The sequence below is a fragment of the Leuciscus leuciscus genome (assembly GCF_965113295.1).
Source record: "Leuciscus leuciscus genome assembly, chromosome: 13".
Taxonomy (NCBI): Eukaryota; Metazoa; Chordata; class Actinopteri; order Cypriniformes; family Leuciscidae; genus Leuciscus; species Leuciscus leuciscus.
The window spans coordinates 30,558,398-30,630,486 of NC_138737.1; the positions used below are offsets into that span (position 1 = coordinate 30,558,398).

The following is a 72,089-nucleotide window of genomic DNA, read 5'->3' on the forward strand; positions in this document are numbered from 1 at the left end:
ACATGAGACACCACTGCCATGTTGTCTGTTCTGACAATTACATGGTGTCCTTCCAGAAGAGGGAGAAAATGATGCAGAGCCAGAAAAACGGCTCTTAACTCCAGGCAGTTTATGTGCCAAGAGAGAGTCTCGCCAGTCCAGACCCCACACGCTGGTCTGCCCTCGAAAACCGCTCCCCAGCCGGTGAGAGAGGCATCCGTCGTAATCATTTGACGACGAAATACCGTACCCATGCTGACCCCTTTCCGAAGAAAAAGAGGGTCCCGCCAAACTGACAGGGCTCGAAAGCAACTGCGCGATACCTTCAGTAGACGAAGGGTTGGCCCGGAGGGCCGAACCCCTGAGAGCTTCATCCACCACATGAAGGGTCTCATGTGGAGCAGGCCCAGCGGTAGCACAGAGGAGGCCGCAGCCATTAGGCCCAGCATCCTGCGGCAAGTGCCCACAGACACATGATGGCCTAGCGAAAAACGGGCCAAGCATGTCGTCAGACTGGAAATCCGTGCAGGAGCCAAGCGGGCCTGCATGAGAACGGAATCCATGTTCACCCCCAAGAAAATGGTGCTTTGAGCCGGAGCAAGAACACTCTTCTCCGAGTTCAACCTCAAACCGAGAGACTGGATATGACTCAGGACGATGTCGCTGTGGTGGGTCACTAGTTCCCTGGACTGGGCTAAAATGAGCCAATCGTCCAGGTAATTTAGAATACGGATGCCCTGGAGCCGCAATGGGGCCAGAGCTGCATCCATACACTTCGTGAATGTCCTCGGGGCCAGAGCGAGGCCGAAGGGAAGGACCCTGTACTGGAACGCTCTTTCTCCAAAGGCGAACCTGAGGAACTGCCTGTGTCGCCGTACAACCTGGATGTGAAAGTAAGCATCCTTTAGGTCTACTGTCACGAACCAATCCCCTGGCCGAATCTGAGATATGATAGCTTTCAGCGTCAACATCTTGAATTTCCCTTTGTAAAGGGCGAAGTTCAGTCGGCGGAGGTCCAGGATGGGACGCAAACCGCCGCCCTTCTTCGGGACCAGGAAATAACGGCTGTAAAAGCCCCGTTCGGTTTCTCCTGAAGGAACCTCCTCTATTGCTCCTTTGAGAAGGAGGGATGAAATTTCCTGCTGAAGTACAGAAGCCTGAGTGGCGCTGTCCACTACAGTAGGAAAGACCCCGTTGAAACAGGGGGGATTGCGGCAAAACTGAAGAGTGTAGCCGAACCGAACTGTGCGGAGAACCCAAGACGATACCCCTGGTAAGCGCTCCCATTCTTGAAAGAAATGTGAAAGAGGAAGAGGGATGTTGTAATGCAGACGACATACCTGAGTGAGGGTGCCGTGTTGACGTTCGTGGGGTAGAGAAGTTGACTGTGCAGGAGAGCCCTTGGCGTCCTGGCACGTGATGGGAGGCATCGATGCTGGGGTCATGGTGACCAGGTCTGCCTGCTCCGGAGGAGAACAAAAAGTGCCTCCGAGGATGCGACCGGCAGTTATAGAGAGTGTCGGGGGTGAGGGGAGAAAGCAAAAAGCGTCTCCTTCCTCCCGCGCCGGGCTGAGTAGAGATGGTGAAAAATGGCCTGCACTTCGAGACACTCTGAGTGGCGAAGGTGACAGGGCAAGGAAAGGAGAGCTGGGAGGTGGGCAGAAACGCTTGCGCGGTCTGTCCCAACCTTGAGGAAGCAGAGGAGCTCTCCTTTTTCCGACCGGAGGGTCAGGAACGGCTCTGGGCCGCCGGAGCGGTCGGTTTGTCGGACCGCTTCAACTGGAGGCGCTTGTGAGGCCGTTGACGGGGAAATGGGCGACCGCGGGCTCCCCAAACCTGTGTAGGTGGGGGATGCACCGGTTCGCTCCTCCTGGAAGAGAACTCCGGTCTATAAGAGGGACGTTCTCTGGGTCGAACAGGGGAGGGAGCAGAAGGTTCCCTAACCCTCCTGGGCATGAACTGTCTGAACGCGGCCGATTGGGATTTGGAGGAGCGGAATTTCTCAACCACTGTGTTGACCGCCTCACCAAACAACCCCGTTTGAGAAATGGGGGCGTCCAAGAGGAAAACCTTCTCCTTGTCACGGATCTCCGTGAGATTAAGCCACAAGTGGCGTTCCACCGCAACGGAACCAGCCATAGAGCGACCTATGGCGCGTGCAGTATGTTTGGTGGCTCTTAAGGCTAAATCCGTAGCCTTACGAAGCTCCTTGACCGCTTCGGGGGTCACGCCGTCGCCCTCATCCATTTCCTTCAGGACGTCCGCTTGGTAGGCCTGAAGAATGGCCATAGTGTGCAGGGTCATGCCTGCCTGCCCAGCCGCCATGTAGGATTTCCCAATGAGAGAGGAAGTAGTCCTACATGCTTTAGAGGGGAGGAGGGGGCGCGACTTCCAGGACGGCGCAGACGACGGAGCAAGATGGTCGGCTAAAGTCTCCTCAATCGCCGGAATGGCGGAATAGCCCTGTTCCACAGAACCTACTAGGTTGGTGAAATCAGCAGCTGCCGCATTAGTGAGGCGCGCAGAGAAAGGCTGCTTCCAGGATCTGGAAATCTCGTGATGCAGATCACTGAAAAATGGCAGCTTTCTCCGTTGAGGCCTAGAATTAGGGCCACTGAGAAGTCTCTCGTCGAGTTTCGACGACTGAGATTCGCGGGGCTCGTCGGGCCAATCAATAGCGAGCTTCTCCGTAGCGCGCGAAAGTACGTCAACGAGCTCCGCGTAGGCCGCAGTAGGCCGCGCTTCCTGGCCGCTCGGCGGGATAACCTCGTCGGTGAGAGGAGGCCCGAAATCCTCGGAGTCGGAAGCCTCGGTAAAAAGTACATCCTCCAGCCCGAAAGAAACCGCGTCGCGTGCTCCCGGGCTGGGGCGCAAATAATCGTGCGAAAATTCGACTGGCATGCCTCGCGCGTGCCGAGGGGAGGGAGGGAGAGAAAGAGCGGGGCTCGTCTGCTCGAACTCCACATCCTCAAGCTCTACATCCGAACCCCAAGTCGCGGATCCTCGAGCGGCCTCGGGAGCGCGACAGGGGGAGACGAATGATTCCCTCTCAAAAACCGCGAGCCGCGATTTGAGGGTTCTGAGCAACAAATTTTCACAGAATTTGCATTTAGACGATCCTATGACTGCCTCGCGCGCATGTGAAAAACCCAAACATTTAACACACTTACTGTGTGGGTCGTCGTCAGCGATGTAACGAGCACATGGCGGAGTACAGCGTCGGTATTCCATGGCAACTTCACCGTAAGGAGAAACAGAGTTCCGCTTGAACAGTCGCAGAAGCGCCGAGAATAATCCAGAAGTCGTATTTTTTGAGCTCAGAAAAATCACGAGCGAAGGGCAAACGTGACCGCTTCGTTCTGAAGGCAGAGAAATCTGAGGAGCAGATGGCGCACGCGAATATGTAATGATGCGACGTAAGAGCGTCGGGGCGGAGCCAGACTGCGCGGGCGCCATCAGCCAATGAATTGGCGTGATTCTATAGGGCTTCAGACAATCGGCACATTCGGAGAATATCCCACTGCGCTATCCGCAGCGTTGAGTGAACCTATGAAAGAGAACACAACCTCCGCGTCGCTTTCACAACATTTCAAATCCTCTGTCATTAATCCCACATCATACATGCGTCAAAGTAGCCGGAGCAACTTTTTTTCTCTTTACGGATATGACGAGTGTTCACTGGCGAGTGACGTATGTACGCAATTTTCCGCGAAAACTATCAGGTCTAAAATATAAACATTTATTAAAGTCTTACCATAGTGAACCACTGTGAGACAAAAACACGTTTTGGAAAAAAGGATTAATGATGTACTTATGTACATTATGTCTATTTTGTTCATTTTTTTGTTCAGTTTACATTTATGACACAGGACTCTATGTATATTTTTAAGATTTAGGATTTCATTTTTGGACAGCATGTTAAAACATGTGTATGTGAAAGGGTGTTTATAAACTGTATTGAAAAAACATAAATATAGCGTTAGTCAAAACTGTCTGAGACAGTCAAATTTACGTTTATCATGATCTTAAAAACATTTTGATCTAAAGGCTTATGCTGAAACTGGTTCAGCAGAGAAAGACATAGGCTAAGACAAAAGTTGTAAACATTTTAATAATGATGATGATGATGATGATGATGCACCTCATGAACTTGGTCGAGAGAATATAGAGTGAATCTAGAGTGGCAACTTTGAAGAGCATAGAATATGAAATTCTGAAACATAATTTCTATAGTAAAAAAAAAAAGAGAGAAAAAAAAACAGCTGCTCCAAACTCAGGACAATCATTACATTTTAGTGCATTTTTGCATTTGTTCATTCAATGAATTGATCTGTTCAGTTAGGTTGCAAATGTATTAGAATAAAGTCAATGCTATTACATTGGTATGCTGGTTGCCTGATCTTCCTCAATCCAGGTATTCCAGCACTATAGCATTTTCATTTATCTATGATGAAATCACCCTTGTGATAAATAAGTGCACTATACTTTTAAAAACAGTATTATTATGGAAATATGCTAGAAGAATATACCGAATGTAATGTTTTTAGACACATATATGCATAGGTAATTTATATTAAAAGCAATAAGTAAAACTTAAGAGAGCTTTTTTGACCCATTTATGTAGGACTTAAGTATCTTTATATTCAATTGGTAACACTTTACAATAAGTTAATGTATTTACTAACATGAACTAACCATGAGCAATCCATTTTTTAGTGTATTTGTTAGTCTTTGTTAACGTTAGTTAATAAAAATGCAGCTGTTCATTGTTAGTTCATGTTAGTTCACAGTGCATTAACTAATGTTAACAAGATTTTAATAAAGTATTAGTAAATGTTGAAATTAACAAAGATTAATAAATGCTTTATATGTGCGGTTCATTGTTAGTTCTTGTTAACTAATGTAGTTAACTAAAGTTAACTAACGAACCTTATTATAAAGTGTTACCATTTAATTTCATAAATACATAAATGTCTTGAAAATATAGTGTACTGCTGAATATACTGACAAGCATGTATATTAACTACAATATACTTGTAATGTCATTTCTGTTTATACTGTTACACATTTGTAATGATGAAGTTGCTATTTAGTACATTTCAAATATATAAACTTTTTATCGAATAACACTACAATTATATTAAACATATAATCGAGTACGTCAACACATCAAAATAGCATCATTTTAAAGTGTCTTTCTCTTTAAGTAGCTACTCTGAGTGGTATTTCAGTAATATTATATTATCTACAGTTTTTATTTAAAAAATTAATAAATTCTGTGCATCTTTTTCACAAGGCCAGATATCTGTATAATGGTCAGATATCAATGCATGCTGTGGAAGTGCAGTTTATAACTTCTATAGGTGCAAGAGTATCTTCAACCACAAGATGATTAGCATGTATGAAATGTCCAGAGACTAACTAGTCATTAATCTAAAATCTAAAATCACAAGATAGTATAAAACGTATATTAAAAAGCCAGTGGCATGTTGCATAAACTGCTTAAAAGTTAGACATCAAATTGTTTTCCTCACGACTGGTCCTAACTTTTTAAAGTCAGTTACATAAAAGGTAGATTGGTCTAATTTAAATCAGAAAAGACTGATTACATCTTGTGTCTAACTGATAGAGGTCAAACTACTTCATCTTAACATAAGGGTAAAGTATATGTAACTGTCCTCAGGTCTAGGCCTACATGTTCGTTGCTTGTCCTTATGTTCTCTTTGTTTCTTCGATTAAGACACCTGACACTGAACACAGAGCTCGGACTCTTTCCAGATCTCTCAGGACATGGAAAAGGCTGCATTCTGCTGCAAAATTTGTGAAATCAAATACATTCAAATCATATTTCTAAAATATCAGACATGCAGTCATCCATTTTCTAAAATCTCCGTACTAGGGTCAAAGCCAGGGATCTCAGCGTCTCGAGACTCCCATATCCTAAATGGCACAATCTGTACTGAGAAAACACTGCATGACTGCATGCAAGGTCTGCATTGGTTTGGTAAATATCAACAGAGGTGCATTATAAAACAATATAAGAGTCTTATTATCGTTGAAAGTGAGCTCCAATTCATTTCTTTACACAGGCTCAAAATATGACCAACAAAAATAAAATATGGTAGATGCAGAATAAGCTTTATTGGATCCATGAGTCTAACGTCAATAAAACATTCAGAGACGTTAAATAAACGTTTATTATTCTTCAACTGAAGAATCCTGTCTTTTCTTGTTAATCTGAAAGCAGGGAAACGTCTGATAATAAAAAGAGGTCTTTACTTCATTTTAACACACAAACGACAAAAGTGATAATCCCTAGGATTTTGGTCTTATTTATGACCACGATTACGTTATTAATATGTACACAGTAGTCAACTTTAAATGCATTGTATGGAATCAATAGTCTACCACGGTTTACAACAAACAACTAACCTCAAAGAACACAACTTTCATGAATTACTCAGTGTCCCACTTGTTTAAATAAACGAATAAATTATTTAAATATGCATATTAGTATTGCACATGCACATTTTACGAGTAAAACGGGATTTCCTCTGGAACACTAATGTCAAGATTTGATTTAGCTGTGTTTGCATGTTGAGCGTTGCATTTCACTCTGAAATATGAGGCTTTGTCGCCCTCTTTTGGTGAGATAGGGGAAATCCGCCTCTCAAAGTCATACATGACTGAACTGTTATTGGACATGCGATATTATCATAGCCTACTGTAGGCTAATTATATATTATTAATATATAAGATAATTAGACTATATTTGATCGCGATTTGGGGAACATAATCAGAATATACAATCAAAATAATGGAGCATTTAAAAAGTTAAAAACCACAGGAAAATCCCACACTTTTTACTGGTCAGGTGTGAAATTTGTTTGTGTGTGTTAACCATTTAATTCCTGTCCTTTTTTGAAAGGCTCTAAAACTAAAGAAAGGCAGCGAAAAGATGGTGTTAGACAGAGAGGGACTGTCCTGTTGTGCTTCAGTGGCATTCTGGGTAGCCAAAAATATGATTGAGCTGCTAATTTAGCTGTTATGGGCCCTTTCCCCCATGACGCTAATGATAATTAACATGCAAATGAGCTCAGGGATGTGAGGTAGAAGGCAGCAGTGCTTCGTTCATTAAGGCCTTAATTACTGTTTGAAAACTGAAACATCAGGGTTATAAATGGAGTTTTTTCATGCAATGGGTCGGATAATAATTAGGGCTTGGACATGCTCTTAGAACTCTTGTTTTGGAGTCTTATGGATGACAACGACTAAAGAGTTTTGCTTTTGTGTAACATGTTACAAGTAATAAAGTGTGTACAAATGAATCGTTGTGTTCTGTCCATTTTTAATGAACTCGATGCTCACTGCCCAATGAGACTTTTGAGTAGGCTACCCCAGATATTCAAACTTTATTCTAGTTTTCATTCAAGACAAGCAGAACTCTCTTAACTTGATTAATTAAACAACAAATTGCAACTTTCAGCCTTGGCATATTAATGTATAACTTAAGGGACTTTTAATTAGTTTCCTTTAATTAACTAGCACATTAAAATGTATTGTGCCTGTCATAGAGTGAAGTCATTGTACCGTTTTCATAATATATGATCATGGATTTTAATTCCATAATATGCATCAACTGTAGCCATGGTAGCATATCTACTGGTGGGAAAAAAACAACAACCCCTAAACCATCTCAAAATCTTCATATCTGTACAACAGCTCAATTGTAATTAAAATAAATTATGTTTGCGCTTTACTTTGTACATGTTACCTAGGAAAAGACTGGGTAATGTAAGGTAACTACATGGGTTAAGCTTAGGTTTAGTGGTAGGATCAGGGTTAATATTACCAAGTTATTGTTATTAATAATAAGTATATAATATGTACGCGGAACAGGACTGTAAAATAAAGTGCTACTAAAAGCACATGTTATTATAGCATTTGGTGACAGATTTTTTTAATCAGAATCATGTCAGAATGTAAGTAGAAACATGTTGGATAGTTTTCATGAATTTTAGATGATTTCACACTTACATAAAGATACAAAACATAAAAATCATACATCGACAACAATATACCGTGTACATTGATTGATGTGGACTATTTTAATCGCCTTTAAAGATGTATTCATTCCCATATTTATATATATATATATATATATATATACTGTATATATATATATATGTATATATATATATATATATATATATATATATATATATATATGTGTAATTATAATTTTTTTAATTCTCTAATATTTGTAAGTTTTCCAGGATTGTGGAAACCCTGACTGTTAATGGGCATATTAGCCATTCAGTAGAATCAAAATTGAAAAACTGTTGGGTGTGTGTGTAAATAAATAGGTTATTATAAATGACTATGAACTGCAAAAAAACGTTCCCCAATTTAACATTTTTATTGGCCATTAAAAGAACAGCCACTCATGTTTCTTTAAGCATCGTTTTAGAAAGAAAATTCTGGCTATCGTTCATTTTTCAAGTGTCACTTTATTATTTCCTCTAACAGTAATAGTGAATGACAATAAATTACAACGGTCTGCATGCTCATCTATACATTAATACATAAGCTCAGCGTACCATTCTCTTTCTAATCAACCTGCTGGAAATAAAGACAAAAAGCAGCAAAATATAAAGTGCACATCACAAGAGCTCTCCAGATCACATTCTTTAACACTTGGCACACATCATAAAACAGGTTACCATACATAAGTGAGCGACTAACATGTTAGTAATGGATCACACACATTGACAGTCTGATCTCGCAGATTAGATTCAAGATGTGGACGTCAGAGGTGGAATAAATGTATGATGAATTTGTAATTCTATGCTTAGCTTAACTGGTGTCCAGGCTATAAAGCTAGTTTTTCTGTCCAATTCATAAATACCATTTTATACTAATATTCATTTATCCCATATTGCTAGTAAATGATCTGAACAAACAAATGATTTGCAGTTATGAGGGGAAAAGATCGAAGAGGCACCAAAATATTGCTGATTTCATTAAATCACATTTCTCACACAAAAAAATACTTTAAAAAAAAAGGAAATACTATTTATACCTTTTTTTGCAGGCAGAGTTGTCTAGAAAATGGGCATATATTCAAAACAATTAATTTTTTGAAAATGTTGCCAAAAGTGCCAGATCAAGACATTTAGAACAGGGTGACAAAAATATAACTTACAATTTATGTGTAATTCAGGATGACACTGACAGTACTCAGCTTTCATTTTCACTGAATTCCAAGTGAGATCAACCTCCTAACAGCATCCCGGTGACAATCTACACACTATCAAAGACTCAGATCTCAGGCCGAGTGGAATGGAGACACTGCATTACGCTTGCTTAACGTTACATGTGTCAAACCTAGTAGAGTTGTGGTGACGAATTCCACGTTAAGTTCATGGCCTTACAACACACTGTCAGACTAAATACAAGGCACGCGAGAGACCGTTTAAAATGGACGTCTCACTTTTTGCAACTTCTTGTGGCATGCTAATAAAATCTGTATGGGAATCTATATAACACAATCTACAAAGAGATCAACCACTTTACACGACCTCATGTCAAGAATAAATAATTAACCCTGTATTAAATACAAAAGAAATAGTTTGTACAAAAACAAAAGGGAGCTCTCTTCAAAGTGGCGCATGTCACTACTCTCAAAGGCAAAAAACTAACAAACAAACATGAAATGACCAATATTTGGTATGCTCAAATAAATGGTTGAAAGCATGTCTTAGTGTTAGAGATTAAAAGTGCAGCAGTGGGAGATGAGCTGCTGTCGGTTCACTCTCTATCGACCTTGATGAAGGTACTGCTGGGTAAACATGTTTAGTTCACTGTCCAACCAGCCAGCTTTATTCCTGTAGAACAAATCACACGTTAAGAAAAGTCAAATGAACAAACATGAACAATTGAAATGATTTTAATGTGCTTTATTTTTGCTAATTATTTCTGTTTAGTTGGAATGGTTCCTCGATGCATTTCAAACGTTTGGGGTTGATATAAGTAACTCTCACCAAAATGCAACCTAGGATCTTTTTGTTAATCTACCAGAGGCAAACTTTCGTGTAAAAGCATAACTAGAATGGAAACGCCACTTTTAAAGTTTGACTGTATTTTCGGTTTAGGTTAAAATGCCTTGTGAATGGGAGTTCATGTGGCACTTCTATGATAGCATCAAAAATCGCTATTTTTAAAACACTAATAAGGCTCGACACAACATGAAACTTTGCTCTCAGTATCACCAGGGGCTCTACACATGAACTCCAGCATTGAGAACATGGTTTGTGTACACAGAGTTTACTAAAAAGAAAGATTTTGAACAACTCACTGTCTCTGTGTCCGCCAGCATTTTGATAGTCAAAAATAGTCGATCTCCGAATGCAACGTAACAGGGAGGAGAGTAAAGATGGAAAGCTCCTAAAGCTTAGTTCCATATAAATTCACGGATAATTTGTTGTTTTGTCATTAGTGAAAATCAATATTGACCTTGTATTTGAAAAAGGATGCTCATATAAGAAGCAATACTAAAATTCAGAGTCAGTTCATTCACATTCGGAAATCGACTGTTTTTGTCTGACAAAATGCCGGGGGCCGGAAACAACAACAGCTTCAGTGAGTTGTTCAAAATATTTCTTTTTAGTAAACTCTGTGTACACAAACAATGTTCTCCATGCTGGAGTTCATGTGTAGAGCCCCTGGTGATACTGAGAGCAAAGTTTCATGTTGTGTTGTGTCGAGCCTTCTTAGTGTTTTAAAAATAGCGATTTTGATGCTATCATAGTAGTGCCAGTGCCACACACACTCCCTCCCATTCACAAGGCATTTGAACCTAAAACGAAAATACGGACAAACTTAAAAGTGGCGTTTCCATTCTAATTATGCTTTTACACGAAGTTCGCCTCGAGTAGATTAACAAAAAGACCCTAGGTTGCATTTTGGCAAGAGTTAGGCTGCGTCTCATTTCTCTGTCTTACCCCTTACTCTTACCCCTTCCCCTCGGTTTTGCGCGTTCATGTGAGGGGAAGTGGTGTCCCAATTCTCATTCTGATTAAGGGCTAGGGCCAAGGCGTAGGGCTACATAGCCCTTGAAACGAAGTCTGCGGAGGACCACACTTGAAAGAGAGGGGTAGGAATTTCTCAGAAGTGAGTCGCACAAATGTATGTATTTTCAGCAGTTTAATGACACTCGTGTTTTATGATACCTTTAATAAAACGTTCAAGCGGTTTTAATTGTAATGTTTTTGTTTTGAATCACTAGTTAACCGCTAGCTAGCAGCTATGCGCTATTTGCCGTTTGCTTATGTTTTTCTTATGGTGTCGCCGGCGCCGCCGTTAAATACAATGAAACAATGTCTTTGACTGATGGCACACAAGCGTGCAAAGATAAAGAGAGACCAGGCAATCGATATCACAACCCGAGATGACGGCATCTTCGTTTGTTTATGTCAACGCGTATCGCCTCTGTTGACGTAGCAGCCAGCTAGCGGAAAGGGAAGATGACGCAAACGGTAATCGAGTGGTGTCTCATTTCTTAGAGAAACGTTCTTCCCCCTACCCCCCTTCACTCGGTATCGAAGGGCAAGGGGAAGACGCAGACAAAGGGGTAGGGGAAGGGGAAGGGGTAAGACAGAGAAATGAGATTGGCCCTTACCCTTCAACTACTATGTACTAACATAAAAAAAAAATGGTAACACTTTATAATAAGTATACAGTAATAAAGTACTTACAAATCATTAACATATTAGTTTATAGTTAATTCATAGTTAATATGTTTTAGACTCTACACTGTTAATCTATTAATAGGCTATATACAAATAGTGAGTTATTCATTCATTGTCACTGTAATTAACACAATTCGTATGGTTTAATTAGCTTCAAAACATGCAGTGCATAGTTATATAATTTATTCCTATGATGACAAAGCTGTTTTTTTTTTTTTTATGCTATCGACCACAAACTTTTGAACTGTAGTGGATATGTTGTCTCAGTATAATAAAATCCATTCCTGAACAAGACTACAAATAAACTAAGTCCACTGCTGCTAAACATCAAACCCATTACAGTTAATGAACATGTCCCACAGACTCTCACCTGAGCAGTTTAGCTTTACTCTGCAGGGAGTCCAGCTGTTGGATCTTGCTGTTCAGATCCCGGATTTCATCCTCCAGCTGCTGTCTGGTCACGTCCACCTGCTGACACAGCTGAGAGAAGGTGCTGGCCAGCTCCCTGTGTCAAACAACGGTTGGTTTTGTAATAAAGCAGGTTGGATTCAACAACGTTTAAAAAACGCATTTCACAACTTCAGAAAGCAAATCTCTTTAAAAAAATAAGTACTTCATAAATTGTTCATATATTAATTTTCTCCACCAGAGGGCAGTAGTGAAGAAGTGTTCAAGTGCCAGTGCTTGTAGAATTCTCTGAATAACACAACATTTGCACTAACATCACGGTTCAGATGAACTCTAGTTCTATCAGACAACCTACACTCAGAATTATACTGGACTAAAAGGCTTCGTTTGATTTGAAAAAGACTTTCACACAGACTGTAAGACATCTATTTTACAATCTTACATGATGGGATTTCTTTGTTTGATGGATATACACTACTATTCTAAACTCTAAACTATTCTAAGGTCAGTATTTCTTTTCTGGAAGAAATTAATGATTTTATTCAACATCACAGCAAGATTAATTAAATTGATCAAAAGTGACAGTAAAGACTTCAATTAAATGCTTGATCATTCTTTTCATGTGTTTTCACATGTGTGTGTGTATATATATATATATATATATATATATATATATATTATATATATAACAGTTATTTTCCAATGTGTTTACTGTATTTTTGATCACATAAATTTTTCATTACTGAGCATAATAGGCCTCTTTCATAAATAAAAAAAATCTTACTGACCCCAAATTTTATAATATTCCAATTTTAGTGTAATTAATAAAAATAAAAATAAATATCGTTGATTTGACCACTTCTGGTACATAATTTATACAGATTTAACAGATTTGACACGACACTGCTTTGCTACAGCAGAGGTAGATTGAGACTTACTGCTGAACCTGATGGCTGCAGTTGGACCCCGTGTAGCTGACGATGAGCTGTAGTTTCTCGCTGGCGTAGTCCACAAACTGTCTTTTAAACGCTCTCTCTTTGGCCCTAGTGGTCCATGTGAGTCTCTCATACACGTACAGCAGTCCATAGAGACCCACAGACAGAGCAATGAGCCTCCAGCCCACTGCTTTCCAGACCTGAGACAGAGAAAGACAATCACACGTCCATTTCAGCAAATACTACAACAATTATAATGACTTTAGTTATTAGACAAGCAGATGACATGAGGGTGAGGAAATAATGACAAAATATCCATTTGCAGGTTAACTATACAAAACAGTTCAAAAGATTTAAGTCCCTTATGCTCACCACAGCTGCATTTACTGAATCACACATTCAATAAAAACAGGAATACTGTGAAATATTATTACAATCTAAAATAAATCTTTTCTATTTGAATATATTTTAAAATGTAATTTATTCCTGTGATGCAAAGCTGAATTTTCAGCATCATTACTCCAGTCTTCAGTGTCACATGATCCTTCTAATATGCTAATTTGCTACTGGAAACTGTCTTAACAGTGTAAACTGCTATTTTCCCCCAGGTTCTCGGGCATGTGATCAGCTAAAGACAAAAAAGTAGGAAAAACCCCAACCCACCAAATAATTATTAATTATTACAAGTCAGTATCTGACTTCTTCTGGAAAAAGTGGTATCGGCACATCCCTAATAAATTACATTTCTAAATACATTAAAATAGAAAACAGTTATTTTAAATTGTACTTACATTTCACAATTATTACCGTTTTTACTGTATTTTTGATCAAATAATGCAGCCTTGGTGGCAGTGTATATATTGTAGGAACACATGCATTTTGGTGTGTTTGAGATATTTGGTACGTTCTTACCACTCCTCCAACAACTATAATGCCCATTGATGTCCGAGAGGTGAGTGATGCCAATCCTGTTACCATAGAAACCATAAGCTCTTCCTGGGTCATGGATCCTTGAGGGAAAGGAGGCATACTGGTGCTGACCGGAGTGATGGCCAGGGGTCTGGGAACCTGTCAACACAGCACACATCTCTACCAATTAGAATCAAAGCTTTATCAATTAGAATCAAAGTTTCAGAGTGAATAAGCAGTGCAGTTTCATCTACTACAGATACTCAAGCATGTGACACTTGTGGTGTTTTCAGTGTCTATCATCTCACTATATGAGGGGATGAGCACATGAACTTTATCTCAAAAGCTGCTCTGAGAGTTCACAGTATTTCACCATTTCGTTTGATAAAAAAAAAAAAAACTATCATCATAACTAGGGGTGTGATGAGACCCTTATCTCACAAGAACTAGAGACGAGATTTTTGCACGATATTTGATAGAAATCCTCAATGACATTCATGACTGGAAAAATAGTCTTCAGGTGCATTTTGAAATGTTTTAACTAATAATCTTCTAATGAATGTCATTTCAGTTCTACTTTATGAGTATGAATTATCAAATGCATTGAAAGACAATATACAATCACAAACTCAACTGACTGGCTTTTCTCCTGTATGATTTCACATGAGTCACTTCAGACCTTACTGTACATTTATGAGCTTCCAGAACTTCTGATTGAGGCCCTGTGTGATGACCTAATTAAACACCTTTCCACAAATTGAACATAAAAATAAAAACAGTATAAATAACAAAAATAAACAGTTTTCTCTTATCAGATGCTTAGACTCTGACGAATCCTCCGCCATCGTCACGTGATCAGTTAACTGTGATTCCTACTAATAAAAGGGCCCTATGAAATTTGGGATTTAAAAAAATATATATACATTTCATAGCGTGCCAAGGATGCTTTAGATGGAAAAATCTGAAAATTATTACAAAAGGACCAAAATGAACATTGTTACCTGGTCATTGTAGCCCATGAGGGCACGGCGTGTGTTTTTGGGACCCAGGAAGCGGTTGACCAGCATGGTCCATCCCAGGGAGAAGTGAAAGCTGATGTCTTCCTGGAAGTCACTGCAGAGTTTGTCACAGTTGAGGTCGTAGCTGAGGGCGAAGCACTGCCTGGGCACAATCTTATCCACCTGCTCTCGAATGCCGATGGGCAGCAGAGGCTTCAGACCCTCTGGAACGATCACAAGCGTCTCGTTAACCTGCTGCTGTTACTGGTATGGGCTGTTTGAAAGCTCACTGAATGAGAGAGATACTGACCTATCATTTCAGTCTGTGTGGTTTGCAGCGCTGAAGTTATCGCACTGGAGCATCTCTCTGACATATTCCTGCCAAGACCTTCCTCTATGTGCCTGTGGAGCTCCTAAAATCAATAATTCCAGCAAAACATGACAACAAATTTGAGCTACCAAAGACAACACATTAACTACAAAATGTATACATTTTAAAAATCCTTAGATTAATCACTATTAACTGATTTTATCTGTATACATCCCTATGTGAAACTGAAAGTAAACAAGGACAACAGATGAGCTCAAATGACATTTTGGGGAAGCTGGGGGATTTCCATGCGGAGAGTTACATGTTGACACTAAACATTAATCAACAGTAGATAAAGCAGCATACAAATAAAGAGAAGACAAGGGTGGACAACTGGAGGAGGCCCAATTCAAGTCCAACTCACATTCTTGTACACTTTGAGCACCACTTGTGAAGGATGAAAGTCCATGTGGTAGTCATCCACTAGTACAGCCAGTCTCCGGATCTCCTCTGCCATAGCATTAGATACCTACACATCCAGATGAGCAGGTTCAAAGGTGTAAACAACCTTTCTTGCAAACGTGCAAATGCAAGTTTTACTATGCTTGCAACTTAAATTGTAAACAAAAATACATTTCTATTAACAACTATACTTCCAATATAGTAAATTCATCACATTATTACCCCATCACTACAGTATATTAGACTGGATTTGTATGATGTGCCAAAAAAAGTCTGACATTACATGTATACATTTACATGAAGTTTAAATGTTTTATTTCAGCCAAACTAAAACAAAAATTAGTCCTTTAAAAATGTCATGGAACCGATTTAGTCCAACTGAAATGGCTGATTTTTTAAATCTGATATTTGCAACGCCCAAAGTACATTTTGTTTTTAATGCGTACAGTAGGGTATGTGTACATTGCACTAATGCACGGTAAGTGCATACTGTACACACAGCCCAATCATTCTAACTTTGTATACTCTGTTTGCTCAGGTCTGAAAACAGAGACACATTAGACTTTAGCTAACATTTCTGAAAAAGACAGAAAAAACAAGCGAGCCATAAATGGAGCATCACCTGTTTCTCGACCTCCTCTGTGATCTTTTTGATTTTGCTCTTGCAGTCCAGCGTGAGCAGATCCAGCTGTTTATCGATGAACTCCAGCCTGTCCTCCCTCTCCTCCTTCATCTCTAAACAATGAATCCTGAACAAAACACAAAAAAAATCATTATACTAATTCATTTCAGTCTATGCATAGTCAACTATCATTCATATATAACAAACTAAATTATTTTTAATAATACTGATCTAAGACTGTTAGCTTGATTCCTGATCACTGTATCCTTACCAAGTGTGATGGCAAGTGAACACGCAACTCTACATTTTATTTTATTTTCCACATTGAATAGCCCTGTACAGACTGAAAACTCAGTGGATTAAAATATATGGATATAAAAATAATTATTTTTTATTTTTTATTGATTATTTACATTTTTTATCATGCCATTCGCTTCTTCATGTCATATTAATTTAACTAAATGGTTACAAATACACCTAGGTGATAATAAAAAAAAAATTTTTTTTGTATTAGAGGACTATTTCAACCATTGTTGCTAATAGTCCAAATAATAATAATAAAAATATTAAGATATTTCCACATTGTTTTGGCACAAATGAACAAGAGAAAGAATGGTTTATGACGATATACATTAACGCTGTTTTAAAAAATAAATTGATAATTTTATAAAAAATTACAGTTAATACACTTGTGTTACAAAAGATTAATATTTTATAATGTTCTGCCTATCAAAGAATCCCCAAAAAGACTCTTTACCGTTTTTTCCACACTTCATTAAGCAGCACAAGCATTTTCAACTGTGATGATAAAAAGAACCAAATCAGCATATTAAAATGAATTCTGAAAGATCATGTGACACTCAAGACTGGCGTAATGGCTGCTGAAAATTGAGGATTTAATTTAATAAAAATTTTATTTTTAAATTAAAATATTTTTAAATAGTAATATTTCACACAATATTACCGTATTTGACTGTATTTTCATCAAACAAATGCAACCTTTGTGAACATAAGAATCTTCTTTCCACAACTGAAAAAAATCTTTCCAATCCAAAACTTTTGAACAGTAGTATTTATAATGAAAATATTTAATTTATTTGTATTCACAAATATATCAATATATCGTCAAAAACATCTATTCATCTACAAATATCAGTTTTGTTTGATTCAACCCATTCATTCTGTTTATTTAAAAAAATATACAGTTATATAGTTCAATTGCGAGACGAGGAAGAACCACAACACCAGTCTAAATGTGATGTCTTTAAGAAATTTAAAGGCCAAGTAAAAAGCTCATAAAAATCACTGCAAAATTTACATTTATATCACCAGATAAAAAGCAAATAAGTAGTGATATTAGGGATGTGCACGAGTACTCAAGTACTGGGACGTGACAGCGACAATTGATCAAGAAAATGATGATCGCTGTGACTTTAAAACATATTTCTTTCTTTTTTTCTGATTGGTTATTGCAGCATTATGGGCAGTACCTGAGGTCTGATTGGTTAGCGTTAGGACAGCATGCCGTGCATTTGCGTCCTTTTGTGCAGATACAAGTTGTAATGTTACGTTTATGTTGTGTATCAAGGATATTTGATTAATCTCATTTAGGATGTGTCATAGAACAGGCTTCAGATTACTGTTGTTCATTCACTCTTCAGCTTCACCTTTCTTTTTCGAAAATATTGATAATCTAGCAGTGTTATTTTTCTAGTCATATTTTGATAGGGATGTAATATTTGTATTTACATGAACATTAACATAACGGTTTTAATTAAAATATTTAGCCATTATCGCCATGACGGACACGCCACACCCCTATCTATCAGTACTCGAAATTAAAAAAATTATAAAAATACCCATCCCTACTGGATATCATCACTAATGTCAAAATCTGACTCTACTATTTATATCACTTCCTCAGATTGTAACAGCACAATCAGGCACTAAGCTAATGTCAATGTCACCAGTGGGTCAGTGTTTAGTGTGATGGATTACTGCTAAGAAAAGCAGGCGCCTTCGCGCTCACCTCTGCTCTTGAGCTGCAATGTGCACAGAGTCCATGATCAGACGCAGAGCTTCAGAAATCTGCTTGGCTCTCATTGTGTGCTGCTCAAACTTAGTCTTCACTGCTGACTGGGAGATGCACTCCTGTAAGCATACACGTATATATGACAGTCAGACAAACACACAGACACATTTAAACCAATCACACTCCCGAAACCCAACAACACTCACCTCAAAACGTCTTTCAAAGTTCTGAAACTCAAACATTCTCGCTTGAAAACCTTCAGCCAGAGCACCACCTGAAAATCCAACAAGAATGGCTTTACAGGGGTCATGTCATGGAAAAGAGGACTTTTCTTTCTCTTTCAAAATAAGAGTTTGATGCTTAAATGTACATCTACAATAAAGTTTACAATGTTCACATGATCACATTAAAGAATATTTGACTCAACAATTGTAATGCAGTTTTCCCCAAAATGGGGGTTTGCAAAACCCTGGGCGTTCAATGATGATAATTATTAATTATTAATTACATCAAATGAAACATTCAAATAAATGGGGCTGCACAATTAATCGAAATAAAACTGAAATCACAAAATAGCTTAAAACGACTATCGAATCTAATGCTGAGATTTATTAAGACTTTAAGTTTTGAAGACATAAATATTAGCATTATAACTATCAAAGTGTCAAATAAAATTTTTATTATAATATTATCTATTGAGTTAAAACTAATAATAAAAATTTATATTTAATTGTATTGGATTCCTTAAACACCAGTGTGAATGTATTGAGACTATATCACAACTAAAGAGGTTCGAGTTCTATTTAATGTCCATTTACATCATATCGCAGTTCAAATCGCAATACTGTATAGTGTTTTGTTGTGCAGCCCTATATATAAAGAATTTTAAAATAAAAACATTAAAAATAAAATCTTTACACAAAAAAACCCTTTATATTATAAATACTTAACGTCTAAAAGGTTTAGTTGATGAAAAAGTTTGTAACAAATCTACCTGCTTCAGGCATTCCCTGGGCTTTCTGGACACGTGCCTGAAGAACTTCTTTAGCAGAGACGAAGAAGATCCGATCACTGGCCTGAGCGCGATCCACCACCCGCAGCTCATCCACTAAAAAACTAGAGCAGCGGTCCATGTGCTGCCGTCTCACCTGACGAACACACAACTTTCTTAATAAGAGTGCAAAAACACCATGTATCATTCACCCTTGGTTTCAAAAAGGCTACTAGAAGGTCCAATTTGTTTGCTTGATTTAATGTGCAAAACAGACACAAAAAACGTAAAGCTTTGTCCTTTATTTAAAAAAAATTAAATAATCATGCTTACAGTATTAGGTTTAAATATCAGGGATGCTAACGGTTTAAAACATCTCAGGGTTAATAGACTAAGAGAATGTGTCATGCAAGTCACACCTCTTCCATGTACTCAGGCTCGCTGGCTGAGGCGTCCCAGCGGTTGTTCAGGATGAAGATATTGGGACTGGAGAGACGCTCGTTCACTTTGTGAAAGAATGATTTTTCCTTTAAGAGGACAGAGGGGAGACATATTTGAATAAGCTGACACTTTAAAACAGACAATCCACTTTAAAATTACTTGACAACCTCACAAAGACTCGAGAAAAATAGAAGTTAATCATGCTTGACAAGTCATATTTTGCATTGCAATAAAGATTTATACACAAATTTTAACCACACATGAAATCAGTGTGAATACTACTGCACTTTATCTGTGTCCATAATGCTGTAATATATAGAAAATATTGTGTAAAGCTTCTGCTCCCACATTTAATTAGCCTTAGAACTGAAGTTCATATTAAACTCACCGTTTGCATTAAAGTTGACTCTGAATTGGCCACCAGCACAAAAACGTCAGCATCAAGGCAGAATTTGTCAATCCAGCTGTCCAACTCTGTTGTGACATCGATGCCAGGGCTTGAAGAGGAAGATTTCATATAAGTTTCAGACAGACAGATATTACTAATGTGTCTTCTTATGCACTAAATTAGTTATATAATGCAGTAGGCTTATAATGCCATTGCATTGGTATCCTTAAACATCATATTTATATTAAAAAAAAAGGATCCAGCAAAGCAAATATAATAAATAAATACATGCAAACAAAGTTTAATATGTGCAGAAATTAATGATCTTAAAATTAAAACAGGCGATGTATTATGTTAAATGACGACATTTCTGATAATACATTATTTCCTAAAAATATGTCAGTATGTCTCAGGCCTCACAGCCAAACAGTCCGGTTTACCTGTCCACAAGTACCAGGTCATCCCGTAGCAATGCACACTTTGCTTTAGGCCACATGACACACACAAGACTGCCTGCATCCAAATCCTCATCCTGATGTAATGCATGGGCCAACTGGTTCACCGTCTGCCAACACACACACGCACACACATGTACACACATACATTAGCATTATCACAAAGTTTTAATCAGACTTTTTTTTAATGAACTGAAATTTAAGGAGTCCTGTCATGGAAAACATTATTTTACTCACTCTTTTCAAATACACATGACATACTGTGCAGAAGTCACAAGCACAGAGGTTAGCCAATCAAAACAGAGGTCCCTAGATACAAAGCGAGTGAGCAAGAGGGAGATTTGAAGAAAGACTAGAAAGAGAGATGGCTGAGAGACATTACAAAAGAGAAAAGGTCAGAGGAATATTAGTGGAAAAAAAAGGGTTATGATCAGGCAAGAGCTTTAGAAGCCGTGTTAATATTAGAAAAGCTTTCGAGCATTAGAGAGACCGAAGCAGGAAGGCCTGAAATCAGATGCTGAGGTTTTGTTGTTTCTGCTCCATGCGAGTAACATGGTTTTACTGTTTCACAGAACCAAGATATGCTGTTGTTGTAATGTTAGCTTTAGTAACAGGACAGTTCTGAGTGTCATTGTTTGTCTAGATCTGTGTGTTGCTGGCGATTAACAATGAACCCTTGCTTGCATACTCTTGTGTACTGCATGCTCATTTTTGTTCTTCCTAGTCGTTTGTTCATTATCTTCGCTTTACTTTTCGTGAAGCATTATTTAGCTTTGCTTCAGTTATGATAAATAGACACCCAATCTTGCATTGTGTGTTCATGCATTTTGGGGTCGGAGCAATGAAGGGAGGGGTGTGTTTGTTTCACTTACTGCACCTTTAAAGGGAGGCACAATTCTCTGATAATTTAGAGCCACAACATCTCAGCGCTGTGCTTTAGTGAAGCCAAGCACTGTAAAACCCCTCTTTAAAAAGTTTAGGGCCAAATTTACAAACAGCTTGCGCCAGCGCAAACCCTCTTTTGGCGTCAGGATTTACTAAAGACAATGAAAAAGAGCACCGAAAAGATGTGGACACAGTTAATTTTGCGGCTGACCTTATTGCATATGCATTCACGCTACTTTAGCCTGTTGTCTCTTCATTCATCTCATTTAAAGGAGAACTCGGCAACTCTAGCGAACTCTAGTCACTTCTTCGCTGATTTTTCCTTTTGTTGTCGCATGTTTTCCCCACGAGCTCCCCCTACAGCTGTGGGGGGCGTATATTTCACAACACGGTCGTAAAAAACTCACTTGCGGCGGCCTCCTCCCCCTCTCTACCGCTGCTCATGTGCGTTTGTTTTGATCGGAGCAAGCCAACTGTATCGTGTGGAGCTATGTCTACCGAGGTGGGTCATCTGGTAATACATCATACATGCGTGTGTGTTTATGTCGAATTGCCGTAAAGCAATTCGTGTTTCGCGCTCGTTCTCGTTCTCGCTTCTCACGAGACTTCCAATTTCTATCTTGCCGGGACGGTAGTCCCCAAGTTGCAAGGTTGGTTTTCCGCCTGGGAACGCTGGGGGGAGCGGGGAAAGTCACCAATATCACCAGAACAGGTTGTTTAACCATCCAAATGAATTCTAGACAGTTTTATTAAGTTAAAAAAGTTACCAAGTTCTCCTTTAAAGCAGAATGCACAGGTGTACCTCTGAGGTGTTGTGGAGAGTATTTTCTGGAGTCTGTTGCCGATTCTTTATTAAGGTGATAAATTTTTTGTTTTGTTTTGCATTTTACAGCATTTAAGTTAGATCTTATTTCTTATTATTTCATGTAATGATAATAATGAGATCAAATGGCTGGTTGGTTCTGTAACAATCAGTGGAAGTTACCTCACTTCCTGTCAGTGTTTGTCCATGTTACACACCTTGTTGCAAACCTGCTGATTCCGGTTTGCAAGTGAATGGAGAAGGGGGAAAAACTCCTAGGTAATAAAACAAACAAATCCGGCAAAGCTTCATCCAGCAATAAAAGCTAAACTAAAGCTTATCATAGTTTCAGCTTTGGCCGACACATGGTTTGATGCCAGGTGCATGGAACAAAACTGGGCTTTGGGTCCGGTCAATCGATAGGTGTGAGATTATCAACCTAAAAAGCTGGACAGCCAAACATCTATAGTTGCAAGTAGGAATGCGCCAATAGATGATGATATTGTATATAGACGACAGTCAGAGATATCGCCGATAGCTGATGCCTTTGACATGAAGAAAATAACTGGGTGGTTTCCTCATTGATGTATACATTTATTATTAATATTATCAGGCTAGTAAGTATTATTATCAAATTAATATTAGGGCCTACAATGAATTTGCCTCTGCACCATTTTATAACGACATCACTGCATAACCAACCAATAAATTAAGATAGTTGATATACTGTTATCAGCATATGTCGAGGTAGATTCAGCTCTCGTCATTTCTGAGAGAACTGTTGCACCGTTAATGAAGCAACGGATGCCAAAAGCTCAGTTTTTGCTTTAACTTTCTGTAGCGAATAACTGACATTAATAACAGACTCCTTCACCAGCACAACTCTCATGCAAAGTTTGCAAACTGCCTGTGTGATATCCATGGGCTCGCCTTTTGGGTGACATGCTTCCTATGCGACGTGACATTTTTCTTTATCACCAACTCCATCTTTGCTCGCAAAATGATAGACAACAAACTAAGTTAATAATTAATTAAATAAATGAGTATATACACACAAGTAAATTAATGATTCAATAAGTACACTTTTGAATCCCCCCTCCTGATAATAGTGTGTATCGCCGATCTCACAGGCTGATGATAGACCGATATGACTATGGAGCATTGCACACAACACTAGTTGCAAGCATATACCAGAGAGAAAAGGATCACAAGTAATAAAGCTACAAGACTTGGGGAACTGTATGACCTTTTGGCCAACTCTTGGGATGGAGTGCATTTGTTTATGTCATCACTGTGTGTACATGCACTCAGGCAGGACAGAAATGGCCTCTTTCAGACACTGCGAAAAGCATTAAGAGAACAACTGTGTCCCACATCCTGAAGAGTGTATACACGCACACACACAAAAGCATCTATCATCCAGATGCTATGTTCACATTGTCTGTAGGCCAACTGGACTAAATTGAGCTAGTAACCATTGTTCTGTATGTTCAGTCAGGTGAAAACAAACCCCGACCAACGCCAACAGATGCCAACGGGTAACACACTGATCTGACAAAACCCAACAAACGTGTTTGTTGGCGTTTGTCTGTGCGACGTGAATTGGTCTTTATTCTATGGTTCTGGTTCATTTATTGTTGTAGGCTGTAAGGACCTTTGCAATAAGTCAAATAAAGTGACGAAGTGATATGGAACCGTCATGCGGTCGACAGACCTGGAACTACTTCATAGCTATGCGTTTACTGGAAAATAATTGCACTCCTTAGAATGTTGTCAACCAATCAAAATCAAGCATTCAACACCATTTTCATCCCATGCGCAGATGAAGAAAAGAACGCACAGATGAAACAATATAATAAATGCAGCCATGTTATCCTACATTCAGAAGAGAGTGCCTGATGTTTGGGAACGCAATCGTGCAAGACAGTTCTGGGAGTCCAGCTGGTTAATCCAGTTATCCAGCCAGATGATCTGTTGAGGCAAAGTCACATGGATTTTGTTGCCAATCCAGGAATTTATTTGGTAAATGTGTTTCTATCATGTGCATGATTTGATTATTTTATTTTTATAGAGCTTGTTTTTTATGCACAGTTTTATATTTTATACACATCTTCACACATTCAGTGTTTTTTATGCGATATCGTAAAATTCACACAAAAATATGTGAATGGAAAATTAGCTATTGTTAGCTGCTGATATTATGCTTCATCTATTGTTGTGCAAATGTACAAGTCAACATGTTTCTTTGTTTTTCACCTATAAATTTCATTAGTCTCATCTCTACGTTTAAATGCAAGAATTAAAATAAATAAATCTTTGCCGTAAACATTCGTCTAATTGTGTCTTTCTCCTTTTCATGCACCTCTGATAAACTGGTAAGTACAGTGACATGCTCATTCCCAGCATTCTTCTACAGTGAACAATGTGCTTTTAGGTGTAGCATGCACGTTTGCTCAGCCCTGTAATATATCAATGCAGAGGAAAGGTCATGAGACGAGCCCTAAATGACAAAAACGTGCGACCTTGTGACAGCTGGCAGGAAAAGGCCCCTGACCCATGTGGGTTTAATTATAGACTGGAGCTCATGTACAGTCAGCCAAGATCTAGAGACATACATTTAGCACAACACAAGTTTTTGCCGTATAGCCCATCACAGACCACACCTGCTCATTGTTTTTTAAAGCACAATATATGAATGACAGTATCAATATTGCCATTTACATGTCTAAATGAGGTACGTACATGCATAAAAGGGAGTAATTTACAAAAAAAAGCTAGCACAACCATAACTTATATTTTTAAAAGTGACCAATATCCGATATCTGCATTACCCTATACACACGAAACAACACAAGGTAGACGCACTGACCCAGAATACTTAGGCCGAAAAGAAAGTAAAAATGGTGCCAGTTGCAATGGACACGGATGAAATTATAATACAAATTTTGCTTTCCGCACCATCTTTAAAGGTCAGCAAAACATTAGGTTGAGCCCTCATCCTCCATTGAAGAGTCATGTGATCGAGGTTTGTGTCCACCTGAGCTGACGTCATTCGCCACCATCACTTTTACAATGACGTACGACTCGCATTGACAGGAATATCCGATCTGTCCACTTACATGGCAGATGCAAATGCACATATCTGATTCATATCAGATTTATTTCCACATATTTGAATAAGGCCTGAAACCGATCTGAGAATAAAAGAATCCAAGTGCTTTTTTTCCTGCTTACACGTTCGTGGGTCATATGCGATCTGTGCCACGAGGGATGAAAACATTGGAATTAGGTCACTTGAACCATATAAATGAAAAATATCAATATTATTTACCATTTTCATTAACAGTGAAAAATGTAAACAACATTAAAGGAACAAAATTCGAACAGTTCAGTTCATAGAGTTTGATGTTAACATGTTAAATAATGCTGAGCGATCTCTATTTTTCCACATTTTTAACAAAAACTCCAGCGCTTAGTGCAACGTTGAGTGCATTCTGACCTGAACGCCTCTGATGGGCCATTGCATTGACAATGTTTCAAGAACACGTTGTAAATAGAAACCATTGCTTCACAGAGGACTCACACGTACACCCTGGAGTGTCTGAAAGTAGTTGAACTAGCCTATGCCTCTGACACGGTTATACTAGTGCGATGACAAAGGGGTGTATAACTGGCTTACTTTCGTTAGAAATCTAAGTTAAACTTTCAACATTATCGTGATATCATGACATTCCTAGATTTTATAATGTCAGCAAAATTATCACACTATTTACTAATATTTGCTTTATCATTGAGCCCTATTGGTAAGCTAACAACACTCCAAAATAAAGTAGTGTGCATACAAAAAGGGCATACTAAATATATACTTCGATATAAAACAACATTTCTCTCGCCTCATTCACCATCTTGGATTTATTTTCTCATTATCTACATTTACAAGCACCCCCAAAAAAATCCATTGGTCAGTCAAAGCCTCCATGTAAACACCTCAATGAGTCAGATGGAAAATGACAATTATACTCACGGAGTATAAAGTTTAGGGTTCATATGTACACAGAACTTTCAGAATCTGAAATTGGATTGGACTCATTCAGATTGACAAAAATGAGTGCATCAAATACATACTGAGCTTGTCGTACCACAATCTGGCACTGTCTCCTTCATAAAGGACACTTGATGCTTCCTGATTAACTTGACACTTTATGACCAGCCTATGATACCTTAAGATGCTGCCTTCATAGACAGCTCACAAGGTTTTAGAACAGATCATGTGTGTAGTGTACACTGTAGGTTTACTCAAAATAAGTATACGGTTTCGGCTTTGTCAATATCGCAACACTACATGGCCACAATTTTAGTCTCAATGTTCATGAAATCTGTAAGTACACAAGTTTAGCTCTACAGCGTGTCTTCTCACTTGTCAGACTGAAGAGATTACACACCATCATTAACACCTCCAGTGAGCAAAGCTCATTTATGGTTGCTATGGGGAGATGCACTATGTTATGCAAGAGGCCAATTTACATTCCCCATCCCCAATCTGACTGAACATGTTAGACACACCCAAAGACTCAAACAAAAGAGATCCAAAATCACTTAGGAATGGCTTTATACAATAAGAAGTAAGAGTTATTACTTTAACACTCTTTCTTTCATCCGATCCTTCGGTGAGCAGGAACGCCTCATTGCCATCGGTGCCTTCCACCCGTAAGAAGCAGTTGGTGGTGTGTCCGATTCCAGATGGCAGCACTTTGTCCCAAAGCATGGCGTTAATGACGGAGCTCTTCCCGTTACTGGTTCTGTAAATGCAAAAGGTGTGACTTAACCCAAAGTAATTCAGTTTTGACATGAATGCTTAAGCTGACAGCATTTTTGTACACGTTCCACACAATACCATGGTTACAGTTAGCATTACTATATTAAATCCATGGTGAATGTTGTTGATTTGTGGAACGAAAAGCCTTCAATGACTTGTTCGTTCATGGCACAATGTTTCTCCTGGTTTCCATGTCAGCGCTGATCTGATATCTATGGTTTATAAAAGAATTCTGCGCTGAACTTGAATGCTTCTCACAAGATCTAGCAGTGAAGTTATTAATACTGCGCCAAATTCAAACGCTTTCTCAACTGATCTCCCACCTCTGTGTAGTAACGTGTTGTGTGATCGAGAATGGATCGAGTAAACCTGTACTGAGCCACAGACTAATGTTCTGAGCTCGTGCTGTGCTGTCAAATATTGGTCTGAGCTTATAAACTGTCCGCTGATGTGTGCGTGCAGCCTGATTTTTGTGACCGCATGTACTTGTGCAACAGCGCATGCGTGAGTGCACTTGCATGGGGGGGGGGACAGCAGTGATTTCTTTTATTAATGTTACTTTCAAAGCTTTCAGTGTACTTTTACTATAAAAGGAACTTAATTAACATTTATTTAGCTCTTACAAGTAACAAATACAGTTTTTGCTTAATACTAACTGAAATGAAAACCAATTCATTTATAATTCCTGCACACGAGAGACTTGGTGTTTTTCAATACGTAGGAAAAAAAGATACGTATATCAGCACTGGCTATTGGCCAAAAATCCAATATCATGCATCCTATTACACGCTCAACTGTGCCGTGGATTGAGTGGAACATGGATAATCAAGTATACCCGATACCTTTGTGCACAGCATTTCACAGTATTCTCCATTTGAGTGGTAAATGTGGATGGTCAACAAAAGCACACTAGAAGTGTAAACTATGTCCAGTGTCTGCGCTATATCTCTCCAGAAGTTGTCACCAATAAAACAATTATTTGTACTAATTTACACTAGAGTTGCATGTATCTCTGAACTCCCTCACACAAGCGGTCATCAATGTGGACAGCTATTGTGGTTTCCAGTAGTTTTGTTTTGTTTTGTTGTTTCTTTTTCGACTGTGAAACCATAGCCCGGGGCAGTGCTGCCACCTTCTCCACAAACTAATTAGCGCAAAAAAATGTCAAGGGATATATATGCAAGCTGAGCATACAGAGTACGCACTGTAAGAAAATCTGGCTGCGCAAAATGTACTAACCAATGGCTGCACCCTGTAAGCACACACTAGCGTTCGTGTAAAAATTCAAATATACTTTGGGCTTTAGTGCTACTCTGAACACGACACAAACTTTGAGTTCATGCTGTGAGGGGCAATATATATACACTGTACCTGCCAAAGAAGACCACCTTCATGTGTCTCCGGGACAAGACTTCCCCAATCCCAGCCACTTTGGACAGGTATCCCCGCACCTCTGCCACCTGCTCCTCTGTGGTAACAGGATCCAGTTCTTCATTGCTGTAAGTTTCTGACATAGAAAAGAGACCAGTTCAGCTACACTTGATATTTTAAATACTTCACCAACATTGAGAACTTTGAAATGCCTTTACAGTCAAGAGTCATGGTTGTCAATTATAGGTATGGATTCGTGGCCCACACCAGAAGAGTCCACCCTAAAGTCTCTATGATATTCTGGAGTAGGATTCGTGAAATATTCTTAAGAATAAATTCCTCTAAACTGCCATTTTCTTCTTGTTTTCTAACCTAAGAATAAATTCCTTTAGAACTTTAAGAAGAAAACAGTTTAGAACATTCTTAAGACAAAACATTCATGAAATTTCCTGAAAAGAATGTTCTTAAAATCTTCGCAAAAAACTTCTCAAAGTTAGGATAGCCTCCAACTTGTCTTAAATCCCCAAAGGTAATTTATTGGGTTATTTCAATATTAAGCATTACAGCATAACATTATTAACATTATGCACATCCCTAGTAATAGTAATATGTATTATATTATATGTGGACAAGTATTCTGAAGTGACACCATTGATTGATAATGTTTTTGCTAGCTGAATTCGAAATTCAGAAAGAACTCTACAAAAATAGGGACCTCGTTTTTAATTTTACAATCACGACATAACTGCTCGAAAATCAGACAACGTCAAAACCCGTTATTTTCTTCTTGAGAAAAAAAGAAAATAAGAACAAATAACTTTTTGTTCTTTGTTTTTACAGAATTGGAGTTTCTAACGAATTGAACTGTAGGGCTGAGCGAATATGGGTAGAACTCTTTACTGCCCTAGTACTACAGAAATCCTTTTAAAGGTATACATGTGAATTATACGTGGCACAATGGCCTTCATCATCACAGCATGCTAATGCTTATCTAGTGCAAGGGATTCATCACTATGCAGATCGAGGACTGTTGAGACTCTCCAGGCACTGGATGGCCTCTGAGGAGACAAGAATCAATTGCACCTCAATGACACATCTGTACCATTTGCTTCACAAGTCACTTGTGCTTTCCACTACATACTATTTACCTACTAGTGTGTTCTACTTCTAACATGTAACTACTGTGTGTCATGTTTGGTCTCATCTGACAGCTTTTAAACTGAACTGAAAGGTGGTGAACTTAATATAGATATTAAAGTATCCTAATGTACAATAAGGTACTATTGCTTAAACAAGCATTAAGGAGAATATGTTAATGTTCTTCTCCCCTTCTTGATCACCACTTGATCGCCTTATCTTTTGATTTCCTGTCAGTTGGTTTTGGTGTTGGTATTCCACTCATGTTTAACAATGCTTTACTCAGGGTATAAGAAGGAAAGGTAACTGTTGATCTAGGAGAAAGGCACAGCAGTGTGTAACCTCATAATACAAGAAAGGCTTTTACGGCCTCTTCTGCACACTAGCAGTGCATTATTTGTTACAACTAAGTTTTCTATACAGCATGTTGTTCCATTCTACTGTCTAAATATTTAAACATGTAACTTAATAAATAACTTTGCCTGCTTTAAGAATATTAAGAATATTTCCTTTTATCACTGATGATGCTGAAAGCTAAAGTGATAACTAATTATAAACTATATCTAAATGTTCAGGTCAAATCTTATGTTTTCCTATCAGTTCCAAGAACGACCTTTACCTTTAAAGAATAAGAGGTTAAAGAATAACAACAACTTTAATGGAGTCAGATTAATTATATTGGTGTCAGATAAATCACTGAATTATGCACACTATCCTTCAACTGCTTTTTGTTCAGATTATTGGTTCAAAATAGCAGCGTAAGCTTCTAGCCTTACAGAACATTCTTATAATTTCTTAGAATTTATCTTGAGAAATTTCCTAACTTCTTTCTTAAGAAGATTATCGTGAATCCAGCCCCTGGTCTCTAGCTACTGCTCGGGTCCCTCCTTCAATGTGAAGTTTGTGAACCAATCAAAAATCCAGTTAAAAAAATTTAATGTCAGATCACTAAAGCCCCTTTCACACAGAGATTCCGGAAAATACACAGATTTTTATTTGTATTTGTATGTGTCCCGGGATTTGTCCCGGGATTGTTTGATTTTGGTTAATTCTCACTGCCAGTGATTTTCCGGAATCTGTGAGTGCGATCACACACATCCCGTGACGTCAGGATGTGACGTGCAACGTACGCGTCAAAAACATGTTGTGGTACAACAGCAGAAGTGTTTGCATTGCTTTGAACAACATGGCAGCTGATCAGGCATTAGATGTTGATGTTCAAACTTTGTTGTTTATGTACAACAATTTTCGTGGTTAAAATCACAACTTTTATTTCGATTATGACTTCTTTTCAACATGTTAATTCGATAAGGAATACGCTGGAAGAAAAATTGGTGGAGAGTAGGAAACAAAATGAAGCAGCGAGACGTAAAGCACAGAGATGCCATCGGATGCTAAAAGCTACAGTTCTTTGTACACGGCTTATGCAACTGGGTGTCATAACTATGACACAACCCTTACGGCATCGGTCCAGGGCTGGCTTTTGTTCACACAGGGCGCGTTCCGGGACTGATCCTGGCAATGTTAAGGTTCCCATCCCGGCATCGATCCAGGGACGTGTTTGTGTTCACACAGAAGAAACTCTAGCAATTTTACGGCAATTTCTCAGATCAACGCGCTGTGTGAAAGGAGCTTGTGAAAAACAATAGCAAACTTCTCTTCAACGAGCAGCACACAAATGTTGAAGTTAACATCTCAGAATAACAGCTAGATCTGGTTTTTAGCCCCACCGGTAAAAAAAAAATTTGTATGTGAATGCTAATTTAGAGAAGCTCAAAAATTTGTTTGCAAAATAAATAATAGGTTAGCAATTAGGCTAAATGTTACATCGCAACCATGGAAACATTTGGATTCGTGAGGAATGAGAGAGGTACATGATCCCATTGATTTGTCAGCTGATCTGGCCACACGATTTTCTATGAATTTAACAATATTCCATGAGTTATTCCATTTTGCAGGGGATTACAAACGTTTCTTCCTTTCGCTAGCTTTTAGTTACTGTATATTCGCATTCTTTATAGTGGTGAAGTAGAAAAACTCAGGACTGATACCTTTTTACTTGCACGTCCAAATCTATTGAACAATTTATGCTATCTATTTAAGCTTTGGCAATTTTGGCTAAAATATGACTGACCTCAAATAAACCTAATTTAAAATCCTCCAAAATCCTTCCAGTAAAAACCTTGGCAGACTACTGAAACAACTGCCAGGGTAGATTTGTAAGAAGTTACTTTAGGGTCATTCTTTGTAAGAAGATAACCTGAGGTGTTCATAGAAGAAAGTCTTACAGACATAATACGCTGACTAAGCCATGCTTTTCCCTGAGCCTTCAGCCGTCTCCCAGTTTGTTACGTAACCTGTCTTTTTTATCTAAGGCATGCAAGTCAGAATGAAGCCCGTTTCTCTTATCAGCTAGACATATGTACAGCATGCAACAGTGTGCTTTTGAGTTCCTGAAACAAGGAGTGGAATGAATTGCCAAGGGAAATGAAAGCAGACACCTTCCAGAAAGGCTGAGCTTTCTTTGATGTAGGCCCCCAGCTGTTCAAAGATGCCGTTGATCTTCTTCTTGGCGGTGACGAAGTGTTTGAGCGGGGAGGCGTTCACCTCAGCCATGAGTCGCTTGTCCTTCTTGCCGATCACACTGGTATTGGGTCGTGGGAAAACCAAAGACATTTCACTAGAAAAGACAGAGATAAATTAAAAATTTTTAGAAAAACTATTTAAAAGCGGCCACAGTAATGAGGTGTTCTGGGTCTTTGCTTTAAAACTGTATCTTCTGGTGGCATTAAGACATTAAACTCTTTAATAAATAAACAAACATATATAATGCTGTTCCTATTCCTTATTAGGGATGTTCCTTATTTAATGTTCACACATTCTGAACATTTTGTAAAGAGGTGAAACAAAGGGATTATACACCCACAAGACACGTTTTGCAAATGAACACATACAATACACAATACAAACACTTGGATACACTCTCTGTCACAAGCAAACACAACACTCCCTGAGAACTACTCAGAGAAAAAACATTCAGCTATGTTTTTGTCTAACTGCATTGCTCAGAGCTATTGTTTAAGTGCCATGTGTTAATGGGAAATGCTGTGTCGCCCCAATTTAGAGCAGAGTGTCAACAACACATTATGCACAAGCTGTTCTAAACATGCTTACTACAGTTTCTAGATGAGTTTGTTTGTACTTTGATCAGTGATATGTAAAAAAAATCCTATTGATAATCACCTTAAAAAATATCAGATATCAGATTATATCATCTACATGCGCACCACCCTGCCAGAGACAACACTGCAGACATTCACCGTAAACCTGTTCAATCTGGCTGCACTTTATCTTTATTCAGGAATCAGGATCATTAATCATTAAATGCTACAAATTGCATTGTTTTATTGTTTTATTTAAGAGTTAGGCCAGAGGCAACATTACTGTAATACTTCAATCTAAAAATAAAAAAGCATACAAAAAAAAAAAAGAGTTAGGTCTTCTTGTATTCCGCAAAATCTTAAGCCTTTGAGACCACATTACTTCCTCAAAACAAGCCACATTTGGCCATCAGTTGCTGAGCATAGCCTCAGCTGTACACACTATTAACATGCAGTGCTGGTAATGCCAGGGTTCTTCTGAACAACTGAGTGGTGTCGTATTAAAGAGTCTGGAGTTGGCAAATACGTGCAACATGGAGCGTTCGTGTGCTCTGGAAAGTCACCTTCAATGAACAGACATGAAGCGTCCAGCTGTTTGAACTTACAATAAGGTAACCAAACATCAGAGGTTGACTTGACCTGATCTAACTACCAGCAAACCTCCACCGCATGCCAGTAATCTGGACACTGTCTGTTGTGTGTAGAAAACAGCATTCTATTTGTACAGTCCCAAAAAATACAAGGTTGGTTCGGTTGCTTCTGAATATTAAAAACAAAATCACTATATTCCATTAAGACTGTTTACATTATATATATATATATATATATATATATATATATATATATATATATATATATACAGTACAGCAGTGTGAAAGACTTTTTTTTTTAACAGTGAAATAGTCCATGTCTCTCAAGTAATATGGGATCTGCAATGCATGTATAAAAATTAGACTATAATTAGAAAAATGTTGTTTTAAAATAGGTAAGGCATGTCATTCTAAAAGACATTGTTTGTAATATTATGCCAACTAAGTTACCCAAAAATTTTAACTGTGCAATATGCAAATGCTTGAATTAAAACTGGTCCAGCACACCTTATTAAACAAGGGCTGTTCCTTATAAATGATTGAACTATGGCAACAACAGTCTCTGCCAAAACACTAACTACTACAGACAGGGTTCGTATACTAAAGATCTATGCATGTCACACAAATATGTGGAAACACTCCCATATGCACTCCCTTATATTGTGCAATCATTCTAACAAGTGCACACTCACATTGAAATTCTCAAACGTTCAAACAATATCTATTCATTTACACAAAGTCCAAATTACTAACATAATTTGGATATACTGCTGGTAATTATGAACTGATTGAGAGATTTGTTCAGCTGAACGTGTTAAACATGTTTAGAAAACACACACATTTCACCAGGCCACAATTGCTAAAACAAGAATAAAAACATAAGTTATTACTAATATAACAGCGCAGACTTACCTGGCAGTGCGTGTAAGAGTTTATATAAAACAGTGATGATCAAATAAGCTGTATCAGCTCCCCAGCATTTGCTCTTGCAGTGACCGATCACCTACGCTGTTCGCTTTAAACCCAAATAAGAGTCTTGATAAATGTAATGATCCTTTTAGAAGCCATAACCTAAAATGATATCAGAGACACGACTTTCACGAGACCAATGTCACTGACAGCAGCGCGCGACTCCTCCACGAGACTGAAATCAGCACGGGTTAAATGTGTCTAAAGCACGTGAAATATCCCGAAACAAACATCCGCAGCACCTTCAGTGTCTTCAGTTCAGCTCTAACAGGTCCAGACAGACTGATATTCGAGTCATAGTTCCAATGAAGAGTATTTTCACGAGCTCAATGTGAAAATACAGCAGCGGTAGCTCGCGACGCCAATCCACTCCTCCACCAGACCGAGCGCCGTAACAATCACGTGATTGAATTTTACATGGATTCAGCAAGCCTGAATGTGTAAAATATAGCGGAAATATATTATCAATTATATTATAATATATATTGGTATTAGTATAGTATAATAAAATATTAAATATAGCGATTTCAAATTAAATCGCCGCCCCATTGCAGCCATCACAAACCCCTCAGTACAAAACCCCGCCTCCACAGATATGTAAGCCAATCCCACGTGAGCAATTCGGAAAGTGCAAAATGATTGACAGGGGGAACGATTCCTATTGGTTGAGAAAGGGCGGGCCGGTCCGCCTCCTCTTGACTCTTTCTTGCTGCTAATGCCATGCAGGATGAGACTGGCTGTCATTTTAGAGACGTGCATTTTTTCTGTGATATTTATCAATATTAATTATATTTCTAAAATATATATATATATATATATATATATATATATATATAGTCTCTATACGTGTCTAAAAGGTTATAATATTCCTAAGAAACTGAAGGAGACATGGTGAAATTATAAGCCTGACATGCAATACCAACAGTTGCTATATTCACTATTGTATATATTATAATCAAATGTATTACTTTCTAATCAAATATGCTTACCAGCAAAGGCGAAGTGACTATTTCTTTAGTCAACAGTCCTCAAGCATGTTGATCCAGCGATGTCCTCGTAATAATCTCACAAATCCTCTACTGGAAGTGCTTTCCCAAAGACTGCTGCTGTTGATACACTACAGACTGAACGACACTGAAACAAGATCCGTAATGAACGAAATAAATGTTCACGCACTGTTCATCAGACTATCGACCACCAAAGCAACGCTGCTAAATAACTATCTTGACAAATAAGCTGATGTATATATTTGACATCAACATGATGTGTTCTCAGCTTGACGTTAAAGATAAATATGCGTTTTAATAATGTATTCCTTCTCTATCTAACAGCTCTGCTATTACTCCGTCGCCATTAGCTTCTAACGTTGGTTAAATGTCTTACGTCATGTACGTGCGACGGTTTTCATTTGACAAAAGTATTTTCCTTCCGCACGGGGGCGCTCAGCGGCACAAGCCAATCCTTCATGGAGGCACATTCCGATTTTATCCATAGATTTTATCTCACTGACATGTTTTGTACATGACATACAAACACAAATCCACTTAAAATACTTAAATATTATTATTAATAATATATTAATAAAATAAAAATCCAGTCATCAAAACAACTGTGATTGGTCCATCCTCACCAGCGAAGTGAAAAGTCACCGGTCTTACGTAAACGCATTTTCTAGAAGTGTCCTAGAAGTGTCCACATTTTTTTTAAATGTGTAGGAAAATGTAGGTATTGTGTGAAGGATTCGATTTTTGGTAATAGAGTTTAAAAAAATAATAGTTGCTTATTTTCAGATTAGTGTTCCTTGTGAAATGAGAGAAGAGCATGACGGAGCATGAGAAAAATGATGACATAATTGTCATAGGGGGTGGGCATATTTGTACCATTAACCATTATGGAATTTTCTCTTTTTTATTGTTTTCTTCCAAAATTCATGGCATGTCTGATTCATAAACAAGACAAGAACAAGCAACATTAAGCAGTAAGAAAACAAACCGTATGTCTGATTATTTTCAAACAGCAGCACCAATTGCTTGAATAGTGAAATAGCCCAATAGGCATCAATAATGAAAACAACTTGTGAATGTCAAAGCATTGTCAAAGGACAGATACATTATTGAAATCCACATCATCTATATGGAATAAACCCTTTAATAAATGACAATAAATAAATGAGTAAAATGCCATTGCATATAAATGACATATTGCATAGTGATCTGTCAAACTGCTTTCAACATTCATCGATCATTATCAAAAGATGCCTTTATGTAACAAAAAATGTGGATAATATATATACACTGACATATTCACAATGTAAGGCACTGTGTCAAATTGTTCTCGTTGATTGTTTTTCTAGCCTCCATTTGGACTACGCACTCAAGAGTCTTCTGAAATCAAAGCAAATTCAAGTTCAAGGATCCACAAATGAGACAGAGATGTATCTGACCCCCTCTAAGGTGGGCAGACCCTCATGGTAGTGAGTGAGGCGTCCAGGGTGCATGAGCGCCCAGCCTTTCCTGGGAGCTGTAACGGAGCAGTTGTACCTCAAGAACCGACAGCCGCCACCCTGAACAGAAAGTCACTGATCGTTAATACAATGTGCTCTTGCTCTATCATACTGCTTCAAATTAGCAGACAAAAGTTAACAATTTCACTTTACAAACATGAAAAACGAGAGAAACAAGACATTTAAAAAAATCAGATATAGTATAAAATAATTTACATCCCAAAAAAATTGAATGAAAGGCTATCCCTTGCCAGAGACCCATTTGTGTTCCAACGCTTGGGTATAATATCTGAGCAAGTTTCGGCAAGATTTCAGGATTTCAGGAGAGCTGCAGGTCAAGACATGCTGCTGTGTTACAACATGAACATTTCACAAACCAACAGTTTGCATACCTTAAATTTAAGATATGAAACCCTACGTTTATAGTACTGTAGGTTTGATTCTGTATACAAAACTAAACTGAAAAAATTATACATTGGACCCAATTTAAAAAAAGAAATGCTTTCATTTGTTACAGCCAACTTTATTAGTTTTTTTCAAATTGTATTTTAAGTATTGTGACAAAATGTCCCCACAATGATGGCGATATCCAAAAACCTTGTCCTTGTGGGGACATCTTTTGGTCCCTATGAGGAAAACAGCTTATAACTGGGTAGGTTTAGGTGGATAGAATATACAGTTTGTACAGTATAAAAACCATTCAATCTATGAAAACACAACGCGTGTGTTTGTGTGTGTGTGTGTGTTTTCCACATCACTGAATTATAAGATCATATTAGCTAGCTACTGTTTAAAGTGGTCCAGGGATGATGTATTTTTGTAGTCCAAAAAACGCGGAAACAAGTCAGCATTTTAGCTTTTCCAGTTCCATCGTCCTGAAGTAAAATCATCAGCCGAACAGATAAACTCATCTACTCATGGTACATTCATGTCATGTCAGAAAGATTGTTTTTAAGAGTTGTCTTAAGTCCCATGCAAAGCATGCTGGGAACTACAGTTTCAGTTATGTCAACATTTTAGAGAATTAAATTCATTGAAAGCAAAGAAATCAAGTTTAGAAGAGAAATTGTAATTGGTTGTGTAGAACACAAATAACAGATGTAGATGTAGATTGGAATCCATGATTTTCAATTAGACCAATATAAAAATGCACTTGGTCAATATAAATGACACAATTGTTTAATTTGTTAGTTAAAAAAACAAAACAAGTATTTAACCCTCTAGTGCTGTTTGGTCATTTTTGACCGAAAAATAAAAAATTTGAATGTTTTACTTCATCAGAATGGTTCGAAACTGGGTAAAGGTTTTAGCACCTGCTATGTGAAAACAAAAAATCATTGACATGATTTGAATAGGTTTATGGTCCTGAAAAAATTGTCATACTTGTACTGTTCGCGGTTAAAAATGACGCATGGGAAGCTAATTTCATCTAGTGGAAACTTTTGGTACTGCGGCCAAACAACATATAACTGAATGCTATTTTTTTCAGATATAAACCTCAAATTTGGAACACAACTTATTTATATTTATGTCTTTGATTTTCTCACAGTTTTAGAGTAAAACATGTTTTGGAAGATATATATTTCATATCAAATTTAAAAATAGTACTTTTATGCATTTTTCTATTCCATATAATTTAATACCATAAAATCCACTAAAAATACAAAATATTAAATAAAAAACATTATCGAACTATATTTCATTAGTTTAATTGAAATGTTTTTTTGTTTTTTTAAGATTTGACATTTTTGACCGCTACTCGAGCAGCACCAGAGGTTTCACAAAAAGAAAACTGTGGACAGCACAGCCAACCATCACAGCTCATAGTTCACTCACCTGATAATCAATCCCCACTTGATTGAGAGCTATATTGATGGTGAAAGTGGAAGCGTCATGATGTGGTCTTAATGAAGGTTGTTCATCAGGCTTATATCTAACTACAAATGCCAGATCAAACTGAGCCTGCAGGAGACAATCACACAGACAGATGCAGAGTCATCATGCAGCATTCACGTGTAGAGGATCAGCTGGCCCAAAGAAAAACAGAGAAAGACCTCCAATCTGGAACATAACAGAACTTTTCACGACCACAAGGATAAAAGATTTCTCAAGAGTTCTCATATATCTCGTTTGGCCAGAAATATGTCACATGTACGGCAATAAAAGAACACCGCTTCATACTGACTTTAAGGCATATCATGCAAACATCACCTGACTGAATATTGAAGATTACCATTAATTATTATTATTAATGAAGATTTTTAATGTATTTGAAATATTTAAATATATTTATAGTGTTAAAAAAATGTATATTTTAAAATAAATGTTGTTCTTTTCAACTTTCTATCCATCAAATTATCCAAGTCTTTACAGTCAATTTAACGTGTCCTTGCTTAAATGCATAATTTATTTTAATTATTTCAAACTTGCACACTAGTGTACTTTAAGATAAATATAATATAATATAAATATAATAATAGTTTTTCAATGTCAGGAGAACAAAGAAAGGCTCACCCTTGTGTAGTACCCTGGAAACATCTTCTCTGTGACCGGCGCTATATAATCCAAAAGGAACTTCTGCCATTCTTTATCGTAGCCCACTTGATTCATGTGGATATCAATAGTGGGGACATTTTCATATCCACCTTGGATTCTAGTGTCCTAAAAGAACAAAAACGTTTTTTTCAGTTAAATACTATGGTAAGGCAAAATAGCATGGGGATGAAACAGAGAAAAACAACAACATACCACATTTGCACCTCCTGACCACTGGCCAAAATGTTCCATCTCTTCAACAAAATCATTGCAGGCCACGTCGGAGAAAACAGGGAACCAGAACACATCAGGGCACGGCTACACGGGGAATTCCAAACAAGCAAAGTTTCAATTATAATTACTTTACAAAAGACTCAAAATCATTTGCAGAGCTAGTCATCACTATTACTATAGCTCCTTCTTAGGTGTGGTGACTTTAACAAACCCCTAACTCTTAAAAATATAGGTTACATTTTATTTTGATGGTCCACTTTAGACATTCTATTAAATATAAGTAACTTCGCAACTACATGTCAACTACCAGTCATTGTATTAGTAGGCTGTTAGGGTTAGGGTCGAATAAGCTGACATGTAGTTGCAGAGTTACTTGTAGTCAGACTCAGTAGAATGTCTAAAGTGGACCATGTTACCAAAATTGACATTCAAAAGTTTGGGGTCGGAAAGATTTTTTAATGTTTTTTAGTTTTTTAAAGTCTCTGATGTTCACCATTTATTTGATCATAAATACAGTAAAGACTGTAATATTGTGAAATATTATTACTCTTTAAGACACCCGTTTTCTGTTTTAATATATTTTCCAATATACTCATTTATTCCTGTGATCAAAGCTGAATTTTCAGCATCATTACTCCAGTCTTCAGTGTCACATGACCCTTCAGAAATCATTCTAATATGCAGATTTTTTTGCTGCTCAAAAACATTTCTTATTATTATCAGTGTTGAAAACAGTTGTGCTGCTTCATATTTTTGCAACCCCATGATACATTTTTGAGGAATCTTTGATAAATAAAAAAATCTAATTTGAAACAGAAATCTTTTGTAATCAATTTTGATCAATTAAATGCATCCTTGCTGAATAAAAGTATTAAGTATTATTCTTTAAAAAAATCTAATCAAATAAAAACTCTTGAACCCCCAAACAGTCATTTTATACCTTCTCATGGACAGGATAATAATCTTATACAGTATTTAATGTAAATTTTTTCAGAAAATGCTGCTATTATTGTGTGCTTTGTGTGAATAATCACCGTTTCAATAAGCCCATCTCTCAAAATTTTTGAATAATTCTCATGAATGTATCTTTCCTCCCATTCCTGTTTCACAGAGAGAGAAAAATTAAGAACAAAACAAAGAGTAAATAAATTAACATTGTTAAAAAATTAACTATAAAGCAAGAATGTCTTGTATAACATTTGAATAAATGAAGAGTTCAGATGCAAAAGCCTCTAAATGCCATCTGAAATTTTCTTATAGAATGATCATTTTTATCAAGCTCGTATATTTAAATTCAATAATTTCACTCAAATGGCAATGAAGATTACCTATTAATTGTCATTTAAGTGAAATTACTGAACTTAAATATACAAGCTTGATAAAAATGATCATTCTATAAGAAAATTTCAGATGGCATTTAGAGGCTTTTGCATCTGAACTCTTCAAATATTGCCTAAAATTATATTTTATTTTACCACAGGATTTTCAAAGATCTGCCAGAGATCATTGTGCAAATGATTTGTCAGGTAATTTTCAGTTGATAAAACTCGACCGTAAGTCTGCATATTTGTTACAAACATGAAGACGCCCTAGGAATGAAAACAAAAAACATCAATCAATGACAGCAAAGTAATGGATAGTTTATTACACTTGTCGTTTCTTATGGTGATTTGTGCAATATTTTTGTGAGTTTCATGTCTGACCTTGTTCCGAACGTTGGCGCAGAAGGCCATATCTGGATCAACTGTTGCGGATTCAAACAGGTCAGGAGCTTTGAGGTCAGTCCTCAATGCATCCGCTTTTACCAGGAATATGTTAGAGACGTATGGCACATTCCACAAACCCCTGTGGAGGCACCAGAGAATGATCACATATTTGCCATTCACCCTGGTTTGATGAATTTCAAAGACTTCATATTTTTAGAGCAGTGAAATATACTCATCATTTCAAATGGTAAAGAAAATGATCACTCAAATTAGATAGCGGAGATAAAAACATTCACAAATACATACATGTCTGTCGATTTTTTATGATGTCACATGATTGTTTAAAATAACAGAACAAATGAACCGAACTAAAAAATCAACTTACACGCGGTTTCCTTGAACGATGTCCACGTAATCCTCTGACCTAGCGTAGTACCCGTCTGCACTGAGCGCACCCCAGAAGTTTGTCCACAGTCGCCCAGGTTTGGTCAACATTGGCGCAATGAAAGGCCTGTGAGGTTCATAAAAATAATGATTATAATTCAAGAAAAAAAGACCCATTAAAAACCTAGTGTGCTAACTAGAAGTTTTCTTCGTCTAGAAAACATTTAGACAACTTTACAACTCGAATACTAAGCATTTTAATGAGTAATGTGAGAGTAATGCGTTACAAGTAACGTGAGTAATCAGATTACTTTTTTCAGGTAACGAGTAAAGAAACACATTACTTTTAAATGTATCATTTTCATTTGTTAAGTACATTCGATTCTTTACGTCTTACTTATTCACTTACTTATTGAGCTCAATTAAGATTCTAAGTGTGTCTTCATTCTTTAAAACCACATCCACTTCTATGCTGAAGAAGTATTCACAGTCAATGTCGTCTCGACACATATCGCTGCGACAAAAACATAAAAAAATAAATGAATGGTAAAGTCAAAGCATAGAGGAGCTATTTGTACAACTGTTTCCCAGGTTCCATGTGGTGTTTAGGTGCACCATATTTAAATGTACTCTTTGTAAAAAATACATATTGAATTTAAAAAGAACACTTACAAGCCAATATTACGTGAGGTCACAGGATCTATATCCTCCTCTGGTCCAATCAGCTTCACACCCTGGTATTCAGACTCGTGATGCTCTAGAAATGTACGCACCTGTTGTTCGTGGTGTGATTCCTGCAAAAAAAAGTATTCAGAAGTATTGTCCCTCATTATTATGTACTGAATATAAAAAAGAGCAATGACAATAATTAAAGTTTTTGACAACGTAGGAAATCCGATTCATTAATAAATAAAAGGAAAAAAATAAACTGCAGTTCAAAGACATTCAATCTGATCTTATCTGCCTTTAACAATGAAGACCCAACATATGAAAAGAAGATAATGTGATACTCAACAGGCACACTGTATTAAACAGGACAGGACAGGCGTATCGGTTTCCTGATACAGATCTTGCTCACATGTTTTGTTTCGTGTAACTTAGTTCAGTCGTGACAACTCTCAGAGTATTTGGCATGGTAATAGATATGATAATGTTATATGTTTGGTCTTGGCGTAAAAGATCTTCTGCTGGACAATACAGCATACATGAATTAAGGCCCAGATATACTTCAAGCGAAGTCGAAGAACGAACTGCTGTGACGTCATTTTGAACAAATGAAGTTCATTTGGAGTCTGTTTTGGGAGTTTGAAACAGCTTGCCAAAGCGGACTTTACGGAAAAGTTTGCTGAGGCTGGTAAATACTGTTTAATACGGCAAAGCTGCTTGATTTTAAGCAACCTATTGTATAAAGTGCTATATAAATAAACGTGATGTGACTTTACTAGAGTGCCGAATTGCAGAGCTCGCGCAAACATATCCACGTTGCTATGATCAGATGCTTTTCTTATGCTTTATTAAAAAATACTTGCTGTTTTCTCAATTTTGTTGTGTGGTTTATTTTGTTACTGAGAGGAAAGTGTGCAGCACATATTTACATATTCATCTAAACGCTGCTCTCAGCTCTGTGGACGGCGCTTGATGTTCGATAACGGAATATCTCTGGTCACGTATTTCGAACTTCATTTTACGCCTAAGCAAAGAACGAAAAAGATCTCCGCCGTGAGTATAGCGGGGCCTTTACTCATAGCAGATCTTTACGGTGGAGCTGGGGAAGGTGGAGGGTTTCTGAAAGCGTGCCAAGTATTTAAAGGTTGAGCAGCGAGCTCATTGACTACTGATACAGCAGGAACCAATCAGCTGTGCCCTATAGAGAATGATGTGATTGCAAGCAAGCGTGTATTTAAACTGTTTATTTTTTACAGAAATTAGAATTAGCACATTATAAGTCTGGTAAGATAGATTCTAATAAAGACTGTCAAACTTCAAGAGCTCAGCTGGTAACATTTGTAAACATTAGCTAATGTGAACTAGCAATGAGCAATATATTTTTGAAAGCATTTATTAATGTTAGTTCATTGTTCATAGTAGTTCACAATGCATTATCTAATGTTAACAAATAACATAAAAAATAAAAAAAGTATTTAAAAAAGTTAGTTCATTATTAGTTCATGTTAAAGGGATATTTCACCGCTGGAAAGATGAATGTGTATTTAAATTGGGTCATTTTTGTAGTAGAAATGTGAATTTATTTTATAAGTTGGTGCCTTCTAGACTGAGAAAAGCCAGAAAATGTATTTTTGGCTCATGTAGATGAAAGACAACAAGTCCCAGAATGCACTTGCTTCGCTGCCCTACGAGGCCACTCCCAAGCCACGCCTACCGGTCACAGAGGGCAGTGTCGGAAGAAATTATACAACTAGGCTACTAGTTGACTCGAAACTGAAAAGATGCCGTTTTATCGTGAGATCGCATCCCCTATGGGCGGGTTGAAAACATGTGGAACTAGCTCCTACTACTGGCTGTAGTCTCTCGCCTCTGGCCTAAAAAGCCTCTGATGACGCAAAATTATGATTTTTGCGTCATCTAAGGTTTTTTTCCAGACACACAATACAGAAATCTCTCGTCTCAGGGAGACATGAGGGAGGGAAGCACGGTCATTCGAAAATACTACCGGGTTTCTACTGATACAAAGCCTAATGCTAATCGGTGAAGTATCCCTTTAATTACCTAGCTTTGGCATGAAACTCTAGATGGTGCAGGCTGATAGGTCTTTAACTTATTGGTAGCAATCATGTCATTATCTACATAGCACAGCTGATCAATGAGCTGGTCAATGAGCTTGCTGCTCAAACATTCAAATACTTGTCATTTTTTTGCTGTTAACAGTCTGCAGCGCGCTTTCAGAATCATCCCTCTTCCCCAGCTCCACCTGTACAGATCTGCTACAGGGGTTAATTCATGTATGTTACATGTGCAGCAGCAGCATGTCTTACTTGCTCACAGCAGTCTGTGAGTGTATTGGCAGTAGCAAGTCTCGGTACTTGCTCGGCAGCAGAAACAGGAGCGTAGCAGATTTATTCCGCAAAGACCAAATACATTAACATTGCCATATCCATTATGATGCCAATCTCTATTACCATTCCAATCTCCCAAGAGTTGTCATGACAGAACTAATGTAGTTAATTAATGTGAACAAATGAAACCTTATTGTAAAGTGTTACTGTTTAACTGTTAAAAAATACATACTGGAGTTATAAATCTGCACATAATATTTTACCTGATTATAAATGAATAATCTGAGCCGGTTTTTGGGGTATTTGAGATTAAGTAAGCGCTCAAAGAACACAGTGACGAAGGGGGTGGGCTGCTGGATGAAGACCCCAATGACCACTACAGGATATTCACTCTCCTGTAGACGAAAAATAAAACAAACAGGCAAACAATTAATACACAAAACAATTATTCAGCTAAAGCTTCATTTAAATGTAAATGCATATGTTTAAACTCTCTACAGAAGTGTCTATGAATGGTTATAGTGTAAACAATATCAATATCAACAATAATATTTAATGTGACTTAATCAGTCTGACTAAAGCAGGTAAGACCAGTTCTTTTTAAGGGTCAGATCAGGTATAAACAGCTCTTTAAGGTAACAACTACACAGTATCAATCTTTACATTATTATCATGTTTATTTAAGTGTATGCAGCCCCGCACCTGTCATACAGAAGAAAAAATATATACTGTGGCCACATTTGATAAAACAAGGGAACTAATTAATCAGTCAAGAAACAAATTCTTAAAGGGATAGTTCACTTTGAAATTAATTTTTGGTATGTTTTAGCTTACCTCAAGGGCATCCAAGATGTAGGTGTCTTTTTTTCCGCAGTAGTTTCAATTTTTATATTTTTAGGTCAAACCGTTCTTGTCTGTCAGTCATATAATGCAGGTCGATGGTCACTGTCTCAAAGAGCATGCACAGAGTCCAAATTAAAACAATTCCCAGTCGTCCAAATTAAACAATTCCCCATCGTAAGTACACATTGATGGCCTAAGACACGAAACGAGCGGTTTGTGTGAGAAAACGAACAGTATTTATATCGTTTTTACCACTTATACACAGCCATGTCGAAGTGATCTGATCTGACGTGTGCGCAGACTGGTGCATAAATATATACACACTAGATGTCGCCTTAAAGACATTCGTTTTAATGAACTGCCGTAGACAAGGCGACATCTAGTGTGTATATATCTATGCACCAGTCTGCGTACACGTCAGATCAGATCACTTCGACATTCGTTTCGTGTCTTAGGCCATCAATGTGTACTTACGATGGGGAATTGTTTAATTTGGACGACGGGGAATTGTTTTAATTTGGACTCTGTGCATGCTCTTTGAGACCGTGACCATAGACCTGCATTATATGACTGACAGACAAGAACGGTTTGACCTAAAAATATCAAAATTGAAACTACTGTGGAAAAAAAGACACCTACATCTTGGATGCCCTTGAGGTAAGCTAAAACATACCAAAAATTAATTTCAAAGTGAACTATCCCTTTAATTTGCGGCTCAACGCGGTATTTTTTTCTTCCCCTTCATGTCATGTGGGGGTCTGTAAAAGTGGACTTAAAATCATTTCATAAAACAATATAAAAACAGCAATACCTTTCTAAATGCAACAAGAGCAAAACATCAAAGTATAGTCCAGTTATGTTTACCACAGGCTTTATTTTACACATAAAAACCCTATAGGAAAATCTCGAAGCAACCAGCGGCAAATTAGTCTTCCGGGTTCTGACGTCATACCTGCACCACTCTAATTAGCCTTAAGAATAAGATTCAGGATTATTTTAATAGTAAAAATAAAATAAAAAACCCGGTCCCACTTTATATTAAGTGGCTTTAAGTACTATGTACTTACATAAAAAAATAAGTACAATGTACTTATTGTGTTCATGTTGTATTGTAAAACACTTTTGCTGCAATTGAGATGTGATACGGGTAAGGTTAGGGACAGGTGTGGTGGTATGGAAACAAGTCCATTGTATCAAATTATTAATTTCAATGTAAGTACATAGTACTTTAAAGCCACTTAATATAAAGTGGGACCAGAAACACTAATGGTAAACTGTGGTAATAGTAGTAAATGTAAGGCCCACCTGGAGTCCAGAAAGCGGACGCAGATCCTCATTACAAATTGTGCAGCCAGTCTCAAATGTCCACTGATTTGGGATATAGTTTCCTAGGTAGTTTATCTGAAGCTGAAAGAAACAGCATGTAATAAAAATGATTAAACCAAAGAAGACAGATAGCTTAGTTATTTGGATCATGACAGAAAATGTATTTACTTTGGTGGGTCCATTGCCATGGATGATAACTGGTAGCGTGTCATAAAGTACATTTCTGGCTCGCACACGTCCATTTTCAAACTTCAGCAAGACTTCATCTGTTCATGCAATAAGATAATAATTATTCAAAGATATTAATCATGAATTTTGTTTGAATCACTGTGTAGTTAGTTAAATAGCCATAAATATCCACTGGCCTATTTATAATGGATTTCCTCCACAGATGTTTGGATGAATCTCTCTTGGGTATCTGTAATGGATACCTCTGATATTGAAAGAGTAAAAAAGGCTTTTGAAACAGCCTTTTGAAGCTTAAACAGTGAACTTTTCACTGTTTACATGAATTCCAATGGACCTGATATTACCATTAGGATGAATGAGGGATTAATAGCAAAATTCACAGTTTAATGTTTCCTTTCTTTATAGTTTCTTAATGCTCTTCTTTTTTTATCTCAAAAGTTTTATTACTAAAATTTACTGCATCAATATTTATATAAATTCTAGAAAACTTTTATAAGTTCTTGTTCTTTCTCTCAAAAAAATTATATCTATAAAAAAATTCAGTCAGAATTCCCGATCATAGCAAAGAAACTGCGCTGTGTAAAATTACAAATAACTTACTTCTAGCTTCTGACAAAGGCTGCATCTCAGTACTAGTTTTACTTGATCTTAGTGCTGTGTTCGACACCAAAGATCATAACAAACTCTTAGATTGATTAAAAATTACATTGGTATTCGGGGACAGGCATTAAAGGGTTAGTTCACCCAAACCCGTAAGACTTTCGTTCATTTTTGGAAGGTAAATAAAGATCTTTTTATTGAAATCTGAGTGATTTTTGTCCCTCCATTGACAGCTACGCAACTACCATTTTGACGCTTCAAAAAGTTCATGAAGAGATTGTAAAACGACTCCATATGAATTGAGCAGATTAGTCCAAATTTCTGAAGAGATTCGATCGCTTTAAATGATGAACAGATTTAATTTAGGCTTTTATTCACATAGAAACATTCATCAACTCACAAATCAGTTATAATAAACGGAAGCTCAAGCATGTTCGCTTGACGTGCAAGAACCAATAAGGTTCATTCTCGTGTTACGCAGCACGTTTGAACTTCCTCAAGAACCAATGAGGTTCATTCTCGTGTTACGCAGCACGTTTGAACTTCCTCAAGAACCAATCAGGTTAATTCTCGTGTTACGCAGCACGTTTGAACTTCCTCAAGAACCAATGAGATTTGTTCTCATGTGTTACGCAGCACGTTTGAACTACCTCAAGAACCAATGAGATTTGTTCTCATGTGTTACGCAGCACGTTTGAGCTTCAGCAAGAGGTTTGTTCTTGTATCATACAAATATCTTATTTTTTTCTTGTATCGTGTCTCTTCATAAAATTTTGACAAAACCGCTCGATTCAATTCATATGGATTAGTTTTATGATCTCTTTATGAACTTTTTGAAGCGTCAAAGTGGTAGTTCTGTCAATGGAGGGACAGAAAGCTCTCAGATTTCATCAAAAAGATCTTCATTTGTGTTCTGAAGATGAATGAGAGCCTTACGGGTTTGTAACGTAATTAATGACAGAATTTTCATTTTTGGGTGAACTATCCCTTTAAGGTGGTTTAAATAAACTGTAGGTAACACTACAATGCACAATTCTACCAAAATACACTTTGGGTCCAGAAAAAAAGCTAATTTTACCAAACCCGAATCAAACATTTATGAATTTGTCATAAATTTCAAAATTTATCTCACTTTATGGTTACTTTATGGTTATTAATCTCATACAAATGACAGCATACTTACATATTTATAGTGCTATAGGTTAACAGCCTTTTCCCAGACAAAATGTACAGTGTATTCTTTAAGCCAAACTATACAGTAGCTGCAGTGTCGCACACCTGGGTTGTAACATCCTGCTGAGATGGTGTACGTGTCCACAAGCACATCTAACCGTTAGCTCTAGCATTCCAGCCACAAATGCCATTACAGGCAACTGGGAAACTCACTCTCCTCCCACAATCTGGCAGCGAGTCAAAACTACAGCTGCCAGTCGAGCAGAAAACAGCTTTAAACGCAAACACAAGAGCTTCAGTTCACATGAAACCAATCAGCATTTGAGACCCTCAGCAAAGCATTTCATTAGCGATTCCTCATTAAACTGAAAGGTTACGGAAAGAGGAAACTTCCCAGCAGGTATCAGAGAGCAAGAACTCTACTGACGCTGCACTTTTGGAGAGCATATAACCGGATGTTCTCCTACAGAGAGCTGATGCTAGTGACAATTTTGCAGAAGCATCTTTAAAGTCTCAACAGAGTTTATGTTGGAACTCCCCTCCAATTAGAATCTTATAACGGTCATTTTTCTAAAGCAGGCTGTAAACACAAAATGATACACTTACCAAGAGCTCCATGAAGATTCTGGAACAATCTACACTTGTTGTCCACAGTTATATTTATGGACTTCTAAAGAGAAAATAACAGGGAAGAAAACCTCAAAACGCAGCGTACACACATTTAATATGTGTCATTACTGAAAACTGTGAACTTGAATGTGCATTCTGTAAACGAGGCAATATATCCTAAAACAGAGCAATAAAGTTTTAGGAAACCACACCATGGTTGCCACCATTTAAAATATAAACTATACCAAAACACTCACTCTTTTCTCTGGGTTGATGTATATCTTGGTGAAAAAGAGCTGGTCACTGTCACTATCAGCTCCTGACCAGTCAGAAAGCATCTCTTTAAGGTTGGGCGCATAGCCAATGAAGCCTAGAAAAAAGAAAACACCCAGCGTTAGAATGGGAAAGGCCTATAAATAGACACAAAACGTGTTATTATCTGGTTTAGATGTGAAACTGGATGATTTAAACTTATCTTTTGACTATTATGCAAATAAAGAAGTGAGTGACTTTTCAGAGGCCACAGACAATACAGATGTCCTGATTAAATTCCACAGCTGTTAATCTCTGACATCATCATATAAATATGAATGTTTCTGGAACATTCTCAGAGATTGTGAAAAAGGAAATTAAAAAAAGGAAGAAGCCTCAAACTTCTTAATAAGCAATTCTTACTAAATGAAACTCTCTACAAATAAGCTCATCGCAATTATATTCAACCACTGAATTGCAAGATTAAAATAAATTTTAGTTAGTGGTGTGTTTGGTATTAGCTAATGCGTGATGAATTGGTTAACACTGTTAGATGCACCGTACAGTATTCTGAACAAAAGTCATTATCTTACTGTAATAAGAAATGAAAAGTACAATTGTATATACATCATAGTTGTAATTTAATTTAACAATTTTAATAGTATCTTGACAGGACAATGATTTTTATTGCAGCTTTACAGTAATGAGAATGAGGGGTGGTTAATGGTCACAAAAATGCAATCATAATGGTACTAAAAAGAGCCTCTTTGTATTTAAATAAATTTAATTTATTTGTGTATAAATACATAATAAAACTTGCTAAGTTTAATTTACAAATTCAGTAGAATATATATATAACAATTAAGGTTGCAGTACCTACATAAAAACATTAAAAAAGCAAAAACACACCTAATGTGCATTCTTGATTTGTAGAGTAAAAATGTTTTGCTGTTTTCTAGAAAAAAGACGTTGACATCTTATTTCAACTAAAGTGATTTGAACATCTAACGGTGTAGTTAACGCATTTCCAACTCGTTAATACAAACTTCCCAGGAGGACAGATTTTTTTCATCTAAAACTATACAAAATTGAGCTAACAGAGCATTCAGTATGTCTAATGCTCTACAATGATAATTGAAAAAAGAGAGAAACATGCCTCCTGCTCCAAGAAACCTCTTCCCTTCCCTGACATGAGGATGTTTGTCTTCCAGGTGACGATCTGGCCAGATGAGAGTCTCGGCAGAAAACAAAACTTTGTGTTTGGCCTGCTGAAACTTCTTCAGCAGCTCTTTTGGACCAGAAGAAAAGATTACATCATAGCTGTGGAAAGCCAGAGCATAAATAACTGTTACTGTCAATGATCACCAATGATGCTTGAAAGAGTACATGCCTATCAACACACTCCAAATATAATGTATTTATTTATAATGGACATAACTACCTGTCCACAAAAAGAATGACTTTGTTCTCCTCGTGTATCTCCTCTAGAGCAGACTTCAGCAGGCGCACTTTCTGCCCTCCACCTGGAGGTGACATGTAATCTCCACCTTTCCATGTTTCACCCCTTCCGAGAACCTACAAAAAAAGGCTAAAGAATGTCAGGCATCTGTCTGCAGACAATTATGGAAGCTTGTTTTCCGCCACGGAATAAATATAAAATAAAATATAATTGCGAGTTTATATCTCTCAATTCTGAGAGAAAAAAATTCAGAATTGCACGTTTATATCACAGGGCAGTTGTGGCCAAATGGTTAGAGAGTATATGGAGTGAAAACAGTATTTAAATCTAGTTACCATACTTGGCCTTCACGTCACTTTCACAATTCTGAGCAAAAAAAGTCTTTATTTCTTATTTCTTAGACAATCTCGCAATTTTGACTTTGTAACTTGCAATTGTGAGTTTATATCACGCAATAATTCTGAGAAAAAAAGTCTGAATTGTGAGATAAAAAGTCACAATAATTATTTATTCAGAGGTGGAAACAAGCTTCTATTGACTAAACTGTGTTATACAGGGTCAATCTAACAAAATTGTCAGGTTCATATTTCACCCTGGAATCATGAGAAATAACATGTTGTATTAAGAAAACTAAACCTAAACTTTTGGACTATAATCATATGTCATATTATTATTTTATTCATTATTTCCGATCATTAGCACTTTGAAAGAAAATGTGATTGTCATGAAAATAATGCCATAATGCAGTATTGCAATAATCCTAGTAGGATGTACCCAATAGTTAGACTTCGCTTAAAGCCTTAAACAGTAACTTTCCACTTTCCACTTTAATAACATGCTCCATGTTTAGCTGAACATTGCAATATGTTCATTACTTTTTCAAAGGGAAACTTCTGGAAAAAGCTGCCTTACCTTGATGGAGTAATCGAATTGTTTTGCGGATCTCAAAAACCGTCTGAAGCCGTCAGTCTCCTTCGTGGCGACAGTCAGAACTAGAAGATCTCCTGAGACAGAGAAAACACAAATCTGAGTGGATAACTCCGTCAAACTTCTCCACAGCAGTTCTCCTGCCTACGTGCTGGAAGAGCACATCCTAATGGGTTTCCCACATCTCCTGTGAGGAACTCCATGCACAGCTGGAATATTAACATAGGTATTCAGTCGCTTTTATTCAATTTAAACCAGTCGCAAGAAGGCCAGTTCTGCCGCAAAAGTGACATTTCTTTATACGAATACGTTTTTTTAAAAATCATATGTAGGCTAATGTGTGTTTTTGGGGTTTTTTTTAGCAATGCAATTTACAAGCTTATTCATGTTTACCTAGACAATAAATCTGTTACGAGAAAACTACGCGTAGGTACAATGTAATAAATGTCCTTTGCACTCACATTGCGCATTGTTGTTGCTCATATTGCGCACAACTACAGTTTGAGACATGAAGTAAACTGTTTGCACTGTTTTAGTGTACTGTCATTTTGTTGTAATTTTCCCTCATAAACTCACTGATATCTGCATGCAGGGTCCACGTCAGCGGCGTGAGTCCGTAACGCCTGGCTAACTTTACCTAGCAATCAGGTTTGCAACGAACCCTTATAATGAATCATGGTGAAATTGTAGTAGTTATTTACATTATCATGTACAGAAGCGGTGTGGTTTATCTAAGACTGTGATAAGCTGAAATCATAGCCTTACCCTCGGGGATCAAGCCCTGTTGACTGCAGTGAAGCGGAGAAAAGGACGCAAACAAACACACGAGAAAGAGCAGAACTTCTCTCATGTTCGGATCCGTTATTCTTCAAACCTCTACAGTTACGGCGACTGATGGAATAAGGCCTTTCCTCGAGAGAAAGTTAGTTATATTCCCGTGCAAACACACACAGCCTGCCCACTTCTGTCTTTCTCCACCCCTCGATCCCTGACCACACGAGCAGAGGAAGAAAAAGCTCAGTAACAATCCGTAAATTCAAACACATGACAACTTGCGCTGACCTGACATTTAGGATAGCTAACGTTACCTTCCAGTTGAAATTTATCTTCATTATACTCGAATCACTAAAATGTACAGTAATTCAAAATATTAAAATAGATGAAGCCACAGAGATTAAATACATTACATATATATATATATATATATATATATATATATATATATTTAACAGCAATAAATCCATAAACCTTTAAGGAAAGATCTTATTATAAGAATCCTATTATTAAAATTGAGAAATTATTAGAATATATTAGGTGTTATATAATGAACTCCTTTCTCTGTAGTACACTTGATATTAATTTGTCACAAAAAAAATTTAGTAATTCTAAATATTAAAATAGATGAAGCCACAGAGATTAAATACATTACAAAAATAAAACAACAACAACAGCAATAAATCCATACCTTCAGTGGTTCAGGAAATATCTGATTGTAAGAATCCTATTATTAAAATTCAGTCATTATTTTATATATTATTTCCAATTAACCTGAATTGTATATATGAAGAGTTCAGATGCAAAAGCCTCTAAGTGCCATCTGAAATTTTCTTCTAGAATGATAATTTTTATAAAGCTTGTATATTTAAGTTAAGTAATTTCACTTAAATGACAATTAATAGGTATTATTGATTATTATTTAACTTAAATATACGAGCTTGATAAAAATTATCATTCTAGAAGAAAATTTCAGATGGCACTTAGAGGCTTTTGCATCTGAACTCTTCATATATATATATATATATATATATATATATATATATATATATATATATATATATATAGGTGGGGTTGTTGGGTTGAAATTAGGTTGATTTGGAAATTTTTTTCCATTGAGGTGACTGAGGAAAAAGTGTCACAATTAACCTGAATACACCCCTATAAAGGTATCTAAAATCTTGCAGCATGTTTATTACTTTTGTTCACATTAAAAAAACACTAGGCACATATATAAAAACACATATAATTAATACATGTACAATGTATATATTTCTTTATATTGCAAAATGTCATCTTTTAAGTATTACATCCATTAACTAAAAAAAAAAAACAGGCAAGGCAGCAGTCATCACTAGTGCCGTAAAGCCGTTTAGAAGTTTCCAGGTCAGTATTATGTACAGGTCCAGGATCAGTTTTGTCTTCCACTGCTACGTTGCAATGACGTAACACAGGCTCCCAACGGCTGATTGTAGAACAGCGATTTGAAGCGCTACTCCAGCTTGAACTACGTCAGGTCTTGGACTGCGACACTTCCGGTAGTTTTACGGCGGCCTGGTTTCCTTCCGCAAACAGAGATGTCAGCTGGCTGAGAGATGACATGTACACTCTACAACATGATACAGCCAACAAACAACGACGACATAAACTCTAGCAGACACACATAAGTGCGTGAGGCAAACATTGCTTCGACGTGACAAAGTAAATATTGAAGAGTGAACGCGAAATGGGTGAGCAGAAATGTGTTGATTGGTCAGCTGACTAGCCTGATAACAGCAACTGGAATTACTGCAAACTCTCTGCAGACAGAAGTGGCTCGTTTGACAAATGTCTGGAGTTGGTTTTGCATTTATTTTAGCGGAACATAAGTTCAAGACCAAGTTCTTGAAAAACATCTTTGCTTTTTGAACGAGGAACTGGGGATTTCCAGCACTCTGTGGCCGAAGAAATTACTAATATTGTTTTTTGTTTTGTTTTTTTTTTCGCGCGTTTTGCTCTTCAAGTTAAGCTTGATAGCTACTATGCCTGTCAAAGCTGTTAGCCACTCCCAGCTTTTACTGCTGTCAGGAAGTCACTGATGCCCTATATAGCACATATATCACCCTCAACTGAAGACAACAGCAGTAGTTTATGTTTAAACCGTCAAAGAGCATTTGGAGCAAAAGGCAGATCATGTGGCTTCAGCAGAGGTTAAAGGGGCTGCCTGGTTTGCTTTCGAGCAGCTGGGCCCGCCGTGTTTTGGTTGGATTACTGCTCTTCCTCATCTTCTACTGGTACTTGAGCTCAGATGGGCTCCTGAAGTTTCTAAACATGTCTAGGGAGCCTGGGGGAGCTGCGGGGGTGTGTTTGCAGACTGATCTTCACAGGTGGGTTTCGCTTGTTGACAGAGGGGAGGGAGTGGTTCTTACCCCCCAAACCAAAGAATCAGTTCCAGTCGTGGTCGGTAATGGACATTTTCTGGTGGATGTGGACTCTAACAAGCTCTGGGTAGCTTCATCTTCACAGCCTGGGTCTGCACCGGTTCACCAAACAAACTACAGCCCGATAGTGCGATTGCAGGTGCCAGGAACGCGCTCTGAAGCTCAGGGAATGATGCTGTGGTACAGAAAAGGCTCTGTGCTGTCCTCCCGGTGCTTCCAGACTGCTAATTCTCAGTCTTCTCATGACTGTGTAGTCGTACGCGAGGAATTTGTTGCGCATCGCAGCCGACCCAATGTTTATATTCAGAGGATTCACGCATCAAACCCTACAGACCATGTAGTTTCGATTGACGTGGTCATGGAGTCTCTTTCATTTAGGAGCACCGTTGAGAAGATGGAGGACAAAGAATTCATGCTGTCCTCAGGTAGGGTGCTCACGGAAAAGAAGGACACTGTGTTAGTGGTGGTGGCCACAAAGAGACTGAGCACCAAGATCCAGGTTCCTCCCAAATCTGAATACTCAGAAAACCTGGTGAGTGTGATTCACACTTCAGAGCCCACCGAGGGTGGGAAACTGGACGAGACTCTCAGCAAGCTCAGAGAGGGAGTCAAACGAGAGATGGCGGACGTCCTCCGAGCTAATGTGGAAGAGTTAATGCAGGATCACCAGCAAGCATGGGTGGATCTCTTCATATCTGGCAAGTTGACCGAGCACAGTCTGCTGACATAGTTATTATTAATTGTAAATAATATCAGTATATACATTTCAGGTTTGCTCCAAAAATGTACTTTGTAGAATTCTGAATTAATCAATACTTACAAAGTCATGTCACATGACAAATCAATATTTAGTTGATCTTTTTCCAGTGTTTAACATGCTATGAAAAAAACTGAACATTTTTGTTTTAACTCAAAACCTTCTAAATAATATAAATATATATATAAAAACTCAAGTTCATTTTGAAAACTGGAAACCGCCACTAGCCAAATACGAGCATTGAGTGTCGTGTAAATTGGCCTTATCTACCAACCACTGTGGCAAGCGACCTTGTTCTCGATCTGCCTTTGACAGTAAATGCTGCTGTTTAGATTATATTTTGTGGAACATATGAAGGAAAAGCTGAGATGAGGTCTAAGATGCATGTGTGATGTGTTGAGCTTAAAATTACCATGAAATCAAAATATTTTTATGGAACATTTAGTATGAATGATTTATTCATGCACATCATTATTTTTTTTATTTCATGTGCCCTCGTAATGTTTAATCAAAATAACTTCCCCTCCCCCAGTCCCTTCTCTGATGAAGGGGGGGACAATAATCTTTCTCCTCCAGCAACCTGTCACTCACATGAGATGAGTGACACATAATTATTTTAATTAGTATTTAATAATAATAATGACACATAATTATTTTTTTAATTCATGTGCCCTCGTAATGTTTAATCAAAATAACTTCCCCTCCCCCAGTCCCTTCTCTGATGAAGGCGGGGACAATAATCTCTCTCCTCCAGCAGCCTGTCACTCACACGAGATCACAGAAATTGGCAAACCACAGCGATCTAATCAATTCCAGATGGGCCAAATTAAGTCCCACCCTATTTTTTTTTTCTTGTCTGAGAAGCCGTTTAACTTAAAGGAATAGTTAACTTAAAAATTTAAATTCTGTCATCATTTACTCATCCTCAAGTTGTTTCAAACCTGTATGAATTTCTTTCTTCTGCTAAACACAAAGGCAGATATTTTGAAGGATAATGGACCCCATTGACTTCCATAATATTTGTTTTTCCTACTATGGAATTCAATGGGGTCCATCAACTGTCTGGTTACTCTCTCTCGCAGTCAAACGTGACTTTAGTGTAAACAAACATGGTGGATCATGGGCAAGAAGAAATGGCGATAATAGTGTTTGGACTGCTTTTTACAGAAAATTCGCCAAAAAAGAAAAAGGTTTGGATGAAGTCGCGTTATGCTGCTGTCTTCCGTCAGCTCGCTTTCTGGTTTGGTATCGTTTTGTTCCACGTGACAATCCACAGAGGGCATGCGTGTTTGAGAGACAGCAAAAATGATAAAAGATAAATTGGGGAAAATGCTGTTTCGTTAATAACCAATTGAAGACCATTTGTTAATAACAAAGCAGACTTTCATATCTTGTTATATGTACATTGTTTTGCAGCTCAAAAAATATTTATTTTATTCAGTTTTTATGAAGGGATAGTCAGTGAGGATTTGGATTTAATCTGAAATGTGTGTGTAAATGTTTCAATGTTGCCTTTAAGTCAATTTACAAGAACAGTGACAGTGTAAAAGCAAAGAGAAATGCATTCTTTTTTTCATTTGGCTCACTATTTTGTCATTAAAAAAACAAAAAAAGAGCGAACAGTTTCTTGATTTAATGCTTTGTTCATTTATTCAGTTACATATATACGAGTTGCTTGGGACAGTGCAAATAATATAAGGCCCAAAAGCAAACCTGGAGTCCAAATGCTGTTACCCATTTCACGTGTGAAGAAGACCTGAGCATAGAAATCATAAAGGCAGAGCAGCAAAATTGAACAGTTTAATTCTAAAAATGGTGCAAAATATATGCCTAAATATAAAAAACACTGGTGGACTTTGGAAAAAAAGTCAAATAAGTAAATGACGACCCATTTAGGTTTCCTATTCATGTGTTTACTTGCTTTAAGAAGCTAAAATGAAATCTTTCATGGTCTTTTTCTTCTTTACAGGTGTGGAAATCAGAAAGATCACAGATGCCCATACTCCATCCAGTCGTACAGTCAACAACACCCTATACTACATTCTGTCCACCTCCACAGCGCCCCTGCTAGATCAGAGTCTCACAGCAGAAGAGCATGAGCGACTGGAGTCCAGTCTGAATTACGCCGACCACTGCTTCAGCGGCCACGCCACCATGCATGCTGAGAACCTGTGGCCAGAGCGTCTGACCAACGTAGCTCAGATCCTGCAGCTTGTGAATCTCTGGAACTTGACTTTCCAGAAAAGAGGATGCAAGGTGCTTGTTGCAGCAGGCACTCATGGTATGATGCAAGGCATGGTCCTTAGTTTTGGAGGTCTGCAGTTCACCGAAAACCACCTTCAGTTCCAGGCAGACCCCGATGTTCTTCACAACAGCTACTCTTTGAGGGGTATCCATTACAATAAAGACCTCATCAACCTAGCCGTATTGCAGGACGTCGAAGGCAAACCCTTCCTGCATGTGTCCGTCAAGCCTCAGGAGAAACCGGTGAAGCTGTACGCCTGCGAGGCCGGCTGCATGAACGAGCCCGTGGAGCTAACCTCAGAGCTGCGAGGTCACACGTTTCCTGTGATGGTCACCCAGCCCATCACGCCTCTACTGTACATCTCCACCGATCTCACTCACCTGCAAGACCTGAGGCACACGATGCACGTCAAGGCCATCTTGGCTCACGAGGACCACATGGCCAAACAGTACCCTGGCCTGCCCTTCCTCTTCTGGTTCAGTGTGGCATCTCTCATCACGCTTTTCCACCTCTTCCTCTTCAAACTCATCTACAATGAGTACTGTGGGCCTGGAGCCAAGCCACTCTTCAGGAGTAAGGTATAGACTGTGACACGAAGACAAGCCATTGTTGGGGGGTTGTAACTGTGGTGTATGTGAATCTCTTCTCCCTTTTTCCTCTCGCTCTCATTTTGTGCAACTTTCAAATTCTGCCTTGCAAGATATTTTTACCTCTGGAAACTAAGTGACAATAATTGGTTTGGGTAACCCATCAAACTTTCAATCTGCTGTAATTGGAGGGTCGGGTGTGCTGGAAGTAGTTGCCTGCAATCTTCAGCTTGGGTGTTCTCTCTCTCTATGAACTTTTTGATGAGCTGAAAGCACCAGTGCTCTAAAGACACTATTTGATGAGCTTTGTTTTTTCCTCATTCGGTCATTCTGACACAATTGGAACTGATTTGTGTCAAAGAAAGAAAAAAAATGAAGATATTTATTTTTTTTAATATACAAATGGAATGCTATTCCGCTTTGCAGAATAACCATTTGAAGAACAATTTTTGAATGTAATTTATCTCTTGATTTTCAGCAGACTTTCCCATCTTTTATATGTAGTTTTACAGAAAAAAAAAAGAAAAAAAAGATCTGTTTAGCGTATTTCATTTTTTTTTTCTTTTATTGGATAGCAAGGTGAGGTTTTGAATTTTATTTCATCTTAAATTTGTGAGTAAACTTTTCACTGGTGCCTTCAAGTCTTTCTTCTTCCAAGCTGGTTTAAGGGGTTTTGTTTCTTTGTTTACCACCTGTGGTTCTTACGTATGGGTCTCATGTTTCATCTAAATGAAAGTGCATTTTGAACATTTTCAGTATCTAGTTGTTGGTATGTGAAGCTTTGCTACTTTAGAAAACTTAACCAAATGCATACATTTTATTCATTGATCACATCCATCCATCATCCCAGAAAACTGTCAATACTGATGGCCATTCGGGTGAAATACTTGATAGCTGTTAACATAAACTGCCAACATAAAGTTGGCTAAATCTCAAAAACCCGTCAAGAACACCAAGTCATTTCACCCCAAAATAAATAAGACATTTGTTTAAAAATTACGAATATGAAAATCATAGAATGCATTAAGCTTCTTTTTTTTTAAAGCCATGAACAAAGGACAATCCCATGAAGCATTGTGAATTACATAATCAACTGAAAATCTGGAGAAATAGAAACAATTTCTAATTTATTTTTAAATAAAAATACTAATTTAATGTTAATTTAATATATATATATATATATATATATATATATATATATATATATATATATATATATATAAAATATTAGTCGTTGTCGGTGCTACATGGGAGGGTCCGTTCCCTGCCAGCTTTTTTGGTGCGATTTGCTCACAGTGACTCTGGTGAGATTATCTGCACAGCATCATGGGTAAATTGGTTTTTCAGCTGTTAATTCAGCTCAAATTCAGCTGTTAATCACAATTATATAAAATTTAAAAAAATGAAATAACGTGCACGAATGTCTTCAACAAAAGCATATACCGTCAATTAACATCCTCGTAACTCACAGTAGGTCTGTCTTTAAAGGTTTGTCAGTTATTGTTACAAATATTTTTTTCTTATGGAGAAAAGAATGGAGTTTTTACTTCCAGAACCCGATTGCTGCACTCTACCAAGTGTTTGTTTGTTTGTTTGTTTTTGGAGAATCTAAAAAGAATCAATTTACAGTAATGGGAATTACTAAAGAGCTATATGAAAATTATTTGCAGGAATCTGTATAAGGACATATGGTAAGTGTGTGTGACTGACATTTAACAACTGAATTTATATCGGTTCACTGTTAGAACACAAGGTGAGATGGGACAATTTAAAAAGCACTACTTGCTTAATATTAAACATGTATTACTCTTGTAAATGTTTAAGTAGACAAATTCAGTTTCACATGGTCTGAAGTTCATATATGCACTGATATTGAGCTGCATAATCCGTTAGATCTCTGCCAACAGTTATTAATACGTACGTAACGTTACGCTAGCTCTTCTGTTTTGTCCATTTATTATTTGATTGTTAATGTTCTGCATTGTTTGCCGTGTGGGTCTCAAAGCATTTTTCCCACGTTAGAGTGAACAAAAGTGATATTTTTTCCTTTTTTTTTGCAGTGTTGCATTTGTTTGAATTCTGTTGTGTTTTGATTAAATTAACAATCAAGAGTTAGACAACCCTCTTTCATTGTGACATTCATTCACATTTATTTTAAAGTTTTACATAATCTGGGGCCATACAGTGAAACTTGTTTAGTAGTTACTCATCACAAATGTAAAATGAGTGCCTCATCTGAGTTGCCTTAAAATGTGTCTCCTGGTATGTGTAACATACTGAAGATACAGTGTAGTTTTGTTCAATTGTGTATTAGTTCCTGACAATACATGGGGACAAAATTACTTGTTTGGGGTTTGAAAAGTCAACTTGGATGAATCAAATCATTTTTCACTGAGAAAACCTTTTGTAACACGTCTGACACTGATGTTGTCAATAATAATGCCTGCATTCTGTTTATTTGTCAGTTTTTTATAATTAGCTTAGACTCATATTAGCATAGACTCCATCAGGGGCAAATGAGATAATAAATCCATTGGATGGAGAAACTTCAACAGGTGTAAAATACGAGTGTTAAATGCCATAAATGAAATCAATAATAATAAAACCTAGACTTTAGTTAAAACTTTCCCGCGCACATCCGTTGGTACAGTTTATGTTTTGAAATCTACAAATGTTTAGAAACTCACAAATTGTGTTCACATCACATCAAATGTATTTTCCACCTTAAACATGCATATTTACACTTTATTTGTTATTTCAACAGGATGATGTTACTGTCTGAAGCCTAATCCAGTGTGCAGAAACATTAAATATGGCTCTATCTCTGGATGTCCTCTCAGGATGTAGCAGTGTATATAAGATATGCTTTTCCATTTTGCTGTGTGAATTTAATAATGATCATTTGCTGATTTTTATTGAGAATTATATAAGTTGTTGTGGTTAAAATATGAAGACTATTTAGAGGTGCTAAGTCATAATGATAAAATATCATCAATTATGAAGGATCCAAACAAGCCTTGTGTTCATTCTTTTAGCTTACAAGCACAATAATAAAAGCTTAATGGAAAACAAAATCAAATATGCAAAGTTCTCCTAAGCGTGTTCAAACCTGCAGTGATTTTATGGGAATTCAGCTAAAATTTATTCTTTAATCGTGATGAAATGGAAGCAGCAACAGATCCATTCATCCATTATGTTCATCTCTAAAGTGACGTGAAACAGGTTATCGAAAAATAAAATGGATCTTGCACTTATAGGGATAGTTGAACACAAAAGAAGATATTTTGAAGAATGTCAGTAACCAAACAGTTGATTGACTTCCATAGTATTTTTTTTTTTTTTTCATACCATGGAAGTCATCAATGGGACCCATCAACTGTTTGGTTACCCATATTACCCCAAAATATCTTCTTTTGTGTTCAGCAGAAGAAAGAGGTTTGGAACAACTTGAGGGTGAATAAATGACGACAGAATTGCTGTTGATTGTGGAGGAGTGAGATTTAAGTTGAAGAAATGATTGAAGTCTGATATACATGGATGAATCATTCACAATAAGATATATACCATTAAAAAATATGGTAAATTAATCTGTCTGGTTATAGTAGAAATACTGATCCTTGCTAAAATAGCCGGGAAGAGGGAATGTTGCTTGTTTATTTGAAAGATTTTCTCAGAGCATCACTGATTTAATGAAAATGAATATGGAAGGGAAAAAGCATGTCTTTGAGCAATAGCTATATTTCTATATGAGCATTTTGGGATATCGCATAAAAAAAAAAACACTGGATGGAAATGCCAAGTATAATTTGCCTTAAAAACGTATGCGCTTAATTGAGACAGAGACATTTTACATTTTCTTTACATAAGAAGACATGCCCTACATTTGCGTTTATTGCAGCAACTTACATTTTTATTACAGATATTTTTGCACTAATTTCCCAGGAAGTAATGACTTCGTTCTCTTGACTAGATGGAAATGGTGCTTTATTCACAAATGTTTTATGCGATATTCCAATTTTGCGCACAATTTGCAACTTTGGATGTAAACAGCTAATGACAGCTTCAGGCCACCACAGTTGTGCTCAAATTATGCAGATAAAATTAGTATGTCTCTGATTGTTGTCTGCAATCAACATGATGACTGAAGCCTGTTGATTAATGTCCCATAATGTTTCAAATATAATAATAATTCAGCAGATGCTTTTATCTTAAGTAACTTTATTGTAACTTAAGTAACACCTTTTAGACAGTCTCTAGAGACACAATGGTGCTTGTTGGTTTGAATTCAGAATCATTCTGCTAATAATGCTATGAAAAAATACCCAGTCGCAGGCTGCATCGAGTTTAACAAACCTAGACAATAGGCTGCATCTTCATTTGGCGGATAACAGGGTTTTTTGTTCAAACTGCAGGTATGAAAAAATGCATTATTTTAATTGTGCTACTTTGATGTCTCTCTGAAAAAAAGAGGAAAGATGCTATATTAAAATAACTAAAACAATACACTTACAACAATGGACTTAATACACAGTAGTCAAATGTGAAGTGGATCAAAACCTTTCATCAAAGTTATACATGAATTTTGAACACTACCTGTTCTTGTCTTAGGACAACTTTGATTCACTTTTTTGGTCCACTTCAAATGTTGACTGTATTTATGTTTGAGACAATGATTATATTGCGTAAGTCTAAGCGAAATTAAATGCATTCATAAAAAAGTGATTTGATCATGTTGCAATGAACTCTTTCTGATTCAGACTTCAAACAAATGGCATTCATTCAGCGTGATTTTTATTGCTTTTCAATTTACTTGATTAAAATTATCGAATAATTCTGTTGCATTTTGTCTTAACTTCATTTTTATTGTGTTCACTCCCTTGATACATTTACTTAATCCTTGTGTTGGTACTAAAAATAATATTTGCTGCATCAGTGTCGTATAACTGCACTGAAAAATGGAGGATCCAAAAACAGTGTATTTATAGTATTGTAGTAGCATTTACAGTTTAACATTTTATGTCAGGGCAAATTCCAATCGGAAATGAGTATCAATGACCCACTCATTCCAAAGGGCAGAGCCTTTGAAGTGTGTCATAATTTAGCCGCTTTGAACGCACTTGGTGAAGGGAAATTACTTTATTATCGTAATGTTACTTGACAATGGAGCATGATGTCCTTCAGCTCATTAGCTGTTCTTACAACAGGAGTTTCTTAATATTGCTGTTAATATAATTATTGCAAATAAAAATGCATTTTATAATGAAGTAGCTAATGTGTGCTTTATATGTAGTTTGTGTTCCATCTCTCAACTTTAAAGCTTGCTGTCTCTTGTTTGGACACTGCAAGTCAACACTACCTCACTGAATAATCAATAAATTCAACACATTATTTCATCAAAACAAACTTTCTTTTCAATTTTCAAGTTGTACAAGATTCAACTAATTTCTTAAAGTCAGTTTAAAGTAATTTAAGTTTAAATGACTTGTATAGCTAAGTTGATTGTTCTTAAAATTTTAAAGAGGACCTATTATGCAAAATTCACTTTTTCATGGTGTTTGAACATGAATGTGTGTTGCCAGTGTGTGTACACAACCACCCAATAATGTTAAAAATCCACCCACTCTTTTTTTTTTTATTCTCATAAATCATAAGCATCAGAATCAGAATTGCAGATTCTAGCATTTGTCCATCTTTATCTCTTCACTAGAGCATTAACAGCAGCATTCAAGTAAGAAATGTGTTATTATTAAAGCTAAAGTTAATTCAATCCAGAGCAGTGAGTGATTTTCTGTTTTTCTTTTGCTGGGTCTTTAAGGGGGTGTCTCTGTTATGTTGGTCGAATCTGGCGTAGAAGCGGTTGAAGCTTGCTTAGTTGGGGACATTAAATTTAACATTTAACTTAATTTTCAACAATAATATCGATCTGCTATATATATAAATAAATGAACTCAATTAATAACTTTTTTAAAACAAAAATGAATCATCACTGAACTTACTAAAGCTGGACTGTGACACTATTTTCATTTGGAAACAAACTTTTTTTTTGCATTATTTTGCTGTTATCTCTGTAAAGCTGCTTTGAAACAAAAGCGCTATATAAATGTGACTTGACTTGACTTGAGGTTGTCCAGTAGGTATCTTGGATCACAGGTGATGAACTAGCTGAAGAAGCTAGTCCTACAACACATAAACTCTGTGGTTCCAGACACAGTGGACCCTCTTCAGTTTGCCTACGGCTTGAACAGATCAGTGGATGACGGGGTGGCTCTGAGGTGGAGCGGACCATGTGGGTGGCCTTCACATTTCAGAGAACCTTATCTGGGCTAAAAACACTGTAGTAACGGTGAAAAGATCTTAGCAGAGGCTACATTTCATCAGACTGCTGAAGAGGGCCAGACTTCAACGTCAGCCCCTCATCCATGTCTACAGAACAAAAGCACTGTTGACCAACATGTGCAATATTACTTATGTATAGTCTACAATGTGCAATGTTGTTTATTTACCATACTACCATACAAACAACAACAAAGCAAATGTTTAGGATTATACTGCTGTGATATTGTGGTAAAGATGAATTTATGAATGAACCTCTGATTCTTCACATGCTCCTCCCTGGGCAGAAAAAAAAAACTGGCTTTGCCTTCACATTATAGAGCACAGCGCCGTCTTCTCGACTGATGCTCTCCAGTGTCCACAGAATCAGCTGCCGGTTTGAGGTTCAAGTTTTCCCTGGTGTCTGCGCGCGCAATAAGTGGACGGGCGATATGCTAATGTTTCGTCTAGACGCCACAATGAAACGGCTTATGACTCGTTTGAAAAACAATTCATTTCATTGACTCAAGAGTCGACTCTTACTTTTGAAAGACAATAACTTTATAGGCTATATGGTGCACTTTCAGATTTAAAACTTTGCAGGATGTTTTCATTAGAGCTATGTTACACTCTACATGAAAGGTCATTTTCAAAAATCCATAATAGGGGCCCTTTAATTTTATAACGTTGATATTTACGCTTTAATTTCTACACGTTTGAATTGAGTACTAATATAGAATTTACTTTTCATTCTTTGACTAAACGCCATCTAAAATGAGTGTCCGCAAGAACATTTTGACATTTTCATATACATGAAAAGGGTTATTGTTATTTTTACTGTGTACAGAATTTCCAAACTCATCGGAATATGAAGTTTTAATCCAACCCAAGCCGATCTGAGAAAGCATCGGCTGTTAAACATACGCCATTATTTCACCACTGGGTGTGAAGTGTGTGAGACCTGATGAATTACATCAGTACGACCATTTATTTAAATATTTTAATCACAATTGTGTTATTTATCATGGTCAATCGTTTTACTATTTACATGTTTATGCCCAAAATGCTTGCATAATATTCATAGTTGACTGTCATTCTCCTCCTGTGTGCACTGTCTAAGATTAATTGAATAGCCTAGCCCAGAGCCATAGAGAGAGAGAGTTGCGACACTCCCATAGACCTCCGTTGTAAATAATGGCGGCGCTTTTAACCGCCTACTTCCGGGATATGAAGATCGGAATAGTTCCAAACACTGTCATTTGGGCGTTGGACACCATTCACTTACATTGCTGCGCGTCGAGTTGTTCCAGAGTTAAGTTGCCGAAATATCGACCTCTTTTGAATTATCAACTGTCTATATTGTATCAGAGGCCCTTTGCGATGCTTATACTGGTCTTCATTTGTACATGCACAGCGTAATTATTTATATTTTATGTTGGTTGTTTCAACCAATTTTCAAGCACTGCCTGCTAGCTAACGTTAGTTAGCTAGCGCGACTTCGTCAGCTAAGAGTTCGGTAATGAATCGCTACCACCTTTATAGCAACTTTTATTTAATTAAATTTTTGGGGATATACTAACTTTTCATTATGTTATTATTGTCTTGAGTGAAGCGGCTTGTGAGAACAATGCTGGACCTTTAGGATTGTTATGGCCATCACCAGTCCTGTCTGTTTCATGGATCACCTGCCCCTGGTTTTTGTTTTTCTTGTTCACACACACAAGCACACATTTTTGTTGTCTGTCATTGTTTAATAAAAAATATTTTATTTGAAAACCTTCATTTGTATCAGCCATGCTTAAATTCGTTTTTAATCTGTTATAGTTTTGATAATGTGTATGGCCTTAATCTTAAAATAATATTCTTAGTCTTAACATGATCATGTTTCACGTTGTGGTCCTGGGGGTGGCCACTTTCATCAGAAGAAGTGAGCTAGCTTCTAAGCGAATTCTGAACGGACCGCCACGGCAGACCTCTTTGCGTGATCACGAAGGTAGGCTATAATGGCTGAATCAAAATTTATAAGCAAAATCACGGGAATCAATAGCCTAATACAGCCCAGTTGTGCTAAAATAAATATCATGAGACGTCCATCATCAGATGAATGATATGGAAAAGTTAAGTTAGAGCCGCTAAAGCCAGTGCTACTACCCATGCGAACATGAACACTAAGCTTTTCCCTCCAAAAATAAAGCTTAAAACTTATCTCCAAATGCAAAACTGACATTAACAAAATGCAATAATGCAATAACAGCTGAAAAAGTACTTGGGTGTGTGTTTTATTTTATATTTACCGTTTAATAATGCAATCGCTGCTGTCTGTCCCATAGAAGAACATGACAGCCAGCGTACGTTTTGGAACTATTGGGGCTTACATGAACCACGTGACAGCCATAGCGGCGACATCAAAGAGTGTCGCAACTCTCTCTCTCTATGGCTCTGGCCTAGCCTATTTAACATCGTTACAGGCACCTACCCAGCATTCATTCATTCAACAGTCCCCAGCTATTTTCAGGCGCTGCGTCATATCATTACGCCTGCTGGACCCATGGTACGGCAGCAAAGTTTCTTAATTATTACGCAGGAATGAGAGTATAGTTCCTAGCCATATCAGCCTAGAAAATCGCAACTTTTCATTTTTCGTCGGTCTTAGTACACAAGGTAACTACAGAAGAGTCAAGTTTTAAATAGGAAAAATATAGAAACTCTTTGGTCATTTTTTTGAGAGAGATGCTAATGGTCTTGTCCGATTCAATGATCTATGCCAGTGGTTCTCAACCTCTCCTGCAGGGACCCCCTGACAGGCCATGTTTCTGTTTTAACCCTGAAATGGCACACCTGATTCAATGAATGAGTAGTTATTAGAGTAGGAAGAGTAGGAATTAGTCAATTAATCAATTAGTCAACTACTCATTAAGCCTTTAATTAATTGAATCAGGTGTGCCATTTCAGGGTTAAAACAGAAACATGGCCTGTCAGGGGGTCCCTGCAGGAGAGGTTGAGAACCACTGATCTATGCTAAGCTATGCTAAAAGAGGTACCGCCAGACCCGGAGATCGGCTGAATGGATTCGAAAACGGTAAAACTCAACTGTTTTACTCTGGGGGAGTTGTAAAATAAGCCTATTTCCAGAAAAAGTGGAGTATCCCTTTAAATAGCATTAATCCTACACGCATTAAAAATTTAGATATAGTTTTGAAGAAAATTTTATACTATCAATTTATTTGAATGTAGCCTTCATAATTAATATTATTTATTTGCTGTAGCAAAATATGTATGTTAGTGTGATAAAGGCGGAACCGGTTTGGTAATTGCCAAGGGGGTAATCTTTCAGCCAGAAACTGAAGCTTCCCCGGCGCCGCCATTGATTAGCAGACCATCACCTGCTGTTAGCATTCCATTGACTCCCATTCATTTTGGTGTCACTTTGACAGCAAATAACTTTACATCTGAGATATTTAAAATGAATTATCATCATGACTGGAGTAATGATGCCAAAAAAATTCAGCTTTGATCACATGAATAAATTACAGTTTACTATGGCATAGAAAACAGATAGCCTATGTTAAATTATAATATTACAGTTTTTACTGTATTTTTGATCACATAAATGCAGAAGAGAATTAATCTTACAGACCCCAAACTTTTGAACAGTAGGCTAGTACTATAATTAGGGTAGTTTTGTAAAAGTCACTGACTTATTGCAGGCGAGTTCAAATCACAAAATATTTAGGCCTAGTAGTCATGAAAACGTATATTCACCTCATAAACCATGACACACTGCTCTAGCACAGAAAAGTGCATACAAGTTCAAGTGCATGCTTTTAAAATAAAAAAGTATCGGTATCGGTATCGATATCAGCGATACTGGCCCTGTATTTACTTGGTATCGGATCGATACCGAAATTTGCAGTATCGCCCATCACTAGCGGCCAGCCGTCTGACTGATTTCATTAGCGAGGACAGTACAGTTAGTCACAGTAATAACTCCTGAAGGTAAATGGCCTGGGGTGGATGTGGAAAGTTTAAATATTGTATTTTGTTAACTTAATCCTATGGATTCGATGATCACACGGATCCCATGGATTATGTTAAAATACTCCGTCATCCATGGTCACTCAAGAGGAAGACATCATTCAGCCATGAAAATGATAAAATGCTCAAGTAATGCTGAACAATAAATCTAAATAAAAATGAAAAATGGCTTAGTGATTATGAAAGTGCTATGGTTTGTGGATTACTGATAAGCGCGAGCTCTCTCTCACAAACACGTGCGCACACAGAGAGAGAAGATAATTGTAAAAATGAAAATTGATGGGCTAAGTTTACATTTTGTTCTTGCTTGTGTTTTTTTCTGTCAAAATGTCAGAAAGCATTTTGTATTATCCATCCGTGATTTAAAAATGTGTTAAATGACGGACGTTTTACTGTTAACACAGCCCTCATTATATGTCGGATTCGTCTTACTTACAGGCTACTTGATATTCTTTTTAGAATAAGTGATTCGGTTTGCTATTATTGGACTCCTGTCTATTCATTGTCAACTGTTTTCTATAAATATGTTTGTATTGGCTAAAATGTATTCGGCTAATGTGTGTCCTGTTTAAAATGTGCAATGTTCAAATGCAAAGACAGTGCATCACAAATAGAAGCCCTTTTTTCTGTGGGATTTAGTATCATACTTGAATATTGCAATAATAAATTAAGTGGCCTATCTTAAATGTACACACAATGTTCCTATTTATAGGAATATAAGAAACCCCTAGAAAAACAGTACAAAAACAACAACAATATATTGAACAATATTTTGCTACAACTAAGCAAGCCAAAAGCCAAGGCAACTGTGGCAAGGAACCAAAATGCTGATGAGGCTGGCACTTCAGGGATGCGTCATGGTTAGGTCCAGGTGCAGATCCACCATCTGATCTGGATACGGCCTAGATCCGGCGGAAGAGGAGAGACTAGTTGACACTTCAGGACTGCGTTGTCGTCGCATCCAGGCGCTGGTCCTTCATCAGATCTGGATACGGCCTGGATACGGCAGACTGCGATAAAACCTCGTGATAAACAAAAACACAAAAATTAGCGTAGATGCCATTCTTCTTATGATGTAACGAGTACATCAGCGTTTATATTTGTGTCCTGTCCATCTATGTTTTTGTGTCTGTTTGAACGAGCCAGCTAGCCAGCCTGGGAACCCCCCTCCCCTACCCCTACATATCATGGGTACCTATCTTAGGTACAAATAGCACATCTTACATCTACATTCAATCATGCAAACACTTAAACTGATAACATGGAATGTACGTGGCTTTCATACCACCCCTAAGAAAATTAACGTAATCAACCACCTCGTTAAATTAAGGGCAGATATTTGCTTCTTATAAGAAACACACTTAACAGATACAGAACTACAACATCTCCATTTCAAACAATTCGACAAAATATTCTCATCTACATTTAATAGCAAGCAAAGAGGCGTTTCTATCTTGATAAACAAAAACATAGGCTTCACTCTTAATTCCTCAATTTCAGATCCAGAAGGAAGATTTATTATCATCAATATATCAATCAATCACTTAACTTTTACACTAGCAAACATTTACGCTCCAAACAATGATGACCCACTTTTCTTTCATAATCTCTTCTCTCTGTTGTACAATTCCACAAATCTCATAGTAGCCGGAGATTTCAATACTGTTCTCAACCCATCATTTGACCGTACACACAACCACAGTAACACACGAACTTGTCACTCATCAGAAGTAATTAAACAATACATGACGGATTATGGCCTTGGCGATAGCTGGAGAGCAAGAAACCCACTGTAAAAGGGTTAGTTCACCCAAAAATGAAAATTCTGTCAGTAATTACTCACCCTCATGTTGTTCCAACCGCGTAAGACCTTCGTTCATCTTCGGAACACAAATTAAGATATTTTTGATGAAATCTGAGAGCTGATCACTTCTCCTTAGGCTGCTAGGTGGCCCAAACTTGCTGGCCCAGAAAAGTTATTAAAGAGATCGTTAATATAGTCCAAGTGACTACAGTGGCTCAATCTTAAGTATATCAAGCGACGAGAATACTTTTTGTGCGCAAAAACAAACAAAAATAACGACTTTATTCCACTATTCATTTCCTTCTCTCTGGGCCTCGTAGTGTTTTTGCGCAGCGCGTCTGTGTTACACGTCACCACGTAGGCTCACTATTGGCCGACGCTGGTCATGTGTGTGACGCGCAGCGCAAAAACACTACGTGAACCAACTAGAGGCCCAGAGAGAAGGAAATGAATAGTGGAATAAAGTCGTTATTTTTGTTTGTTTTTGCGCACAAAAAGTATTCTCGTGGCTTGATATACTTAAGATTGAGCCACTGTAGTCACTTGGACTATATTTTCTGGGCCAGCAAGTTTGGGCCACCTAGCAGCCTAAGGAGAAGTGATCAGCTCTCAGATTTCATCAAAAATATCTTAATTTGTGTTCCGAAGATGAACGAAGGTCTTATGCGGTTGGAACAACATGAGGGTGAGTAATTACTGACAGAATTTTCATTTTTGGGTGAACTAACCCTTTTACAGTGGGTTCCTTGCTCTCCAGCTATCGCCAAGGCCATAATCCGTCATGTATTGTTTAATTACTTCTGATGAGTGACAAGTTCGTGTGTTACTGTGGTTGTGTGTACGGTCAAATGATGGGTTGAGAACAGTATTGAAATCTCCGGCTACTATGAGATTTGTGGAATTGTACAACAGAGAGAAGAGATTATGAAAGAAAAGTGGGTCATCATTGTTTGGAGCGTAAATGTTTGCTAGTGTAAAAGTTAAGTGATT

The 72,089-nt window shown here is 37.4% G+C and overlaps 3 protein-coding genes across 4 annotated transcripts; 1 reads left to right on the top strand and 2 right to left on the bottom strand.

The window, feature by feature from the left end:
• Positions 1 to 8,461: 8,461 nt before the first annotated feature.
• On the bottom strand, positions 8,462 to 35,789 carry mfn2 (mitofusin 2). Of its 2 annotated transcripts, none has more exons than XM_082187638.1 (18): positions 35,401 to 35,789; positions 32,193 to 32,371; positions 28,555 to 28,690; positions 27,004 to 27,166; positions 20,666 to 20,790; positions 20,226 to 20,334; positions 19,816 to 19,923; positions 19,400 to 19,553; positions 18,612 to 18,679; positions 18,403 to 18,524; positions 16,374 to 16,500; positions 15,714 to 15,818; positions 15,290 to 15,392; positions 14,983 to 15,203; positions 13,985 to 14,140; positions 13,076 to 13,272; positions 12,100 to 12,234; positions 8,462 to 9,866 (listed from the first exon to the last, which is right to left on the bottom strand). In XM_082187638.1, exons 2-18 carry the CDS (start codon positions 32,365 to 32,367, stop codon positions 9,797 to 9,799), a joined length of 2,274 nt encoding a protein of 757 aa, XP_082043764.1. In that variant the 5' UTR covers positions 32,368 to 32,371; positions 35,401 to 35,789; the 3' UTR covers positions 8,462 to 9,796. The 2 variants fall into 2 exon arrangements, with proteins under 2 accessions (XP_082043764.1, XP_082043765.1); XM_082187639.1 differs by lacking the exon at positions 35,401 to 35,789 and adding an exon at positions 34,355 to 35,091.
• A 511-nt stretch (positions 35,790 to 36,300) lies between these two features.
• Positions 36,301 to 53,171, bottom strand: plod1a (procollagen-lysine, 2-oxoglutarate 5-dioxygenase 1a). Its single transcript, XM_082187640.1, has 19 exons — positions 52,931 to 53,171; positions 52,151 to 52,242; positions 51,221 to 51,354; positions 50,936 to 51,099; positions 49,785 to 49,897; positions 49,525 to 49,588; positions 47,125 to 47,222; positions 46,936 to 47,037; positions 45,051 to 45,182; positions 42,446 to 42,567; positions 42,183 to 42,287; positions 41,775 to 41,900; positions 41,387 to 41,528; positions 41,159 to 41,272; positions 40,718 to 40,783; positions 39,663 to 39,767; positions 39,429 to 39,575; positions 38,751 to 38,876; positions 36,301 to 36,974 (listed from the first exon to the last, which is right to left on the bottom strand). The coding sequence occupies exons 1-19, from the start codon at positions 53,013 to 53,015 to the stop codon at positions 36,819 to 36,821; spliced, it is 2,193 nt and encodes a 730-aa protein (XP_082043766.1). The 5' UTR covers positions 53,016 to 53,171; the 3' UTR covers positions 36,301 to 36,818.
• A 1,305-nt stretch (positions 53,172 to 54,476) lies between these two features.
• Positions 54,477 to 63,789, top strand: kiaa2013 (KIAA2013 ortholog). Its single transcript, XM_082187673.1, has 3 exons — positions 54,477 to 56,057; positions 58,086 to 58,939; positions 61,713 to 63,789. The coding sequence occupies exons 1-3, from the start codon at positions 55,070 to 55,072 to the stop codon at positions 61,728 to 61,730; spliced, it is 1,860 nt and encodes a 619-aa protein (XP_082043799.1). The 5' UTR covers positions 54,477 to 55,069; the 3' UTR covers positions 61,731 to 63,789.
• The last annotated feature ends 8,300 nt before the right edge of the window (positions 63,790 to 72,089 follow it).

Coding starts and splice junctions, on each gene's coding strand:
- kiaa2013 (XM_082187673.1), top strand. CDS start 55,070: ATGTTTAAACCGTCAAAGAGCATTTGGAGCAAAAGGCAGATCATGTGG. Junction 56,058..58,085: donor GGTGGATCTCTTCATATCTG/GCAAGTTGACCG, acceptor TCTTCTTTACAG/GTGTGGAAATCAGAAAGATC.
- plod1a (XM_082187640.1), bottom strand. CDS start 53,015: ATGAGAGAAGTTCTGCTCTTTCTCGTGTGTTTGTTTGCGTCCTTTTCT. Junction 51,355..52,150: donor AATTCGATTACTCCATCAAG/GTAAGGCAGCTT, acceptor CTTTTTTTGTAG/GTTCTCGGAAGGGGTGAAAC. Junction 39,768..40,717: donor GAGATGGGCTTATTGAAACG/GTGATTATTCAC, acceptor TTCCCCGTGTAG/CCGTGCCCTGATGTGTTCTG.
- mfn2 (XM_082187638.1), bottom strand. CDS start 32,367: ATGTCTTTGGTTTTCCCACGACCCAATACCAGTGTGATCGGCAAGAAG. Junction 14,141..14,982: donor TCATGGGCTACAATGACCAG/GTAACAATGTTC, acceptor CTGTGTTGACAG/GTTCCCAGACCCCTGGCCAT. Junction 9,867..12,099: donor AGTAAAGCTAAACTGCTCAG/GTGAGAGTCTGT, acceptor TTTGTTCTACAG/GAATAAAGCTGGCTGGTTGG.